Source organism: the organism of the source record quoted next, unplaced genomic scaffold (assembly GCF_019419815.1).
Source record: "Pyrus x bretschneideri cultivar Hongxiangsu unplaced genomic scaffold, Pyrus_bretschneideri_v1 Contig43, whole genome shotgun sequence".
NCBI lineage: Eukaryota > Viridiplantae > Streptophyta > Magnoliopsida > Rosales > Rosaceae > Pyrus > Pyrus x bretschneideri.
This window is the reverse complement of record NW_025999757.1, coordinates 1,182,224-1,254,312: the sequence shown is the minus strand read 5'-3', so window position 1 is coordinate 1,254,312 and position 72,089 is coordinate 1,182,224. Positions and strand designations below refer to the sequence as shown.

Genomic DNA, 72,089 nt, shown 5'->3' with positions numbered 1-72,089 from the left:
TTATTCTATTATAATTAAAATATTTATTGGAATAAAAAAATGATCAAATAGGTATGTAATCATTAATAATAAATTAACAAAACCATTGTATTAAATTAAAAGCAAAGTCTAGACACTACTTAAAACTGGAAAGAAAAAAAAAATTGCTTCCACAAATAAACCTAAACAAGTTTAGATATTTGTAATGTCAAAATAAAAGTGATGACATGCAACTCCTCTTCATGTTGAGCATTTGACTAACTTTGAACATTCTCCTGTCAAATAAACAATAATGAGAATACTTAAATAAACAAGTAATATACTATTCAACGGTAAGACAAACAATAAAACTTTAACAAAACAATTTACCATAGAAGCAAATAGTCTCAAGCGTGCATAACTATTTGAGTTGGTTGCCATCAATCTTTCAACTAATTTTAGCAAAAAAATTAATTTATTTGTTTCCATGGTAGTATTTTTTTTGTTGTCCATTTTTTCTTCCAATAAAATTATAATATATAAGTATAGGTAATACAAACAATATCAAGTAAAAAAAAGATTCAAAATGTGACAACATACATAAAGTTCTTTAGCCTTTTTACTTGCCCAAGTTTCTTCACCTTCACTCTTACGCTTACTCAAATGGAATTTTTTGAAACAATCAATCAGGCTAGGTTCAATTTGGAATTTCTAAGCCCATATGTTTCTAAGACAAAATATATACATAAACTTAGTTGTTAGCAAACCCAGCAGCCTGAAAAATGAATAAAACTGAAATTGCATATAAATGTTAATACTAATCATTTTAAATTAAACATAGATGCTAATATTGATCCTTGCAAGAAAATTACATGCTATTAATGATCCTAGTATTTCGAATTTCATACCTCCAAAATAAAAGAAAACACAAAAAAAATTCAGATTCCCAACATAAAATTGCACAACAAGGGAAATCCATGGTCACAAAATCTATAATACTAAAAAAGAAATAGTAGGGAACTAGATGAAGAAGATGTCATTAGGGTTACCTATATGCTTCCATGCTAGTTTGATCGTCTGAACTTCAAATATTGAATACGGAGAGTTTTTTGTTTCCTGCTTTGAAGGTTGGAGGCGTTAATATAGAGAATGGCATAGATATAGCCTTAATCTTATCAAGAGCATGATATCTATTTTTAGTTATGGTTAAGGGGGAGAATCAATTTGATAGTGAGCCTTTGACACAACTCGATCCAAAATTTGGGCCGTGCTGACCGTCACATGAGGGTGACATAGCCAAGTGCACAATGCGGAAGCAAAAAAGTGAAAATACGAGAAAAATAAAGTCGACAAGATGATTTACAATAAAAAATCAGTGAGTGATAGTGACAAACATGGAAGGAGAAATGCAAAGAAAAGTTCAAGTATCCTAGGTGCAGTCCAGAATAAACAAACACTACACAAGTGATAACTAGAAAAGTCCTACATGGAGGGTGCTCAGTCAAAAATGCCTCGATGCCTCTTTCGTCACCCACGTCCTCGCTACCTAAAACCTGGAGGGGCGCAAAACAAAAAACGTGAGTGGGCAAAAACAAAGTTTTTTTTTCAAACCATTTCAATATCAAGTAATAACCCCTCTTTGTAAAACCTGTATACTTTCCAGAAAATATTATACTTACTCGTATATCAAATCATGCTAAAACGATAAAGCTCAAGTATGCCATGCCAGAATATGCCATGTCAGAATATCCAAACAAATAGTATAAGCATCTAGCAAGTGTGAGAAAACAAATCACAATATGCTAGTAATATCAGTGGTCAGCCGAAGTCACCTAAAGTAACCTGTACGACTGAAACTATAGCTCATCAACCACTATCCTGCACATAAGTCGGAACCATCTAAAGTGGTCTGTACGACAAGCTGGTGTATATAAATACGCTCAGTGCTACAATCACGTGAAGGCTGTGCGATGTATCGCAAGTCACTTACAAGTCGGAATGATCTATAGTGGTCTGTAGGGGTGGGCACGGTGTGGTTCGGTGCGGTTCCACCCCTAAACTGGAACCGGAACCGAAATATATTAACGGTTCGATTCGGTGCGGTTCCACTTAAATTTATTACTAGAACATTACGGTTCGGTCTACATCGGTTCCGATTCGGTTCTTGCCGGTTTACAGTTCCTAATAATAAATTATTTGAACACCAAATCATTATGCATTCAAATACATCTTCTAAAACTGATTACATAAAGTTGCATACAACACATCTTTTTTAATGCAAATGTCTTTGGTAGTGGCACCAAGTCAACAAAAAGAGACAACTAAAATACATATGCACTGGTCAATCAGTCAACAAACAAAAAAATGATGAAGCAAATTGCAGGTTTTCAGACTTCAGAGAGCAAGCAAAAAGCAGCAGCTCCTGTACATAATTTTTCAACCTATTTTTCAACCTATTATACCATAACATGTGTGTGTATATATAATTTATTTATTTATTATTAATAAAACGGTTCGGTTCGGTTCGGCCGGTTCTTGGTCATTCGAAACCGGAACCGGAACCGGTTTGAACGGTTCGGTTCGGTTTTTCACTCAAAGTTGACTTTTCCGGTCAACACGGTTTTTTCGGTTTTTTTTCTTACGGTTCGATGCGGTTTTGCGGTTTGGCGGTTTTTATGCCCACCCCTAGTGGTCTGTATGACAGGCTGGCACCTGCCTTGGATCCAAGGTAAGCGTACGGTGCGGGAGGTGAACGATCACTTGAAGGCTAGGCCCTACTCTGGCGGAGCATAATCACCGAGATGCAGGAATATAAGCTATAACTCAATCTCATCAACACCACATCTATCACTAACAACATACTCACCTGACTTACCTGAGCGTCTGCGGCACCAAAGCATAACCAGCACAATCACAATAATAATATCAACAATATTTGACATGGCATTTCAATTATAAAACCATTAAAACGTAATTTCTGGAAAGATACCAATCAATATATATATATATATATATATATACTGAAAACAAAAGCCCACTTACTAATACATAGAAGGATCGTAAGCCCCGAGCCTCGCGTGGCTGTGCTCGTCCTTTGGATAATCCTCACCTATATGCGAAACAGCTATAAAACCATCAATTTAATGTACATAACCAACCTTAGGTAATAACTTCTCATACATTGCTCAATTAGGCTGTTTGAATATACCAACGTGCTCTACTCAACCTCACGAACATCCCCATATTTTTAAAATAATTTTTCGACCTCTCACGCGCAGCCACGCACCGCCCAAGGCACGGCCAAAAGCGCCGAGCACGTGCCTAGCACGCGTGTGGAACCCTAATAGAAGTTAACAGCCGTTACTTGATGTCGTTAGAATATTTCGTTAACTCTGACGGAATATTCACCTCCTTCTCCGATGAACCTCGCCAGTCGTCGCCGTCCACCGCCGTCTGTAACTCAAAATTTTGCCGGTTTCTGGAAAAACTTCAAACCTTAATATCTTCTTCATTTCTCAACCAAATTCCATGAAATTTGTACCAAAATGAAGCTTACAACGAGTAGAACAAAACCTTACCACTTTTGGAACTTAAATCCAACGGAATCTCGTTGGAGAAACCTCGATAATCCGGCCAAACCTGCAACTCGATGAACTCGAGCCTCCCGACGTCCAAAACACTTCAAAATTACTCCCCAAGCTTCGTGAAAATGTCCTAAAGCTTCCTAGAACCTTAAAACTTCTAAAAACCTCACAATCATGTGTTCATGAACAGTGCACCAAATTGGGGTTCCATGGTTCTCGAGTTTTCGAAGGTTTCAAGTCCAACCAACACCACCAATCGACTCCTGAGCTCGAAAGGAGCCCAAAAACACCAACAACAAACACAATCCGTGCCAGAAATGGTTGGATGGAAGTTGTTCGTACGATGAGGAAGAAAATGGAAGAAATCCGAGAGAAAGGAGAGAGAGAGTCATAGGGGAAAAGGATGGGTGTGTGTGGTCCAGATGGCAGCCCACTAACCAAAAACAAAACAACCCAAACACCATACAACGCTAATTAACATCCAGGGGAAAGATCATCATTTCACACCTACGGTACAAATGATTTAGGACGGGCTGTCACAGCCTTGGTATGGAGTATTAAGAGACATGGTTGAGCTTTGTTACACAGAAGACAATAGAGTTGTATTGTTCAGTTTGATTGGTATGATATAGCATTTGTGCTAGCAAAACCAAGCAGCCTAAGCTTTCTATGTGATACCAAGAAGAAGAGGCGTATAGGGGTATTCAGGCCAACCAAAATGATGATGATGATGATGATGAAATTGTGGTATAAGCTCTCATACAATCGTGATTGTGTTCTTTTTTGTTTGACAATTTAGTTATGGAAGTGATGTGATTATAATTTGTTCAATGTCCGTGACAAATGTTATGAGTTAACAAAGGCATGCAAATTGTTTATAGAATATTATATTAAGTTATACACCTTTTTGCTTAATGGTTTTATTTTTATGGTCCAATGTTCTACATATGTATTCTAAGTTATATGATATATTTATTGTAGAATATTAAATTAAGCATCCAACTTATTTTGAGAATATTCCAATGACACATGTGACCAATTGGTAAATGGTTGATTCCAACAGAACCATATGTCTTTTAAAAAATTATTCTGACAAAGAAAAGATATTGTCTGAAAAAATATAAACTTCCGACAACAACTGATCACACTTGAAAATATAAAAACATTATCGAGATGACTATTTTTTCCTCAAAAATATTAAATCAATTTCATCAATGTGAGTAAACCCTTGGTAATAACCATTATATTTCCAACAAGAAATTTGTTTGTCATTGATGCAACGACGCCATGTCTTTGCACCAAAATGTGAGACATGTTTCAAGGACATTATATGCATTGGTAATAAAGTTAAGTTTCGTGACATGTTACCGGCGATCAATATTTTATGGTCGAAAAATGTACTTCTTACAATGATATTTTTTGGGCCCTCGAAAAATCTTTGTCGGTAATGATTACTTTTTTTGTGGTGACCATATATAACTTAATGCAACTACAAGGAGGAAATCGAAAAAAAAAATCACACATTTTAAAAATGTCAGTGCACATACATATCAATAAAGTACATTCTTTAATTTTTTTTAATTTTTTTTTAGTTTGAAGTTTGAATTCAAATCACATTTGCAGCAAGCAACCAATACATTCACTGAAAACAAAAGGTTGAGATTTTTACCGGCCAGTTCAGCAACAACTACCAACACAACAACCCTAATTCAAATGTCAACCCCCTTCTTCAATAGAACACCTATGTTACACAAATGTATCAAATTAGAATCAAACTAATGAGATTGAAGCCAAAATTTTAAACTAAAACCAAAAAATGAAATTGAACTAAACCATAACTCAATTGAAGCCTATGTTTAACTGTTATTGAAATTAACAAAACTCTTCTTGATTTTGAAACCTAAAAGACGAAGGTAGTAATCAAAATATGTTATTTGAAATTAAACTAAAACCTCAATCACATTAATACAATCATTCATCAAACCCACTAATACAATCACATGAAAACCCCCAATCATTTATCAAAATTAAATTCAACCATTTTTAGCATTTCCTCAAAAGATCAAACCTTTAATATCAAATCAACAATTACCAATTTTTTGTCAAAACCCAGAAAAGTCAGTTTAGATTTTGTATGAAAAAGTAAGGCAATACATAAAAAATCAAATCAAGAATGGACAAGAGAAAGACAGAGTGCTTGCAACTCTAAATCAATTTCTAAACTATAAATTGCTTACCTTCAGTAGAGGTGGAAACCAAATAGAGAGGGAGTTTGGGTTTCATGTTCTGATTTATAGACAAAGTTTGAGTGAACTGGTGGTGGTGGTGGTTACAATTTACAGAGAAGAGGGATGACATTGGGAGGCAAGGGAAGTAGCCAATTTTTTGAAGGGATTTGTCGCACAAGAGTATCCCTACATTTTAGTTCTGGAAAGTTTTATGTAAGAATAAGGTTTTAAAGATGACAAGCAAAACTCAATCATTTTTTTATCAAGCAGCATGTTGCCTTGGAAGAGATTCATGGCTTGTTTGAGGTTGTTTTTTGAAGGCTAAAAGTAGTTTCACACAATCAAATCCTAATGTTGTAATCATTTCGTATTTAATTTTTACTTTTACTTAATATGCTTGAGATATGATGACGATTATATGGAAAACGAGATGGATGAAGAAGATTTATGTAAGAGAAAAGAACTAAGGATGAAGGAATGAAAACAAAATCATAAAAGTGAAAACAATTAAAATAGTTTTTGATTTTTTGTTTTCAATTTTGTCACTTTGCGTGTCTTTCCTTGTACATTCATCACAAGTCTCCCACCATCCTTTATTCACTCTTCTTCATCCATCATTTTCCTTATGTATTTCCCTTCCAACACAATCACAAGATATAAAAATAAAAAACAAAATGGTTATATCAAATACTTGTTGGTCACAAAAACTCTTCACCATAAAATACTTCTCCATAAGCACTAAAAAGTGTTTATGTTGAAGCGCCTTCTCAAACTTTTCAAGTGATTTTCTATGAAACATACTTTTAACAAATTTTTATGCGCTAATAATGGAAGTACTTATCAAAAAATGCTGATAACAGAAAGTGCTTCTTGCTAGTACTATTAGCTGTCTCAGAAACCTTGATATACATCCATCTATGGTGTTACTGTAAAGTGTACCTCTTTATACTTGTCATAAGAACCTTAAAATATTTATAGGGTTACGCTAAAGTTATAGTTTGCTATTAATGGATTGGCTAAATCGAAGATCCAGTACAATATATCAAAGAAAGCCATTGCTGCTTGTTTCCCAAAATCCCACATGGAACAGAAACAAAACCATCACGATCGAAACAGCTATAAAAATAGAGGGAATGGAACATTTGGGATCCACACAGCCACGTGGTGAGCACAGAGTGAACTATCCACGCATCCACATAGTCTGGAGGAGTTTCTCTTTAAAGGGAGCCCCTAAATATTAGTTTTCAAGAATTTAAAAATGGTCTTTACTTGCAACAAATGAAGCACCGAATCTGAGGTCAATTCAAATAATTTGTAAAATTCAATACCAGCATCTCAAACTAGTAATATAATGTCATAAGTGCAATACCGGCTTGGGATACCGCATAACCTAGTGTATGGAAGTCACCATTTTATAAGGAACCAATTCAGGTGACATTTTACAAACAAATGATTTTGGTCTTCCTCATCAATGCCACATATAGGACAAAGCTTGTCAATGTTGAGCAAATTTACTTCAATGAACTAGTTTGCAATTTTTCATGAATAAAGAGCCACACAAAAATCTTTACCTTTGGCGGAATCATCAAATTCCATAGTTTCTTTAGCAAATTTTGTCTCTTCACTTCTTGATTATTACTACCTAATCCAAGTGGCTAACTTAACCGAGAAATCCCCATTAGAGGATCAATCCCAAATAAAACACTTATTCTTGTTTTGGAGAGAAATAGAAACCATACAAATCTTTTTAACAATATCCCTCTCAAGAACTTAGGATAGACGCTCTCTATCCCAGCCATTATTGACAATGAAATTACTAACTTTAGTTTCTTCTTCTTTTCTTTTCTTTTTTTAATACAAGCGACACTATGAAATAAACTCTTGTGTTTTGACTCTCGGACACATAGTTAAATGTTTTTAACCAATTTAGCTATAAGCTACTCACGCCCTGCAAGCCATCCTTTTTTCTTTTACTACAAGCAACACTAAGGGAAAGAAAAATCTCATATTTGACTCTTGAATGTATGAATAAATACTCTTAATCCACTCAGCTTCAAAGCTCAATACAATTTACAAGGCCCTTTTCTATTAGACCTTTTTATGGGACAAGTTCCATCAGACACGTTTTAGTGGAATTCTTTATCTGATGGTCCACCAACCCCATCCAAAAGCAACATAGGTATGTAGGAGCACCGTCCTGGATCCTGGGTAGGGCATGATTGCAATATAGTACAAGTTGGGGGTGGATTTAATGACGTGTCCATGTCCAGCTGCTTAGATTGACTTGGAGGGGCATGGAGCATGATGTCAACTTATTTAAATAGAGTAGAATTCTCTTTCCTTTTTTTTCTCTTCTATACTCTTCCCTCGTATTTGAACGGTTACGATTAAGTTACGTCAATATTTTATATTAATTTTTATAGAAAGATAAAGACAAAATAAAGAATATAAAAGGAGAGGATGAAAAGAGATGAAAAGAGGATGAGAGAGAATTCTAGTCTTCTTTAAATACAAGGGGCTAACAAGACGTGTCAACGCTGTCTTCTTTTGTATCAGATTCACATGGAGATGGTGACTGATAACTGAGAAATTTATTTTCTTCTTACATTTCTATAGTGGACAAAACATCGATCCATTGAATCTTGAGGATCAAATTTAATTCAAAATATAGTGTTCTTGGTATCTGTATGTTGTGCTACGGTTTATAATCAACTCACTCATTATGTAAGTTTTTAATTTTTCTTCAGTAGTCGGAGTAGTTAAGAAAATAAACCGTGAAAATTGATTTCGAGATTAACTCTAAAAGATTGAAAGGTAAAAATTATTTGAAAAGTTAGTTTCTTAGTAGGCTAGATTACCAAAGATATACCCATAAATTTCGCATAAATTTGCATCATGTTTTACATATTCTACTTGGTTATATGCGTTGAGATTGGTGACGGTTGTTCTCAAGTTTATAATTTAGGTTTTGGTGGTTTTGGAGAAATTTTTCCAAATGCTAGACATTCAAGTGGTATTTCACATGTCATTATACAAACGGAAGAAATGATATATTTTTCTTTGTTCCCTCTACTTGTAGATTATGACATGTAGAATATCCGCTTAATATCGGACACTTTAAAAAAGTTCTCGTGATTTTGGGTTGCTTGGACTAGACTAGTAGTTAAGATTAATTTTGGTTTTACAGTCTATTTAGCTATTTCTCCTGCTTTTTTACCTTCTTTTTTTTTTTTTTTTTTGTCAAACTTTTAGATACAATCTTGTAACCGATTACAAATCAACATACAATATTTTCCTTAATTTAATTATGTGTGCAATTCCATAGATGTGAGGTCTTATACAAAAGACCTCGATTTAATTAGTAGTCCTTAATTTAATTATGTGTGCAATTCCATAGATGTGAGGTCTTATACAAAAGACCTCGATTTAATTAGTAGTAAAACCATTTATTATAATTGAAATATAATTTTATGAGGTTTCTAATGCGAGACAAGCTTCAACAATTTTTTCCTTTTAAGCATGTTTATGTGATGTTGGGTATATCTATTGAAGTTATTTCTTTGGATAAAAATATTGCTCGGGTTTATTGAGTAAATGGAGTTAGCATAATACATGTTAAAGAAGTTAGCTAAATCATAAGCAAAAACAAGTGGTGTGTTTTAACTTCGTCTACGACTCATTTTGTCACATAACAAAGAACCTAAGTCCTTGTCAAGGTTTATTCTTTGCATAAATGAGTAATAAAGAAAAGAAGGAAAAAATTGTTGTTCCCTAGTGGCAGTGGGCAATGGCCAAGAGAGAAGGCGGATAAAAAGGGATTGGAAAGACCAAAATAATTGTTATCTTTAAGGTTTTTAGTTAAAATGATCCCTTAGATTAACATAGATCCTCATTTTAATTGTTATAATTTGAAATCAATAGAAATGGTCCGTGAGTTTGTCCATCATCAATCATTTTGGTTATTTTGTGAAAAATTATATTAAATAATGACCAATGACAAAATACCATAATTTAATAAACAATAGACCAAAATGATTTGACAAAAAATTGAAGGTATTTTTGTCATTTAACCTTAGTTAATGGAGATTTTTCACGGAATGACCAAAATGATTAATGGTGGACAAAATCAATGACCACTTCTATCAATTTCAAATCTCAGTGACTAAAATAAAGAGTTATATCAATCTCAAAGACTATTTAAACTAAAAAGCTTACCTTTTATGGTAAAAAATTTCAAAATGTAAAAGTATGCATGACATGTATTATCATAAATGAAGAGCATGTTGCATGGAAAGTGGGGCACAAACATAGGTGTGATTTCTTCATTTTGGGTTGAGGGGGCACTGAGCTTTTTGGATCAAGTAATGCAGTTTGGGTTTGTATCCTCCAATAATATTAACTTTCACATGACACTTTTGCACCAACCCACATGATGCTGCTGGCCTTAGACTGCCATAAATTGCACTTTAAGATACAAACAACACTTCTTGGAATGATGTTTTTGCCTTCATTTCACGTAAGTCTTTGCATTACTTAGTACTAATCACATTTGAGAGTGTCTCTCTCTTTTTGTTTACGAGCAAATACCAGTCTAATATGTATATATAAATAAATCAGGGCCTGCTCTGTGTGCGACCGCATAAGGTCTCGGTTTTTAGGGGCCCTTGAATTTTAATAACCTTTGTAAGGTACTGTATATAGAAAAAGCGTGAACATAGTTGACAATGTTGTTTTAGCGGAGTTGTCAAGCGCTGATACTTCCAATTTATTGTATTGTTTAAACAAAGTTGTCAAGCGCTGGTACTTCCATTTTTTTTTCAGCTTTACTATCATTTTTTGTTTCACATTAGGCATGTGCGGGGTAACCATTTTGAGCCTTTTTTGAGCTATATTATTATTTTTTAAATATTTGTAGCTTAATTTCTTTCATTATAAAAGATAACGTTTGGTAATAAATCTATAATTAAGAATATTCATAATAAATTAAATTCCTTAAAACTCAGAATATATAATCTTTAAAATGCTTCCATATATGCCACCGTTTAATCGAATACATGTCATTCATTTATTCTTTTGGTCATTGTTTATAGGTCATCTAATTTTCATTTCCTTTGAAAATCATTTAGTCATCCATATATCAAAAAGGAAATTATTGTACAACTTTGCTCACACCACTAAAGTGCCTCTCAATAATTACCGTTATATTAATTTGCTTTAATTGATTTAAGGAATGGATCTCGAATTTTAAATAATCTAACGGCAATCAACCGGTGTGGGGATTAGAATCTTCCTTGGGCGTGAGGAAAAATGCAATAAAAAATGAACGATTCATTATAAGATGCTATAAATATCATTACCAGAGATTTGTTTAACTAGTTGATAATAAAGAGCATGAGTGGTTCTAATTATGATATTCATATGGTAATATGATAGATACATAGCCACCACACCATGCTTCATCTTTATTTATTTTCTTTTGCGTTTACGTCTATTTATACATAAGAAAAAAAAATATAAAAGAAAACATAGCAACCAAAATTTAGACCATGTAAGGGCCTCCATTTGAGTCTCGCACAGAACCTACAGAATCTCAGAACTGGCCCTGACATAAACAACTCGTTATAAACATGAAAGAAAAAGATTATGCAATTGTATGGAATTGTAACTTGTGTCTTAAAAGAAATGTGTTCTTTTAAGTAAGAGCAAAGTGTTGTTCATACAATATAACACAAAAATGAAAATGATAACCCCTGATAAAGCTGAAATATGTACTTATATATCTTGAGATGCAGTTGTTTGTGCCTATTTCACTTCTGACGTGAAGCAGGAAAGTCCCTCTCGCACGACCACGATAGAGAGGCTTCTTTGCCAGATCAATATGGAATTGCATAAAATAGTGTTCAACAATCACACATGACGATCACAATGTGGTTATGATGGAATTGTAAGCTCACCTACCACATGACACGTAATGGAAAATTTATAGAAATATGTAAAGACTAGTTTGAAATACAAATTACAATCATTATGTATTTATATGGCACAGCATAATTATGAATTCATATAAAATACTTAAAGTGTTGGACACTTGTAATCGCATTATAGGAATGTATTTTAATTTAGGGAACTTTAACGAAAAACTTCTCATACTGTTTATTTTAACGAAAAATCATATTTTTACACTAAAAAGTAAATCCTAATACTATTCACTTTACGCTTTATTTTGTCTTTATCGTTAAAACGCAAAGTTTTCAAATCATTTTCATTAGTTTTTCTTTTAATTTAATTGTATATCAAGTCAACCCATGTTGCCTATATGAATTTCATTTTTATTTTTTTATATTTATTTATTTTTGTATATGTTAAATAGAAATAGACTGGGACTTTTCTTTCTTTTTTTCGTTGACTTTTTGACTTTTTTTTTAGGTTAATGACTTGATCAAAGATATCTAGAAGCTAAAACAATGTGACCGCTCACCACATTGGCACATTATCATCACCAATTGCTTTCACTCTTGGGACAAATTTTGGTGTGGGATGTAAATATCGCATGACATGTCCATTGGGTTGCAAGTTTACTTAAATTATAATACATGAAATAAATTTTAAAAATTGTTATTAACATTGTAAAAATTTAATTGTGTACTCTAAACTTTTTATATTTTGAAAGAAAATATTTTTATGAGAAGTGCACAATTAGAGCATCTAGATATCAAAAATCCTACGTGAATTTCTTTTTGACAAAAAAATATGGTTTTCTGGTTCCAATTAGATGCCAAAATTTTAACATGCATTAACATTCTCCAATTTAAAGGCAACATCAAAAAAAAAAGTTTCATTTTAATGTTGAACCCACATATTTCTTTATTTTCTTCTCTTATTAATATTTTATTATTAAATTCTGACCCACTTGATTTTATAAATAACCAAAAAGCATTTTAATTTAAAATCTTAGTTGAAAATGAGACTTTACAAATGAAATTCAACATCTGCATTAGAGATGTTCCTAAATTTTGGAGTTCTCTCATATGAGAAGTGCACAATTAGATTTTTAGAACATAAATAATAGTTGTCTAAAATTTAGACTTACAATTTTGTACTCAAGATTTAATAATTAACTAACATCTACACACACTACGTGTATGAACTCTTTTTATTTTTGTTTTTAAAATGAAAATGAAAGAGGATGAGAGAGAACGCATGTGGGAGTGGAAGCGAGAGGTTTTTGTTTTGTATTTTTTTTTTTTAATATGAGATATATGTTAACATCACTTATAGGTGAGATTTTAATAAAAAATAGTAAAATTTGGATCTGTAAAATTACATTATTACTAGCTCATTGTGAGGCTAAGTTCATCCCCTCTCCCTTAGTGTAAATAATATTGTTTGTTCAAAAAATAATAAAAAAAAGTAGTTTAGATAATTGAATAAAAAATATAGTTGGGGTCAATGTGAAGAAATTGAAATTGTCTACCTAAGGTGGAGAAACTAGAGTGTGACAGCCCGTCCCGGATTTTTCGTATTGTAGGGATGAAATGACGGTTTTGCCCCTACTATGTTTGTTTCGTTGTGTGGTCATTTTTGGGCTTTGGTTGGTGGACTTTGGACCACACACACACCCCCACACTCACCCTCTCTCTCTGCCCTGTCCCGAGTCCCTCTCTCTCTCCCATTCCTATTCTTTTCGTACGGACACCACCCAAAACCCTTGAAAACTTCACAGATCAAGGAAACAAATTACATATTCGTGCTCGTGAGGTCCTTAGGAGTTCAACCATACCCATTTCAAGTAAGGATACCTTCGTTTTCACGTCGAACTCGGGATCCCCCGATTTGGTCACTGTTCATGCACACATTAATTCTTGTGTTTTTGAGAATTTCAAGCTTGTAGGAAGCTTGGTGAGGTTCTTAGGAGGCTCGGGGTGATTCGTTTGAAGGTTTTGGACGTCGGGATCATGAGTTACAAGTTTAGCCGGAGTTGGTGGTGTTTTCCTAGCGAGATTCCGTGGGTTTTAGTGCTTGAAAGTGGTATGAATTTGTTCCTCTTGTTGTAAGCTTCATTTTGGTACCAATTTTGTGAAATTTGGTTGAAAAACGAAGAAGATACAAAGTTTTGAAAATTTCCCGGTTTTTCGGCGCCAGCGACGGTGCCGAAGTTTGGCCGGAGAAAATGACGGAATATTATGTCAGTTTGGTTGGAATATTCCTAACAGCATTAACGGCATCAGTTAGATTTAACGGAATATTCCTGACGGCGTTAACTAACGCGGTCAGTGTGCCAGGCACGTGCCTGCGCGTGTGGCTGTGCCTTGGCTGACGCATGGGGGTGCATGCGGCGTCGGAAAATTTTTCTAAAAATATGGGGATGTTCGTAAGGTTGAGTAGATCACGTTGGTGTATTCATACACCCCATTTGAGTATTGTATGAGAAGTTATTTCGTAAGGTTGGTTATGTGCTTTAAAATTAACGTTTTTATAGTTGTTTCACATATAGGTGAGACCTATCTCGAGGAGGAGCGCGGTCACTCGAGGTAAGGGGGTTACGACCCTTTTACATACCAATGAGTGGGCTTTTGGTTTTCCGTATATACCTATATACTTATGTTTTTCCCAGAAAGGTGCACAGTCCTGTCGTACAAACCACTTTAGGTGGTTCCGACTCGTAGGTGACCCGCGATTATTCGCCCAACCTTCATGTGATCGTAGCACTTGAGCGTACTTATTATACACCCAGTCCTGTCGTACAGACCACTTTAGATGGTTCCGACTCGTGTGCAGGTATAGTTAGTGAGATGGAGATTTGAGCTCTAGATTCAGCCGTACAGGTCACGTTAGGTGACTCTAGCTGACAGATTACATGGCATTGTTTGGCATTACCTGAGTACTTGCATTTTATATCGAGGCATTTGGCATGACATATTTCCGAGCATGATTTATATATATGTATATATTCTATTTTTCTGGGAAGTATACAGGTTTTACAGCGATGGGTTAGAACTTTGTTTATGAAATGGTTTTTGAAAAGCTTTGTTTTTGCCCACTCACGCTTTCTGTTTTGCACCCCTCCAGGTTCTAGTTGGCTAGCACTTGTGGTGGCTCCCCAGAGGATTTTTTCGGCATATCTGACAGATTATCACCAGTGTAGGACCACCTTTGGGTGTGTTTGTTTAGTGTTGTTTCTCCCGGACTGCATTAGGTCTTCCGTGCTCCGAACTTTGTTTTTCACACTTACGCTTGCATATGTATGTTCTTACTTTGTGTATAGCTGGTTTTTATTTATTCGTACTTTTATTATTATTATTTTTAGCTTCCGCACTGTGCACATGGCTACGTCACTTCCACGTGACGGCCAGCATGCCCTGATCTCGATCAAGGTGTGTCATAGAGTGAGAAACACCCATGATCCTACATGGTCATTAATTAAGGAGCATGCCCGCATAATTTAATTATTGATGTGATTAATTGCAGATTAGTCTATGTAATTATTATAATGTGTCCTAATCATCACCATTATTATATTATAACTCTCTCTTTATGAAAAAATTGCAATCCCCCATCCCAACATTTGTCTCGTATTTTAAGTTTTTAATCAGAAATATAATTTTCGTACATTTTTTTTCTTCATCATACTAATGTTTAATGTTGTCCTTAAAAAAAATTTCATACAAGCGACAATGTGAGATGTCAATTGCAATAATAAATTTTCTTTCAAGTTTATTCAATTCAAATACAAAAAAGTAAATATAGGTGTTAATAGAAATAGTATACATAAATCACTTCTTTTAAAAAATTAAAAATTCATTTTTTTTTTTTTGTATAGAATGTTCCCGAAGGTGCTTAGGTCAAAAAGAAAAACAAAAACAAAAACTAAAAGCTAGTTACTTTTTTTTTAATTTCTTTTTATTTTTTTTTTTTTTAAAAGGAAGACAACTGGTGGCACGTCACACTTATTCACCTCTTCTGAACCCGGAGATACTATAAGGAATTTCACTCTACCTGTGACCACAATAAAAAAAAAACTCACTAGCTCGGAGTATTGAACATGAGACATCTGACAATTTTTGTTTATTGGGGAGCTACAATCCGGATCCTTACCAATGAGCCATTTGCTGTAATTTTTTTATTTCTTTTTAGTTTGGGAGCTAAATTAAATTCTTTTTACTCAATGAGTCAAACTCTCCAACAAACAAACCACATCCCCACACTCCTCAAAGCCTTAAACGTTTATATTATAACCCCAACCCAAATATAGATACAACTCCCCCATAAAATATCCAAAAATAAATATCCCAAAATAAATCCCAAAAATTTAGAGGGGTTCCCAACCAATCAAATGTTAAAACTTCCACCCTGAAATTTGGAATTCTCGTTCCTCCATTAAACAAATCTTTTAATTTTTGACAGCCTACAAAAAAAAAAACAAAAACAAAAACCAAAATCTCTGAATTTTCTTTCTTTTGATCAACCAAAACTATCAACCGAAAAATGAAACCAAAACCAGCTATCTTTGCAGAAAACCACCATCAGATAAACTGATTTTAATTAAGTTTAAACAGTTTCTTTGTCTTGTTTGATCTTCATTAAATATTGCAGTTCCTTGTCCTCTGATCTCCATCAATCTCTCTCTCCTCTTCTTCCTCTCTTTCTCTCTCTAAACAGTGATTAATCACAGATCATTAACCCAAATCAAAAGCTTTCAACTTTGCATTTACTCTTTCTGCATAAAAGAAGAGAAACTGCTGCCACCAACAACCCATCTCTCCAAGAAACCAGAAGATTCCCCCACTACCTAACCAGAACATGGATAGGAGCTAAAAGGAGCTCACTTTTTCTTATCTGCAACCACCGCTACCGCCGCCACCGCCGCCACCACCGCCTTTTTCTGAGGAAATCTCGAGGAACCCAGTTCGTAGAACCCTAAACCGGACCCAAATCCCAAGCTTTCCGGCCGAAATTCAGCAACCCGATACCTGGGTTTTGTTCACATTCGCCATTGAAGATGACCCAGCTAAAGCAAATGTCCCACATCGACATCAGTCCGCCAACGCCCGGCAAGTTCAAGATGGACAAGTCGCCCTACATTCATCGCCTCCGCGGGCACGGCTCTCTCGCCAAGCTCACATTCTGGTCCTTCGTTTTCCTCGGCTTGATCTTGATCTTCTTCTTCCACTCCCCGTCCCCCAATTCTCTGCCGTCCGATCCCTCCCGCCGCTCTCTCAGAACCTACAATTGGGGCGGACCCGCCTGGGAAAAACGGGTCAGGTCCTCTGCCAAAGTCCGGTCTCGCCACGGAATCTCCGTCCTCGTCACCGGTGCTGCCGGCTTCGTCGGGACCCACGTGTCGGCGGCGCTTAAACGCCGTGGAGATGGGGTCCTTGGTCTGGACTGCTTTAATGACTACTACGACCCTTCGTTGAAGAGGGCTCGGCAGGCGCTTTTGGAGCGGAGTGGGGTGTTCATTGTGGAAGGCGACATAAACGACGCCCCTTTGCTGAGCAAGCTCTTCGAGGTAGTGGCGTTCACCCATGTGATGCATTTGGCTGCCCAAGCTGGTGTGAGGTATGCCATGGAAAACCCAGGCTCATATGTTCATAGTAATATAGCTGGTCTTGTTAATCTTCTTGAAGTTTGTAAAAATGCAAATCCACAACCTGCAATTGTTTGGGCAAGTTCTAGTTCTGTTTATGGATTAAATACTAAGGTACCCTTTTCGGAAAGAGACCGGACTGACCAGCCGGCTAGTCTCTATGCCGCCACCAAGAAAGCCGGTGAGGAAATTGCACACACTTACAACCATATCTATGGCCTTTCCCTTACCGGGTTGCGGTTCTTTACTGTTTATGGCCCTTGGGGAAGGCCTGATATGGCATACTTCTTTTTCACGAGGGATATATTGAAGGGGAAGACCATTCCAATCTTTGAGGGGGCTAATCATGGAACCGTTGCAAGGGATTTTACCTACATTGATGATATTGTGAAGGGATGCTTGGCGTCATTAGATACCGCTGAGAAGAGTACTGGGAGTGGAGGAAAGAAGAAGGGGCCTGCCCAATTGCGGGTTTTCAATTTGGGGAATACATCGCCAGTGCCAGTTACGGATCTTGTGACCATTTTGGAGAGGCTTTTGAAGGTGAAGGCTAAGAGAAATATAATGAAGTTGCCACGTAATGGGGATGTTCAGTTTACACACGCAAACATTAGTTCGGCTCAGAGGGAACTTGGATATAAGCCTACAACTGATCTGCAGACAGGGCTGAAGAAATTCGTTCGGTGGTACCTCAGTTACTATTCTGGTGGGAAGAAGGCTTCTGGGTGACAAAATTCTTTTCATTGTGCGGTAGAACCCTTCGAATTCTTGTTCATTATAATTCTTACGATTGTTTTTTTAACATTTCTGTCATTTCCCGGTACGTTTTTCCATATATCATAACGATGTAATGCCATATGAGGAGGAACCTTGTGAACTATGGTGAAGAAGTTTTGTGGTTTAGGGACATTGTTTTCTAAGCACTCCCATGCTGTATTGAGCGAAATCGAGGACCATCTCTTTCTTTTTTTCTTGGAATGTAATTGTTGGAGCTACGGCGTTGTAGAATTCATGACTGATAGAACATGTGCTAATTGGTGAACGTGTATCATTGCCAAGCAATCAATAAAATAGCACATGATAGTTTGGGTCCTTAATACTATATGACGTGAATTACAGTATTTTTGTGTAATACGTTATTTGTTTTTCATACAATGCATTTTCTTGTAATTGATGTCCATCGATTCCTATGCTGCTGTTTTATGGTTAATTTTGCAGCTGACTTTGTCATCCTGCACTGACCTTTAGAACGTGCTTAAGTATGTCATGTAGCTCAACTGCAAGACTAATCCTTAATGACAGAGCTTCTTGCATATCAGGTTTGCATTTCGGTTTTCCTTTACTCTCTGGTTTATACTGTCATTAATACACACAATATTTGGGGTGCTAAAATTATATGTTCTACTAAGCTTTGTACTCTAGATCACGAATTTGCGGTGCTCATTTACTGTGTTCCTCGTTTATGACATAGGTAGCAAAAGAACTTTTAATTGTTACTTTGAGTTAGATTTGGATCTCTCTGGCATTTGGTTCTCTCCCGTTTAGGGTTCTTATTAACTTTTTGGTTTTCTTCTTTTGTTGAAAGACGATGAATATAGAAGTACATAAAAGAGTGGAAAGTGAAAACTTCTATTCATTTATTTATATATCTTCCTTCTGTTGTCAATTTCTTTTGTTACAGACTTTACCTTTCTTCTTTTTGCAAACCATTCCATACAAGGATCCAATCAACCAAGTATCCAAAGTCCAAACTACAAGTCTTTCATTAGTTTGTACTAATGATAAACCCTAATGCTAACTGCAATAATGCAGTTGCTGATAAAACCCTAACAGTATAATAATCATGCATACAAACCGGAACTTGCAGTCATGGTTCTTCTCTTCTCTTGTACGCACAGCAAGGGAGTTTGTGGTTGTCACTTGTCAATGAGACAACCATGCACAAAATGAACAACCTATGTTTGTACCGAGAAGAGAGACCAATCCCACTTTCATTTTGGTAACCATCTCAGCCCATCAACGAGGCAATTACCTACATTTTTCATTTAGCCAACTGCTACATTAGTTCAAATGTGACTTAATGACATTTTCCCTCCAATATGGTTAACGTTGTTCGGATATAAAACCCTTAGAAGTCTAACTCTATGTATAGCTCTGGCTGCCGTCCATAGTTTGATGAACTCACTTGAATTCTTACGCATTTTGCTCCTTCGGCTGATTTTGAAAGACCTGTTTGGCATTATACGTATGTTAAAACTTAAAACTACCTCAAGTAACTCTTTCATCTTTTTTATCCACATTTCCTTGTTTGTGCATGATATGGTTTTGGAAAACTGTATGTTGTCTTTGTTTAGTAAGTGAATTATGACAAAGATGATAATTCTGTTGTCCAAATACAGGGCTGGGCATTTCTTTTTCTTTTCGGTAACATGGTTTGTACATTGCTGGCATGCAAGTAGGGTAAGTAAAGATTCGTAGACTCGTAGTGTTTGCAAATGCAGAATGAATAACAGCAGTGCTCTGGCACAAAATAGTTCCAGAAGACGGCAAGAATACGCTCGACTCTTTGTTATACTTTCTTTACATGCTAGGGACGAAAGCATTGTATTGTAAGCTAGTAGTTTGTGTGCGAATAAGTTGCAGGAACACTGAATCATTAGGATTGTTTTGCAAGAAGTTGGAGAAAGGTCATTTCCCAAAAGTACTTGACTGTGACAATGGAGTCATGATCATCATGTTCTCTGAAATGTACACAAAAACGAAACCAAATTAGAAGGAACTTCCAAACTATGCTTACCAAGTTGTGTGTTTCCAAGTGCACCAAGTGATGCCGGTTCTGCAAGAAACCCTTCTATATCTATAGAAGAGAGAATCAAAGAAGCACCAATATGAAATCTAGGTGTCCGAACTAAAAAATGATTCCTTATCCTGACATATTTGAAGTACTCAAAAACTTAACAAAAGTAACCCTCGTCCAATTTCCTCACAGCAATCAATTTTTGTCCGGTAAAACTGTTTGGGCCCAAATTAGTGGATTAGGGCCGAGTAAGTAGTTAGACAGACTTGTTTGAATTAATGAAAGACACTTGAAAGATCAGGATGGCATAGGAATATTGGTAACATTCTAAGAGCAACTCTAGCGTTGGAGCCCTCCCCCCAGGCTATGCACTGTTTAATCCACCAAATGAACAGTAACTGCCCTTAATGAACAGTAATAGCCCTGGCAATAGCATTTGCATCTCCACCGTTACACTTCAATAACCCTGGCAATAGGCAATAAAATATTAGTATTTTTTTATTTATAAAATAATACAAAATAATTTTAATTGTAATATCGGATAAGATTTTTAATTGTTCTCGTTGCGCCACATGTCATTATCCGAAGTATTATTAAATAATACAAAATAAATTTATTTGTAATTTCGGATAAGATTTTTAATCGTTGTCGTTGCGCCACTTGTCATAAAATCCGAAAAGACAATTATTGGGGATGGATTTCCGATAAATTTTTTAATCGTACTCGTTATGCCACGTGTCATTATCCGAAAATACAATTATTGGTGATGAATTTCTGATAAGATTATTAACCAATCACGTCGCGCCATGTGTCATAATCTGTTTACAATCTTTGAGGATAGATTTCCATCAGATTTTTAACGAATGACGGCATGGCACGTGACATTATGTACAACCTAATTCTTTCTGAATCCTCCATATAATCCACCATCCATCCTTACAAATCTCACACCAATTTTCTCAAGATCTCTATCATTATTCATAGTTTCTGCTTCCTTCTTCACAAAAATCTGTATCATTATTCATAGTTTCTGTTTCTTTCTTACAATGTCTTCTTCTTCCTTAAGGATGATGTGGGAACTCGATCAAGAAGAGGAAGAATTGTTTAACCAATCAGAAGCAATGTTCAATCACCAGGGGGCAAAAAATGAGAGGGAAGAGGATGAGGAGCGTAGAAGGAGAGATGACGAAGTAAGAATGGGCAGAGCCTCACATTCCCGTCGAGTCAACCAAGCTGTGGCTTAGATCTGCAGCCCCAGTCGTTCCGAAAACCTTGATAGAAGCAGGCAACGACGAGGTATGGAACTCTTGGATGATTATTTTGTCCCTAATAGTGCATTCCCTAATACGTACTTTAGACGTCATTTTAGAATGGAACGACATTTGTTCAACAAAATCATGATTGCAGTTTGCAACCATGATTCTTACTTTATGCAAAAGAATGATGCTTTTGGTGCTATGGGTCTACTGCCTGAGCAAAAAATTACTGCTGCCTTGCAGATGCTTGCATATGGAGCATATACAGATAGGCCTGGCAAACGGGTCGTGTCTGTCGTGTTCGTGTAACACCTGTTATCTTAACGGGTCGTGTCGTGTCACACCCGTTATCTTAACGGGTCCTTAACAGGTCGTGTCACTTTACCCAACGGGTAAAGTGACCCGACCCGTTATGACCCGTTATGACCCGTTAAGAAAAAAATATATTTTTTTACAATTTGCACATACCACACATTGCGACATAAATATTACTTGAAAACATTAAAACATTTCTCGTTCAAGTACTATATCTACACTCGAAAATGAAAGCCTAATAAAAAAAAATAATACATACACTACTAATCTATTACAAATATTAAATGTGCAAGGATAAAGAGTTTTTGTTTTTAAGATTGTAAGTCTTTCTTAAAAGTTTACACCTCCATTTACAAAATCTTCAATTTACATCGAACATCATGAAATTATATTGGAACTTTGGCTTGATCTATTGCCTTTAAGGAGTGTAGTTATAAAAAATCATCAAAATCGGAGTTAAAATAACCGTTAAATCTTGATTTTTCGTTTATAACCGTCGAAAAGCTTTGTCCCGTTACTTGATCTCTGAATGTTTTTTTTTTGTGATTTTTTGCTGATGTGATCTCCAAGCATATACAAACAATTTTGACGGTTTTGATCGTTGAAATTAGTTTTGGAGAATTCGTAAAATGATAGATTGACTAACACTTAGAGTTTATTTATACTTTTATTAAGTATAACATAAGATTTTGTGGTATCCACTTGTGTAAATATTTTAAATTGAAGATCGAATTCATTCATTATATTCATATAGGGTCAAGGAGTGTAGTTATAAAAAATCATCAAAATCGGAGTTAAAATAACCGTTAAATCGTGATTTTTCGTTTATAACCGTTGAAAAGCTTTGTCCCGTTACTTGATCTTTGAATGTTTTTTTTTTGTGATTTTTTGCTGATGTGATCTCCAAGCATATACAAACAATTTTGACGGTTTGGATCGTTGAAATTAGTTTTGGAGAATTCGTAAAACGAAAGATTGACTAACACTTAGAGTTTATTTATACTTTTATTAAGTATAACATAAGATTTGTGGTATCCACTTGTGTAAATATTTTAAATTGAAGATCGAATTCATTCATTGTATTCATATAGGGTCAAGGAGTGTAGTTATAAAAAATCATCAAAATCGGAGTTAAAATAACCGTTAAATCTTGATTTTTCGTTTATAACCGTCGAAAAGCTTTGTCCCGTTGCTTGATCTCTGAATGTTTTTTTTTTGTGATTTTTTGCTGATGTGATCTCCAAGCATATACAAACAATTTTGACGGTTTTGATCGTTGAAATTAGTTTTGGAGAATTCGTAAAACGATAGATTGACTAACACTTAGAGTTTATTTATACTTTTATTAAGTATAACATAAGATTTTGTGGTATCCACTTGTGTAAATATTTTAAATTGAAGATCGAATTCATTCATTGTATTCATATAGGGTCAAGGAGTGTAGTTATAAAAAATCATCAAAATCGGAGTTAAAATAACCGTTAAATCTTGATTTTTCGTTTATAACCGTTGAAAAGCTTTGTCCCGTTACTTGATCTTTGAATGTTTTTTTTTTGTGATTTTTTGCTGATGTGATCTCCAAGCATATACAAACAATTTTGACGGTTTGGATCGTTGAAATTAGTTTTGGAGAATTCGTAAAACGATAGATTGACTAACACTTAGAGTTTATTTATACTTTTATTAAGTATAACATAAGATTTGTGGTATCCACTTGTGTAAATATTTTAAATTGAAGATCGAATTCATTCATTGTATTCATATAGGGTCAAGGAGTGTAGTTATAAAAAATCATCAAAATCGGAGTTAAAATAACCGTTAAATCTTGATTTTTCGTTTATAACCGTCGAAAAGCTTTGTCCCGTTACTTGATCTCTGAATGTTTTTTTTTTGTGATTTGTTGCTGATGTGATCTCCAAGCATATACAAACAATTTTGACGGTTTTGATCGTTGAAATTAGTTTTGGAGAATTCGTAAAACGATAGATTGACTAACACTTAGAGTTTATTTATACTTTTATTAAGTATAACATAAGATTTTGTGGTATCCACTTGTGTAAATATTTTAAATTGAAGATCGAATTCATTCATTGTATTCATATAGGGTCAAGGAGTGTAGTTATAAAAAATCATCAAAATCGGAGTTAAAATAACCGTTAAATCTTGATTTTTCGTTTATAACCGTTGAAAAGCTTTGTCCCGTTACTTGATCTTTAAATGTTTTTTTTTTGTGATTTTTTGCTGATGTGATCTCCAAGCATATACAAACAATTTTGATGGTTTTGATCGTTGAAATTAGTTTTGGAGAATTCGTAAAATGATAGATTGACTAACACTTAGAGTTTATTTATACTTTTATTAAGTATAACATAAGATTTTGTGGTATCCACTTGTGTAAATATTTTAAATTGAAGATCGAATTCATTCATTGTATTCATATAGGGTCAAGGAGTGTAGTTATAAAAAATCATCAAAATCGGAGTTAAAATAACCGTTAAATCTTGATTTTTCGTTTATAACCGTTGAAAAGCTTTGTCCCGTTACTTGATCTTTGAATGTTTTTTTTTTGTGATTTTTTGCTGATGTGATCTCCAAGCATATACAAACAATTTTGACGGTTTGGATCGTTGAAATTAGTTTTGGAGAATTCGTAAAACGATAGATTGACTAACACTTAGAGTTTATTTATACTTTTATTAAGTATAACATAAGATTTTGTGGTATCCACTTGTGTAAATATTTTAAATTGAAGATCGAATTCATTCATTGTATTCATATAGGGTCAAGAAGTGTAGTTATAAAAAATCATCAAAATCGGAGTTAAAATAACCGTTAAATCGTGATTTTTCGTTTATAACCGTTGAAAAGCTTTGTCCCGTTACTTGATCTCTGAATGTTTTTTTTTTGTGATTTTTTGCTGATATGATCTCCAAGCATATACAAACAATTTTGACGGTTTGGATCGTTGAAATTAGTTTTGGAGAATTCGTATGCCATCAATCAAGTTCCGTGTGTGTGTGTGTGTATATATATATATATTTATTAAGTAGATTTAAATCTATTTATTTTGTACGTATAAATTATAATTGACTGGTACACGGAATAGTACATACATCACGTGTCACGTGTTCATTATAAAAATAGTGAGATATGTCATGACAGTCATGTGTGTGATAAAAAGTTAATAACTTAAAAAAAAAAAAAAAATTTGTCACCACTTCTATTAATTTTCATTTTTCCCTCTCTTTTTTGTTTCCTTTTCAACTTTTTCTTATCATTTTCACTTTTCCCTCCAACATCTTTCCCTAATTCCCTCACTTTTTTGTTTTATTTTCAACTTTTCTTAACATTTTCATTTTCCCTCCATTTTTTTTTCCAAAAAGGACGGCAAGTTGGCAAATGCATGATCATGCATATTAAATTATTAATTAATATGCATTATAATTTTTATAAAATTTAATATATATATATATATATAATATAATTAGTATAGATAGACTTAATATTTTGGGGGTATAATTATTATAGTATATATAATTATTATAATTATTATAAATTTTATAGTTAATTTAATATATATATATATATATATTTATTATAATTTTTAGGGGTATAAAATTGTAAAATTAATGTATATAATTATTACAATATTTTTTTAGGGGTTATAAAATTATAAAATAATATTCTGCTTATCGTGTATCGTGTTTACCCACGTGTATACCCGACCCGACCCGTTATCTTAACAGGTGCTTATCGGGTTACCCGATAAGACCCGATTCGTTATCGTGTCGACCCAAACACCTGTTAATTTCGTGTCGTGTCGTGTCGGGTTATCGGGTCGTGTCAGAAATTGCCAGGCCTATATACAGACCAAGTGGATGAGATAATGAGGATGGGGAAATCAACCATTCTTGAGTCCCTGATGAGGTTTTGCGAAGCAATCGAATCTATCTACACCACTGAGTACCTCCGCAAACCTACAAACATGGACTTGGAACGGCTGTTGAAGAAGGCCGAGATGCGTGGTTTTCCTAGGATGATTGAAAGCATTGATTGTATGCACTGAACGTGGAAAAACTGTCCAAGTGCATGGCAAGGCGCTTATGGGGACAGAAAATGAGCAAAAAGTATCATTCTGGAGGTGGTGGCATCTTTTCATACATGGATTTGGCACGCCTTTTTCGAGGTCTCAGAGCTCAAAATGACATCAACGTCCTTGCCCAATCCTCAGTGTTCAACGATGTCCTGCAAGGAAAGGCACCAAAAGTCACGTATGAGGTCAACGGACGTATGTACGACGAGCCATACTACCTAGCTGACGGCATTTACCCGCGATGGTCAACATTTGTCAAAACAGTGCCACGTCCACGAAGTGCAAAGAAAAAACACTTTGCAAGCTATTAAAAGGGGTGCAAGAAGGATATGGAGCGTTGTTTCAATATCCTCCAAGCTCGCTGGGCGATCGTTAGGGGTGCTGCCAGATTGTTTGATGTAGAGTCGCTTCGATCCATCATGATAACATGTATCATTCTTCACAACATGATTGTGGAAGATGAGTACGATTATGAAGCCGTTGATGAATATGAGCCAGACACGATGAACAATTCAAGAACACGTATATATTGTGCTCATGACGCCACCGATGAGCCCGTGCAACATGAGCCATTAGAAAGGGATGGACGTTACAATGAAAGGCTCATTCAACGATATACTGCATTTCAAATGCCAGACATGCATAATGCCCGACAAATTGACTTGATAGAGCACCAATGGGCATTGAAACAAGCTGAAGATAATTAAGTTAATTTAGTGTGTTTTTTTGAATTTGGTATGTTTATGTTATTTGATTTGGTGTGTTTTATTATTTGGTATGTTTATGTAATTTTTTTAGTGAGTTTTTTATTATTCGGTGTGCTTATGTAATTTTATTTGGTGTGTTTTTGTCATTTCAATAAATATTCTCTTAGTATAAATAACTTACCAAATTAATTTGAATAAATATTCAATAAATTGGAAACAACATAAATAATACAAACAATAAATGATAAATTACAACCCAAAGTGATTGGAAAATTATGGGCTCCGATTACAAAAACTACTCTATTTATCATCACTTAACCAATTTGTGGTGCTAGGATGATCTTCTCTTGTGGTGCTAGGACCATCTTGGCTTGCTCTCGCTTCTCTTGCACGCCTCCTTCGCACCATGTCCGCTTTCTCTGACTTCCAAAAAAATTTAGAATTTGGAGACTTCCCTTCTAAAGGCGTGTTCATGATCTCACGATCTCGTTGAGCCTGTCTTTCTTCTTTAACATGTTCCCTTTCTTGCCTAAGTAGCTCTCTTTCTCTCTCATTAGCCTGAAATTCTCTCTCAATAGCTGCAGTTTTTGCGTCTTCTCTAGCCTTATCAGCCTCATATTTCGCCAGTTCCCTCGCCAAAGTCAATTCACCTTGGCGAGTAAGTTCTTCCATGAACTTTGCATAATCATTCTTCGAAACACTCCATTTTCTCTTTGAAGCCTTCTTACCTTGAGGCCTAATGGGATAACAGGTCGAACCCGACGCTTGTTCAGGGAGGGGCGTTTCGGGCACTTCTTCTGCATCATCTTCATGAACATGCGAGACATGATCGGGTGTAGAGTGTAGAAGGGTGCTGTTTATGTGCACTTCTGGACCGACTAGCACAACTCTAAATTTAGGACAATCTTTGACAATATTCCAACATTCCCACCGGTTGAATGATTTATTTTTGCTTTTGGTTTTGGCAACATACCAAGCTTGTGCTTGAAGTTCCTACACAATGCGGGAGAAGAAATAATTATAATGAAAATAAGTAACAAATAAATAATACAAACAATAAATAATAAATTATTTAGGTAACAAATAAATAATACAAACAAATAATTATAATGTAAGTATGTAACAAATAAATAATACAAACAAATAATTAAAATGTAAGTATGTAACAAATAAATAATACAAACAAATAATTATAATGTAAATTTGGGTATCAAATAAATAATATATTGTTACTTGATCCGAGTAATTTTCCCCACTTCGAATATTACTCCTAGCTTGTGCCAAGGCGTCTCTCCACGTACTAAACGATTGGCTAAGTAATTTCCAACGACTGGACATCGATTCTTTGGTTCTTTTCCCACCAATTTTCTCAAGATAATTGGTATGAATAAGACTCCATATTTCTCGCAATTGCATCTCATTACCCGTAAGCGAACTATGAGTAACTTCAACCTAGCTAGTACACAACGCAACATCTTCAAGAAGCGACCAATTCGTACCTGCACCATTGGTCATTTTGTTGAAAAAAAATGGATTCAAACTTTGAGACAAAGAAAGCAATGTGATTGAAAGTAGTTGAGAAAATATGAAATTGTTGTGTAAGGTAGATGATAATGAGAATGTATTTATATAAAAGTAAAAACAATTTTTAAAAAAAAAATTCAGATTTTTTTTGAATTTTTTACAATTTTTTTTTAATTTTTATTCAACTAATTAATCTCTGCCATTGGATATAAAAAAATTTGAATTCTAACACTCCAGATTGTGCCACGTATCACAACGGTAACTTTTCTTAATTTTAAAACTATTTTTTCTTTTATTTTTTTTATTTATAAAGCATATTAATATCCACCGTTGATCTTAGATCGAACGGTGGATATTAAATAAGACTTCTTTTTTTTTTTGACCGTTGAGATCGAACGGACCGTGGGAAGCCACGTGGCTTCCCAACGGTCACTGAAAAAGCAATTTTTTTTTTCTGATTTCTTGTCAGCGACGCGCCCCCATGCGCGAGTGAGGTGCACGCGCCTGACAGAAAAAGAATTAAAAAAGGCCTGACGCTAGGCTGACGTCAGCGCTGGCGTCACAGGGCCTCAGGCGCTCGGGCTAGCAATTCTCCACGGGCTCGAAGCTCGGGCCTCCACCTCCACTCGGGCTCTCCAACGCTGGAGCCAGTCCACCAGGCCTCGGGCCCCTTTTCTCACCCCCGTCCCCCGAGCAACTGCCCACTCTGGGCTTGCTCTAAGGGTCTGGTTAAAACAAGGAGCGCATGTTTGACACGGCCACCACCACATTCATTCACTCACCAACCCAGCTCGTCTTCGAGTTGTCACGTCCCACATTCAACCGAATGACGTAATTAGCTCATTAGCTATTCGGTCTACACACCACGTAGGCTAAGTAGGTTTTAAGGTCAACAAAAACATAATAATTCTACGCAAAATAGATTTTGAAAGTTATGATAGGAAATAAAAAAACACAGCGTAAGATTCCTCAATGTGAACCTTACAAACTAGAAAGGGACACCTATATCTTCAACTGCTGAAACCATCCACAATGTTCCTCGCAAAATGCTCTACAATTCTTGTCCTCTCCTAATTTTCTGAGAACAACAGTAAGTAGAAATTTCGCGGATACAAAGCAAAACAAATATCATGCTTTAAAGTCCTAAAGAGTCAACAAGGATGGGGACACTTGCTGAGTGTAGAAGCATGAGAGGGCCATGACGTTGAGATAATGCTTGAAACAAGCGATGAGGGTACAACCCTAGTTGGTGCAAGTTTCCGATGATAGGGAGCTTGGGTGGAGAAGGCGGTGACGGGGTTTTGTTTGTGTAAAGGAATTTTGCACTCAAATTAGCGAGTAATTGTAGCAAAGTGTAATATTGACAAATTACAGTAAGGTGTTTGCCACATTATGAAATAGTTGTGAAAGGAGTAATTATTACATTTTAGGGAGAGTCTCAATTGGGGCTCTCAGCAACATAAAGCATCGAGTTTTGTCTTCAGAAATTCAAGACTCTTTTGTATATATTGGTGGAAATGCAAAGATGGGTGCTCTTTGTTGCTGCCCTTGCGTTGAGGAATTCCAAGAATATGCGCTTTCGAGCAATTCATAGGCATTGCTTATGTCTGAGATACTTCTTCCACCAGCTAAGTAGGTATAAAAGCCATGATCAACTCAATACTTTGTCGGTTCTCCCGTTCAGGAACTCTCCTAGGAAATTTACATAGTTTTCTACTATCAGATGCATTTGGTTATATAAATGTTTTAGATTTATTGTCTGAAAAAGAAAGGGCAGTGGACCATAAATTGGCATGTCAATTGGAAACTGAGGAGCCTGATGCAACTAAACAAATCTGTCTGCTTTACTTCTAAAAATTTGTAATGTTAATGATGGCTACAAAGTAAACTGTTCGAAATCATCTATCAGTTTTAAGTTTGGGCCAACTTACTTGAATAGAAAGACATTTTCAAGGTTATTGTTAAATGAAAATGTTCTGTTTCTTATGCGTATTAGAAAAAAAAAAAAAAAAAAAAAAATCATGTTTCATTCTGGGTTCATGTTTTTTCCCAGTATGTCTAGAAGTACGAATTTTCCTTTTTTGTTGACCTTTTTAGTCGGTGCTCATATTCTTTCTTACGCGTAGTAAATATGCCTTGTGCTTCTGTATTTTTTGTTTTTAATGAGGCTTGATTCAAATATGCATCAAATTGATTGATTATACTGCTGTGTTCTCTCTCTGTAATTTCTTTTTTTCAATTTACAACACTTTTAAACATTGAAGAAAACCTAGGATTCTGTTTTTTTTTTTTTTTGTCAAAAAACCAAGGATTATAGTAAGGCTTTCAATTTACAAATGGTTTTTCTGTTCGGATTTTCTTTTTGTGAGTTTTGCGTATGAATTTGTAGCATGATCTTCCACTGCATCATCCAAATTTTGCATTTGTAAATTGTCAAAGAAAAACAAAGTATGAGGAAATTATAGGAGATTGTGTCGGCTTTGGCCATGAAGGGTATCAGCAGGTTGTTCCCCCATACAGGTGATTAATCGTTTTTCAGTATGTGTTCTATTGGGATGAGAAAGTGAATGAAAAAGATGATTTTTTTATTTGTTGGTTGATTTGTGTATGGACTATGTATTAAATTTTTTTTTTTTTTTTTTTTTTGTGGGATTTTGTGTTTTGTGTAGAACCAGCAATGCAAGAGCAGGATCTGATCAGTCACGCCCGAAAAGAGGTTTGTTTCTCAAATCACATTCATTAGTTTGATTATTAATGTACTTTGGAAGGCTCTTCAATATGATTTTCTAATTTCTCCTTTCCACCATTCTCTTTTTGGTTTTTGGAGTATGTATGTGATTTATATTTGATTATAGAATAAAAATTAATAAACATGAGAAGCAGCAAGTAATTTGCATCCTTATGACAACACATGTATGAGAGTGCATTCAATTTCAATGTGTGTATGTGTGACAGGATGTGCCTGCTTGCTGCTGCTGGGTATGCTTGCTGTTGTTTCTCGCGCTATTAATTTTTTTTGTGTGTGTTGATTTGATTAACAATTCAAGCGTATCTTTAGTTTGTTGGTGTGTGTTGGTTCGCAGCCAGTTTTATATATTGGTTTTTTTATTTGGATTTATAGCACTGAGGGTATAGGTGAACAGTGAAGCGGTTTGTATGGGCTCATGTATCTTAAACATGTAGTCAGAAGAGAGGATTTTGTTTTAGTGTTTTAGACAATCTGAAGGAATATGTAGATACTATGATTTGGGGTTGCTTTCTTAAACCATGATAAAGCAGTCCAAGTAATTTTAACATAGATATCATTTTTTATGTAATGCATGAGTATATGAAATGTTAAGACGATAATATATCAAGTGATTTAAAATTCAAAGAGAGAATGAACCGTGTCTGATATTTTGTTTGTCTTGATTCGTTTAAATTTGGGCGTTTTTCAGTTGGATTCATGGGTTTCGTTTAAGATATCATTTTTGGTTTATGAATGGTTTGCCAATGCAAAAGTTTGCATCTTTTCTTTGTTGGATTTATGGGGTTTTCTTAAGCTTTCAAGTTTTTAGTTTTTATCAAGAAATTTTGAATTTCATTTATTTTTCAAACTAGACACTTTTTTGTTAAGATTTTCTTTATACTTCAGTAAATGATTGCTTCTTTACCTGTAAATTTTCAGGTTGTACCCGCAGCGAAGCGCGTGCATTTTTTCTAGTAGCTCCTAATTATTGAGGGCCCCCAAAAAATTTCGTCCTCCTATGTTATATTTTTCATCCTCCAAGTTTAGTAGTAAGATATGGTTGTTAATCTTGATGCCCTTTGTCACGTGATGTGATTAAATGGAGAAATGCGACTACCCAAGATATCAACTTAGAAAAACGTCATTAATTAACAAGCAATCCCACATCGGAAGAGGCAAAACAGAGTCCCTGCTAGAATGCGCTGTGCGGTGTGCATAGAGCGAACTATTCTTTCGCTTTTTACTAAAGAATACCGTGTGCGTGCACATTTAGTGGCATACACCAATTTGGTGAAGGGATTTCTCTCACAAGAGAACCCTACAATGTAGTTCAACTTTATGGTTCTCTAATCTCTATGCGCAAGCTTTCGATTCAATCCGGCTTTAAAGTACTTTATTTACACATTAACTACATTCCAGGTCCAAAGAGGTCCCTGCCTTCTGTGAGGCCGTGATTCCATTTCCTCGAATTAAACATGACACGCAAACCTCGATCATTCTTTACCAAGCAGCATGTTGTAGCCTTGGAAGAGATTCATAGCTTGTTTGAGGTTGTTTTTAGGAATGCTAGAAGTACTTTCGGACGATCAATTCCTAATGTTGGAATCATTTCCTTTTTAATTTTTGCTTTTCACCTTTTGTGCTTGAGGTATGAGGACGATTGTATAGAAAAAATGGATGGATGAAAAAAATTTATGTGAGAGAAAAGAGGAAGAAATTAAAAGAAAATCATAAAAGTGAAAACAGTTAAAATAGTTTTGATTTTTTGTTTTTGTTTTGTCATTTTGAGTGTCGTTCTTTATACATTCATTTACATCTCTCTTAGCATCTCACACTTCTTCGTTCCTCATTTTCTTTTTGTATTTCTCTTCTTAACACAAGCACACAATATAAAATTAAAAAACGAATGGTTATCAAAAGAATCATTCAAATACTTATTAGTCACGAAAACCCTTCACCATAAAATACTTCTCCAACAACATTAAAAAGTGTTTATGGTGAAGCACCTCTTCATAAAGTACTTTTGAACTCTTCATAAAGTACTTTTCAAGTGATTTTCTATGAAACATATTTATGACAAATTTTTATCTACTGCTAATAGAAAGAAGTACTTATTATAAAATGCTAATAACCAAAAGTGCTTCTTGGAGAATAAATTCCAAATCGTCCCTTAGATTGAGTCAAATACCACCGAGTACTATTTAACTGTCTCGGAAACCTTGCTATCCATCCATCTTTTGTGTTGTTTTGAAGCGTACATCTTTATACTTCTAATAAGAACCTTAAAATGTTTAAAGGGTTACACTAAAGTTGTAGTGTGCTATTAATGGATTGGATAATCGAAGATCCAGTACAAATTGAAAGAAGGCCATTGCTGCTTGTTTCTCAAAACCTCACATGGAACAGAAGTAAAACCATCACGATCGACACAGCTATTAAAAACAGAGAAAATGGAACATTTGGGATCCACGCTGCCACGAGGTGAGCGCAGAGCGAACTACTCCTTCACCTTTTACTAAAGAATACTGTGTGCTAGCCGCAATTAGTGGCATGCACCAATTTTTTTAGGAGTTTCTCTTCATAGAGGAGCCTCTAAAGATTAGTTTTCAAGAATTTAAAAATATTTTTTACTTGCAATAAATGGAGCCTTGAGTCTAAGTTCAATTCAGATAATTTGTAAAATTCAATATCAGCAAGACAAACCTCTTCCGGAAGCAAGTCATTGTGGTGGTATTTCAAACTGATATTATAGGTGCACTACCGATTTGTGATACTGCCATTACCTGGTGTACGTAGGTCTCCATTTTATAAAGAATTAATTCAGGTTTATTTTAGCAGCGTGGGATGGTCAAATGGGTACCCATGGATACTCCATACATCACCATTATCACAATGACAAGCACAAACTCCACTCACCACCACTAATAACACATAGTTTACATTTAAATGGACCTCCATTTAAGGTTCTAAAAGACGTTAGACGCTAGTCGGACGGTGGGCTGGAGCCTAACGCCTAGGCGGATTTAAGTAAATCTGTTATATTTCGTGTAAATAAGTGTCTGTTTATACTTAAAATATATATAATTACATCATAAATTACAAGATAGAATGACATATATATTATTGAAACATAATGAAAAATGGGGAACAAGCATATAATTTGTGTTCATTTTAGTATTCAACAAGTTTCTTACAATTTATATAAAAAAATAATAATGCAAAATGAAAGTTATATATTTTTTGTCTAAGTGAGTTACAACCTAGACGGGTATCTAGGCGTGTCTGGACAAGTTAGGCGGGTGCTTAGGTGGTCTAGGCGGGCACCTCAGTAGCTTTAGGCGCCCTTTCTAAATTTTCAAACGCCTAGTCATTAATCGGAGCAGTGGCCAACCGCCTAACTCCTAGGTAGGGATTTTTAGAACAATGCCTCCATTTAACTAAATGGGTACCAATTGACAAACCCATCAAACCCTAAATCTGGACTCTAGATGCTTTCCAAATTTACTAGCAATGGTTCTAACTTCATTCCGCTTTCATTAGATACACCAGTCATATGCCCACACGTTACATGTGTAATAAAATTTGTCTATTATTTGTTCTGAAAATATTTATATCACTTAAAAAAATAAAAATAAATAAAAACTGTTTTTTCTAAACGAAATAAAATTGAGCGTGGAACTTGGAAGAAAGGGAGGGGATTGAAGTGAAAGACGCAGGTTAAAAAGAACCTTCTTAATTTTTTTTATTTAACTTTTAATTTTTAAATAGGGTGTTATGAATACCTGGCTGTTAGATTTGTGTAAAAAAAATATCAACGTTTGTGTCGTATGTAATTTACTAATTGCCCATGTATTTTATTTTTGTTCATTTTTTATGAGAGGGTTAGAATCATAATTTTCTAGAGTTATGACTGAAAAACAGAGTTTGTATTAATATGTAGTTTAGATACGAAAAGTAGACTCCTAGCACTAGCAATCAGGACACAAAGACATCAATTTGATTTCCATTTATACAAGGATACGACCGGCTTAACATGTCTTGCAAAAAAGAGAAGTGTTGTATCTCATTAAGCTGACACAACGATCCAATGGGACAGAAATTAAACGGAGAAATGGAATGACTGCACCCCAACAGATCTAGGTTCAAAATTGCACCCCAACCGATTTAGGTTCAGATTCATCTGAAAGGTATTGGCGTTCTGTCGGGCCATGATTCTATTTTCTCAAAGTACTTGACTGGAACAACACCATCGAAACCTTCGGTCAAGATCACCTTGTTCTCTGAAATGTAAAACTTCATTCCCTCTGCAATAAAGATTAAAAAGAAAGAAATTAGGCAAAAGAAGTCCTGGATGCTCCCTGCACTGCCATGATAAAGAATAAAACGCGCTCGGGCATTTGATAATGAAAGGTTTGCGAACTATACCTTCCAAAGCTTTTTTAACATCGACATAGATCAAAACATTAACATCGCGTCTCATACCTAAAAGAATGCCAAGAAAATAAGTTATCAAAGTAAGATGGATAATGTCCGTGCCGTGGATTCAAATGAATAGCTTATCGATATCTTCACAATCATTGTCACTATAGCTCACTAAGTCATGATAGTTATTACCACTTCAAAGAGAGAATTACTAAGTCAGTACAAGTCGTACCCCAGTAAACAATACTATACCCAAAAACTTTCAAGAAGTCTAGAATCCTGAAACAATCGGTGACCTCAGAATGCCAAATGCCTCAAGGTTAGGCTCAAAGGGTAACAGATAAACAATAGGTTCACCAATGAACGGTATTACTTCACTAGCTCCCTCAGTAATGCAGACTTGTATGCAACTCGCTATGGAGTTGATGAATTATGAGACAATTTTGATCCTTTCAAAATGGAAAAATAAGCAAAAGACATAAAAAGCAAATTCGGGCCTACTAGAAATTGCACAGATGATTAGCAATTGGGTCCACAAATGGCCCTCTCCGGACGTGTGTTAATGTGATTAGAAATAAAAAGGATTCATCATAACAGGTTCGTGTACATATTTAAATATTCCTAATCAAACACATTACCGCTAATCACTTGCCCATCTATCGGCAAGCCACGTGAGAAGTGAACATGTAATCTTTTCATGCTTTTTAGACCGGACCTTAATATCGATTCCAAATTCCTCCTATAGGTCCCATGCACGCAAACTGCATATCAAGGGGAAAGAAAAACAGTGAAGCAAACAAAAAGGTACAATTTCCATAGAAACACAAACAACTCTTCATTCTGGACAGAGAAATTATGTGCTAAGAATACAATAAGATTGCAGACTAAAAGATAAACCTGGAACTTCTTCGGATGAAATGATTGGCGTTAACAATCTTTCAGATTCAACTATCTGCCAATATACACAGAGAGTAGATATTAATATATAATGTTAAAGCCAAGTCAAGTATAGATGGATGCTCAATCCAAAAACGCATAACGAAAAAATAAAAATGGTAAACATAATGCTTGCACATCACAAATAAATTGGGGAACTAAGGCGGGGGGGGGGGGGGGGGTGGTTACAGTTTTAAAAGAGGATTTTAAAAGATTTAGAAATCATGGTGTAGTCAAAGTAGGATTTAAGAGGATTTTAAAGAATACATCCAAATCCAAGGATAGTCAATTAAGATTTTAAAGAATACATCTAAATCCAGAGTTAGTGAGAATGCAAAAGATTTGATAGGATTTGAATGGGAGAGGGATTTTGATGGATTTGAAGGTGGATGGTATATATACCAAATGCTACCAAGAATCCTACCATCCCCCATCTGATTTCTTTTCACGCCCTCAAACAGAAAAGAACCTCCCAACCCCTTCATCTTCATCTATACCTTCCTCTTCAGAACACATCCCATCGTCCTCTTCGACTTCGAATACATCGTCTTCATTCTCATCTATCATGGATTTTTTTTTTTTCAAATTCTACTTGTAAACAGCTATTGGGTTCTGGCAAGTTCTCTCTTCTCAGAAGAGGAACAGTCTTCCTCCATTTTTTGCCCTACCTGAGATCCGATGGTTCAATATCTTTTTAACATATCGCTGCAATCAGTTTTTTTCTCCCATGTGCTCCTTGCACGAAACCGATTTTCAATGGAAAATCACCTCAAATCGCCAAAAATTATCTAATCTCCATTACCCCAAACCCACATAACTTGCACAAGCTCAGTGAGTTCGGAGCTGGGCTGAGCTTTGTTCCCAATAGCTGTACTTTCTAGTTTTGGGGTGAACTCTGTGCTGCATGTGCAGAACTTGTTGATTCATATGTATTACTGTTGTGGGGAAGTGGAGCTTGCCGGAAATTAATGAAATGTGGTTTCTGATGTTATGCTTGGTGGGTACTGGAAGGGCAGGAAGCTAGAGTGTGCATTGAAGTTTAGGAAAATAGTGAGCATGGGATTGAAAGGGAATGGAACTACCATGGTGAATATGCTTGCGGCTTGCAGCTTGTGGTCGGTCTGCTAGACTGAATGAAGGAAGGTTAGACAGAGGGAGACCCATAACTGAACACACATTGGAACATTGGAGTTGTTTGAGTCACAGCCGCATGATTTCATTAAAAATGATCCAACGGCTCTGCATGTGATTTTCAATTTTTTCAAAATCCTAAGAAATCCATACAAATTCACAAAAATCATAATGAAAATCCATATAAATCTTCTAAAATCCATAGAGAATTATAAAGTCTATTAAAATCCTTTGAAATCTATCACTAAAAAATATCCATTAAAATCCTCTGAAATCCAAACTGACCACAACCCCCTAAATTCTGATTTGTTAAGCATTCGATAAGTATCTACATAATGATCTGAAACTCAGAGCTCAAGAACAATAGTGAAAGGATATCCAGTCAAGTGTAAGAAAACAATTCTCCAGCATCGACAAATTTTCAAGTCTTAACAAAGATTCCACTTACAGAGAAAGACTCTGACCTGACTGTTCTTTCAATAGATTATGCAAAGAGAAACTAGTTAATACCTTGTGATGACTTCACAATATTACACAGACAAAAACTACTAGGATAGCGTGTGACTAAAGCAGTAAAATAGTAATCCAAGAAAAACGGTTCCCCATTCAAGCACTTCACAAAAGGTCTCGTATCTCCATGAAATGACTCAAAACAGATATTCAAGATAAATTACCTTTGTTGTGTGGCCTTGGTTCGCACGTATCAAAAGTTCCCCATTTTCTTCTAAGAGGCCGAAGCGCTGCTTATTATCCTTTCTGACAGCCTAACAAGAAGTATCATATAATTAAACATGCTTCTTAGGCAGTAAGTTCATGTGACAAATAAAGGACTATCAAGAACTGCTCACTAACCTCCTTAATCTCATCAACAGTATGTGATCTCAATGGAATATTAGCAAATGTCCTTATGTTCAGCTTTAACAGATCATTAACCTTCACATATCCATTGCTTCGCATATTCAAACTCAACTCACCCGCCATATGGCGCAATATACGCGTCCTAGAAAATTACCAGAGAGGCTAAGTTTTAATAAACTATGCCATTAAGCTGCATTACTCTACCAATAATTAACATTTATATACAAACAAAACAAAGAAACAAAGACTAAGTGGGTAGTGCAGTACTTACAATAATCTACCAAGTGCATCAATTTTATCTTTTCCAGCGCCACCACCTCCGCTGCCACCGCGGCCCCTCGATCGTTCTCCATCATTTTTCACCTCCCAACGTCTTCCTCCTCCTCCACTGCCCACAAAAATATACAATCAGAATTTCACAGTATTGTTATATGTAAGAAAAAAAATCCAGTATTATTCCTCTACCATTAAATGAAAAAAAAAAAAAAAAAAGTTCAATAAATCGTCAATTGATTGAAACAATTCAAAAGTTGAATAAATTTCTCAGAAAACAATGGAAAGTCGCAATTCTGTTTTTTTTTTAATTGGAACTCGTTCCCTGATTTTCTCAGCAACCAAACAGGATAAGAGAGGAAATGGGAGGGGGAAGAAACTACCTTCTGGAGGTACTGCTGCTGCTGACGTTGCGATTGTTGCTGTCCATGAAAACCAGAGCAGGAAAGCTGGGAAGGGGAAGAGGAGGAGGAAATTTAGGGCTACGTGGAACGAGAACACGGTAGTAGCGTAGAACTCCAACGTTACCGTGGGTAACAGACGACCACATGAATGTCTCGAGACCTTGCAAAGCCCCGGAATCTGAGAGAGATGAAATGATGAGGAAGGAGAGGGAGATCAGAATGCTCACTTTAATCGGTTCGGGTTTTTACATGGGCTTTTTTTTCTTTCTAATTGGAATTCCATAATAATGGTTGAAACCACGACCCCTTTACAAGTGAGATTCAAATTCATGTCACTCATTCTTACTTTTTGGTGGTATTTCTCTTTATTTGGAATAAGAGGGCTTACGTTCGAATCTCGTAAATGGCAATTTTGATACTAAATTAGGTTGACTATTATGTAACCAAACTCCTCTTCCCTTAGGTACCATTTGATACACAAATGGGATGGAATAGAACGGGACGGTACAGGACAGAACGGAGGTTCCATTTGCTACGCGCAGGACGGAACGGGAAAGGTTGTTCCGTTCTGCATTTGGTAAGCGCATGACAGCACGGAACCAAAAGATTAAATGACTAACCTACCCCTGTTTCGTCTGTTGTTTGGTACAATGTTTATGCGTGGGACGGAACGGGATAGTTTTTTTTTTTTTTTTTTTTTTTTTTTTTTTTTTGGAACTTGTTAATATTTGAACACATATATGCTTATGTATGATATATTTTTTACTCTAGCACTACTGCCAGATACGGACTTTTCTGTGTTCATATATCAGTTTTTTGAAATAATATTCATCTATTCAAAACTACGTCAAAAAAACCAATCCAAAATATTGCAAGATACATGTATATTGCACAATACGCAAAGCCATTAAATGTATGCAAAGTGGCATCCAAACCACTTTGTTTTTGTACTTTTCATATAAAATACTTAGTTCCTTGTAGTTGGATTGTGTTAAACCACTGCAAAATTAAGTATTACTAATTTTTTGCAATATACCATTCCGTTGACATAGCACAAAATATGTCTCATAAAAGTTGTGACAAAAATTGTGAAAGACTTGACTATTGGGGGAATATTAGCATAAATTGAAAGTCTAGGATGCTCAATATCAAATTGAAAGTTCAGAGCAAAATGGAACAAGGTCCCAAATTCAGGAGATTCAAGGGTTTCCTGCTAAGAGATTCAAGGGCTTCTACAACTTTCTGCTACAATTCAGAGCTTCTTCCTCACACCTAGTAATGCTATTGGCCTTAACCCAGGGCAGTTTAAGAAAAAGCTTGTATAACAACACTAACACAACACAAATCCGATGGCATTACAGCGAAGGTGGTGTAGGGAATTACCTTTTTGGACCTCTGGGAGGAAGACAAGGCTGAAGATTGATCGACAAAGTGGGGGACTCTCAAAAACAAAAAGGAAAACTGAAAATGAAACCACAAACAGACCACTTATCAAATACAATTCCCAAGCACAAGTTAAACCAGTGAAACCAATAAAACTAACTTATTTTTTCAGAATTACCCTATTTTCCCAGAAAATTGAAATTTTCCATAGAAAAATCAAGAAAACGAAAATTTTATAATTTTGTCTTAAAATTTTATAATTTTGTGTTCCACCTGTTCCAGGAAGGAGAGATGGAACGGAAATTTAACCAAATTTCGTTCCTTGGGACAGCGTGGCACATTGTCTTTGGCGCACCAAACGTGAGACGAACGCGTTCCGTTCCATCCCACGTACCAAATGGTACCTTAGTGTAAAATATATCATGATACTCAAAAAAAAAAAACAAAAAAATTTCATTGATGAAATATTTAAGAAGGTTGTATTCAATGGAGATTTGAAGAATAAATTTATAATTCTATAAATTTTGATAGAGTTTAATTGATTTGTACTTATTCTATGTATAATTTTGTCTCATGGGAGAGCTGAGGTGATATTTGTGAACGCTTAAAATATGCTACGAATCTCTAATTCCCTCAAATTCCTCAATTCTTTAAAAAAAAATTAAAATAAATTTCTAATTGAATACATATGATATGTTATAAACTTCTTCAAAATCATAATTGAAAACACCTGTATTTCTAAGGATCCCTTTTAATAAACTATTTTAAAATCTTGATTGAAAACAAGTTGAATTTCAAATAATCACTTACACTATTTTTAAATGACAAAAATGAACTTAAATTTTAAATAAAAATCAGAATTTATAAATTAACATCACCTTCCTTGTTTGGATTTTATACTAAGCTTGCAAAGACAATAAAGCAGAAATGTTGCGCTTAAAAGTGCTTATCTAAATTCAAACTGAAACTTCTACTATCATGTCAGCTGTTTACATTTTTGTTCTCTTTCTTCATAAAATCGTAAAGTCAAAATCAAATCATAAAAGTAACTGGAAGGACTTGAATGATAAACATTACCACAACGGGATCCTTTCAAGATTCTGAGAATCCTATGAATTTTGTAAATCATGTTTGTTCATTATGTATCGTGCGGTCAGTTTTTATCAGGTATTATTCATGTTTATTTTTAAATAAATGAATGTAATATGATTTCTAACTGTACGATGTACGATGAACAGACATGATTGATAGATCCCCGAGATCCTCACAAAGAGGATCTGACGAGGATCCGAATTCAACATTGCCATCTCATATGTAAGATCTTCTACATGACTGCAAACTAAAACTTGATGTTGAAGTAATCAGGGTCAAAGTGATGTGGACGTATGTAGCCATCTTCACCTCGAAGTAGGATTCTCTCCCCTATTTTTTCATCTCCACTTGACAAACTAGCAATTAAAAGATAAAACAAATAAGAACCAAAACTAAAATATAGTGCTAAGCTCTTAGCATGATGGCGTGAGTTCAAACTGCATTGGTAGTTAATGTAACATTTAATCTAACAAAATATATTTTTTGACCAAAAAAAAAAAAAGCAAAGCTAAAACACTTTTGATCGCATAACACAAAATTCCTCGCTCTAGAACAATTTTCTCAAGGCGTGTACAAGTAGACACTTTTCCCCTACCACTTTAGATAAAACTTAGACCTGGTATTCGTGTTGTGTTTTTCATGTTCATGTTGTTTTTATGACATACCTGATATATTAATGGATTGTGTTGTGGAAAACCTGTTTAAAGTAAACGGATAGTATGACTCTATCCAAAATCGACCCATTAATATTATCTGACATACCCCGACCCGGAATATCCACTAAGACTCCGAATCGAGTTGTGCTGGCCAACACCAGTAAGGTGACAAAGCCATAAAATGTGATAATGGGCAAACTATGAATAAATTTAAACCTAAAAGTGTCTAAATACACGAGTGCGCGATGAGTGGGTATGGGCTCATTCACACATGATACAGAGCATAAGTAAAGTACAATAAGGTAAGATAATAATTATACCGTCAAAACAAGCCACCTGCATTAGGAAGTGCCACGATTTCTCGTTGATACAGAAACTTTGATACTATAATCTGGAAGGGTGCAAAAATAGAAAATGTGAGTGGGCAAAACAAACCTTTTTAGAACCATTTCTTTTCTCAAGGTACTAACCCATCGCCGTAACACCTGTATAATTTCCGAGAAAATAAAATACATACATATATAAGAAAATCCAGCTTAAAAGCAGTGTAAATCCGAGTATATACCATGTCAGATATCTCAGCAGTAAATATGTAAGTCAGGTGATATAATCAATGCAAATGATATGTCAACCAAAGTCACCTAACATGACCTGTACGGCTGAATCTATAGCTCATCCATCCAGCCAGAATCACCTAATGTGACATGTACGGCTCAACCAATAGATCAACAAGTATGACTGCACACGAGTCGGAACCATCTAAAGTGGTATGTACGACAGGACTGGGTGTAAATAAATACGCTCGATAAACATGCATGGGCATAGTTATCCTTAACATATCCTTATCTATTCAAATACTCACTTAAAAGGTTATACCACATCCGCCCGGATTGTATCAATATGTAGAGTGAATGCCTCAATCTAATTGAGAGATTGTTTTGTGGTCTATGACTATTTGATCTAGTCAATGTAAGTCTTTCAGGTACTCTTGTATAAATTTTCATATAAAGATCCCTATAGAGATACGTTGTTACCATGTCCATTATGGGGGAATACATCTCCTTGTAATAAATCTCATGGCGTTGAGAGAATCCTTGCACCACGAAGCAAGCCTTATATCGCACTATCTCATTCTTCTCATTACGCTTCCTTAGAGAACCCATTTGTAGCCAACGGGCTTAACATGTAAGGTGTAGGAACTACGGGCTCAAACACTTTACGTTTCACAAGTGAATCAAGTTCAACTTGGGTTGCTTCTTTCCATTATGACTAATCCATTCTACATCGACATTCATTAGCAGAACACGATTCAGTGTTATCGTATAACTATCATCCTATTTCAATTCCAAAGTACATCCAAGCTAGCATAATGGACCAAAATCTCACAATTCTCGGGAGCGAATTCGTTTCTTCAATGACTATTTCGTAATCTAGAATAACATAATGTGTTAGAATGGATGAGTTAGCAATGGTGAATTTCCTTTTCTGGGGTTGCGAATCCTTTGAACAAACAAGTTTACCACGTTTTAGTGTAGGAACAGATGATTGGCCAGCTACTAGTATGCCCAACCACATAATAGGTGCAGTACATTAAGGGCAGCTCGTCTTTCTGGGGTTATGTTTCGATGTGTGTGTGTCACATATATCATTTCAAGCATATTTACAATTGGCATATCTAACCTCATCACTTTTGCTGGATCGGTAAAAGCATTCGGCATACTTCGAGCAATACTCTATAGATCTAAAATGCATCTCACTTTTGTTTCAGACTGTGCAATACGGTGATCTATATGAGACATAGTAGGGTTAATGCACGACAATTCACAGTGTTCTTCAGGAACATTAATGTACTTATTTCCCCATAACGACATAAAAACTGTTTCCTGAAAATCCGCAAAGCATGCGGTAAAAGATAGCATGTCAAGGGCTCTAAGTAACAAATAATGGATTACAAATCATAGCTAACATAGATTCTCACTTTTCTCTAAGTACCCATTTTGGTACGTTGTGGTGGCGTTATTGGCGCATAAATTGAGCAATCAAACACACGTAAGTGCGAGACGTCAAGCTAGTATGCAGTAATCAGCTGTAACGGTGACGGTGAAATGGATTGGGTAAAAATGGGTCTCAAGCGAATCAACATAGTTGCATGCAAAATTTCACAGCCGCAAGCAGATTTCAGAAGGTTGGTCCTCATGACCAAGGTCTGAGCGATCAATTGAAGGCACTTATAAACAATTTTGCTAGGCCATTTGGGTGTGAACATAGGGTACATGATGCATGCGATCAAGATGAAAATATATCGGCATTCGTATTTTAGAAGAACCTGGATTGCTATGATGATTCTTGTGAACGAGTTTGTAACAGAATATCCTTCAGTTTTTTACCACAGCATCACGAGCATGCTTGATAACGTATAATGCCTATTTTACTGAAGGGAAAGATAAGGTGCGGCAAAGAGTGAAAAGAGAAGGTTGTGGAATTTTTGTGATTCGTATTTCTCATCATCTGTTCTTTTGTTTATAGTGAATTGGATAGGACTCCTTTTTTGACAAGCAATACACTAATAAGAGATAAGGTCTTCTAGTATCCTACATACATTCTACTAATGGTTTGCACAAATACACATGTGCTAGATTTATCTCACAACAAAAAGAATTCTCTCATATTTTTCTTTTATTACTTTTTTTGTTTATGCGCTTCTAACTTTTTCAACAATAATTGTATTACATACATGGTATATAATGTTGCCTTTTTTATTTCACGCCATCGTCTTCGATGATGAATTTGCCTCTAATTTTGTTCATTCACTGGCATAATTTGATTTATGTAGTCATTGCTTTCAGAATCGAAGCAATAACGAGCCAACAAGATTAACAGTTTAAAATTCTAATCTTGCGACTAGCGGTGGGCATAAAAACGGCCAAACCGCCAAATCGTATGAAAAAAAACCGTGTTGACCAAAAAAGTCAACTTTGAGTAAAAAACTGAATCGGATCATTCAAACCGGTTATAGTTTCGGTTTTGAAGGACCAAGAACCGGCCAAAACCAAACCGAACCATTTTATTAATAATAAATAAATAAATTATATATATACACACATGTCATGGTATGATAAGTTGAAAAATTGGTTTCACCAAATTGCAAAGCATTGGATCCCATCCCAATTAAGGTTCACTCTCACTCACCTCACCCTTACCTCACTCACACACACGGCCTCACTCACAGCCCATTCCTAATTCCCCTATTTCACACAGCCGACCGACAACCACCTACTCACGATCTTTCATCCAAAATATCAACGATTTAGCCCATAACCTCAACTGCGATAGCCCTTATCATCCCTCATTCGCGACAGCTCACGACACTTCGTCCTCTGTCGGTCCATCCTCACTACTTGGCATTTTCTCTATCTATTCTCATATTTGAGATTAGGAATATGGTTGAGTTCCACTGATTGTCCATTCTTTTTTACCTGCACTATATATGTGTGAACACTGTCTAATTGAGTCCTTGACTCCTGTCCTGCAGATAGGTTCCTTGTTGGTGTCTAATTTAGAAATAGAGGAAGCATAAGTTATGCTTAGTTCATCACCCACTTGTATCCTCTACACTAAACATACAAAATCTCTACACCTTTGGATTCACTCGCATAGTTTACTTGATGGACCATTAGATTGAGGTACCATAGCTGCCAAAGTCTTTTTTATTTTATTTTTAATTCTCCTTGTTTTGTTACCATACGCTTCACTATGATTCCAGAACTAATTCATTTGTTCTTATATATTTGAAGATGTAATAAAATTACAATCTAGGGGAACTGTTTCAAAAAGATAACCATGATGAAGGAGTTAAAATAAATGGATGTTACAAGACAGGGTATTTGTTCTTTTTCATTATAGTTTTGGTGGTTCTTCTCTTCTATGTTGCAGAAAGGGTATATCTAACCGTACATGCTTAAAATACTTGGTGAAATTGCAAGGATGCACGTTTCTGGGTCATCTGTGCATTTGCATTTTGCATATATACATGTACATTTTATGTATACTATTCTAAAGCTAATTGCTCTTTTGGGTCACTGACTTCACCGAAACATATGCATTCTACAATATAGTTACTAACATTAACTATGCAAAATGCTTGCTATTGTATATTATTGGAAAATGTCAAAGGCACATTGACATGTGGGAAGGTAAAACACTTGGCGACAAATGTTAGGTTTGGGACATCGCCAATTTGGCGTGCCCATTTCATGCAAGTCTCTATATATGTTGTGATGATAACGGTTGTAATTTTAACATGTTCTATGCTTCTGTTCGGTTTTATGATGTTGGCATGTTGTCATTGAATTCTTCTTGTTTTCCTGTATTTTTTGCTCTGTCAAATTATAGCGGCTCCAAAGTTTATAGATTTGAAGATAGTTGGTGATCTGAGGGAGAACAATAAGGTTACTGCAATCTTCTTGTTTAGAGTAATTATTCCTCAATTGCTTTGCAGAGGTATTGTCTTCTTTGCCTCATCTTGGAATTTGAGTGTAGTTAATTGATGAGATCTCATTCTAATCACTCAATGTGTCTTTTTTGGCCAGTACATTGAATGATGCAAGGGCAGAAGAATAAATCTGAGCCAAAAGATTTGTGGTTGAAGCCATTAGTTCCTTCTGTTTCTTGGAAACCTTGTGCCGACCAACGGGTTAGATTATCAGGTGCAACAGATGGAAAGAACTAAAGGTATGTAATTGTCCGTTCTTATTCCAATAGACGGGTTAGATTATTAGGAGTTCATTATATACTGATGCAACAGACAGAGAGAACTGAAGATAACCTTCCAGTATATTCCTATAATTCAAAATATGTATGTGAATGACAACTTTGTGTTGAATTTGGGTTTTTTTTTTTTTTTTTTTTTTTTTTTTGTGTTTATTTTAGGGATGATGAACCAATCAAAATCACATGATTTTTGTTCTTCTGTTGCATATGTTTCTTCATCATTACCTTCATCATTACCAGGTTCAACATCATCACCACCAACTCAAACCTAATCCGAACCACCAACTCCACCACAACCCGAACCACCAACTCCACCCCAAGCATAATCACCAACTCAACCGAGTGGTATTCCTCGATTGCCTCCTCTTGTGAACAGTAGGCGTAAGGCAAAAGTGTGGAAGCATTTTGTTGAATATGATGACATAGAAAACATTGTGAAGCCAGATGGGACCAAAGAAACAATAATTAGAAGGAAAGCTAGGTGTAAGCATTGTTCTACTACCTTTACTGCTAACCCTTCGAGATATGATACTTCAACCGTTACAAAACATATTGAGGGAGAAAGATGTAAGAGTTACTCGGGAATAAATCAAGATAAAAGGCAAAAGATTTTGTCTTTTAATGATGGTGGTGGTACTCTTATGGCTAGGGGGAATACGAAAGAGGATTGCATAAAGGTGTTGGTACATATGGTTGTCTTAGATGAGTTGCTATTTACACATGTTGAAGTGAGAGGGTTTAGGTTTCAATGTAGTATTGTTTGCCCCCATTTTTATCCACCATCTCGTACGACACTTGTGAGGCACTTTGTCCTCATGTCTGATGAAATAAAAGCAAAATTGAAAACAGAGTTAGCCTCACAACCGACACCTAGACAAGTCTTCAATAGGTAAACTACATGGTGATAACGGCACATTTCATAGATAGTAATTGGAAGTTGCACAAAAGAATACTAAACTTTTGTGTCATAGCTAATCACAAGGGGAACTCCATTGGAAAACTTCTTGAGGCTTGTTTGATAGAATGGGGTTTGGAGAATGTACTAACCATCACAGTTGATAATGCTTCTTCAAACAAGGTGGCAATAGATTATTTGAAGACAAAGATGTGTCATTGGAAAAATTCATGAATGATACTTAAGGGAAAGCATGTGCATGTCAGGTGTTGTGCTCATATTGTTAACTTGATAATTCAAGATGGTTTGATGACGTTAGATAAATCCATCTTAGCTATTTGGAATGCATTGGTATATGTAACGTCTTCTCCACACAGGGTGGAAACTTTTAGGAGTTGTGTTAAGTAGGAAAAAATTGAATGCAAGGGTCTTGTTTTTTGGGATGTGCCAACTAGGTGGAATTCCACCTATTTGATGTTAATGAATGCTTTGAATTTTGAAAAAGCTTTTGTGAGAATGGGAGATGCTGAGATTGCATACTTGTCATGGTTTGGAGAAGATTTGTCGGGAGAAGAAAAATGGGTGGGTGGACCTTCCAATGGTAAAAAGAGGTATGGGCCACCAAATATGGAAGATTGGAGCAATGCCGCTATCTTTGTCAATTTTTTGAAAGTGTTCTATCAAATGACATTGAAGATGAGTGTTACTTTACATTTGGATTGTCATAGTACTTTTTCTAATTTGCTTGCAATTGACGAAGAGATAGTTGATTTGTTTGTTGAATAAGATATGTTATTAACTCAAACCTACACAAGCTTGATATTGCATGAAATGGCACTAAGCATGAAGGTAAAATTTGATAAGTATTGGGGTGATCTTGTTAAAGTGAATCCTTTTCTATTTGTGGGACTTGTGCTTAATCCAAGATATAAACTGGGGTACGTGCCACATGTTTTAAAGCGTCGTGGGTGTAATATTGATGAAGTCATAGCTAAGAAGGTTGAGATAAAAAGCCTAATCTTCAAACTATATGATATGTTCCTTCTTCCAACCAACCAAGTGGTTCTAATGCTAATAGTTGTTCTAAGACTACTAGTACTACAACTACTATTGGTGGGGTTGATCCAAAACAACATGGAAAGGGGGAAAAACGAGCAGAAATGGACGAAAGTTGGATAAAAGAAGTTGAAGCAAGTAATGCCATGCTCTCGGACCATGAGTTTGATAGGTACCAGTTAGATCACAATGAAAAAAGTGGAAGTAGGTCAAGATTTTGATATTTTAAATTAGTGGAAATTGAATGGTGTTAAATACCCAGTGTTGGCACTAATTGCAAAGGAAGTTCTTGCAATTCTGGTCTCAACGGTAGCTTCAGAATCTGCCTTTAGCATGAGAGAAAGGATTCCGAACTCGTATCGTTCTTTATTGACTCCTCTAATGGTAGAGAGGTTAATTTGTACTCAAAATTGGTTGATGTCAGATAACATCTCAATTTTATACGACGAGACAATCTTGGAAGATATAAAGTTTTATGAAACACTTGAAACAGGTATGAATATTTATTTTTCATTACTTTGTTTTTTTTTTTTTTCTCTCTCTCTTGTTTTGTTGCATGCTTACTTTCTTATTTTCTAATGAGTTATTGATTTTTATATGTTCTAGAAAAAAGGAATGGTGGCACATCTAGCATTGGGGATTCATAAACTATTTAGTCCTAACTTATCACGTTTTACTAGTGATGGTATGTATGTAACTTTAATTTTTTAGCACCTTCCTTACTAATTTGAGTTGTAAGATATATACTTTTGAATTCAACGAATAAGATATATAATTAACTGATACATGAAAGAGATCATATGGGATGGGATAGTTAAATTGTTTGAGTGAGAGGTTTTGGGGCGTCCAGCTCGTAGCTTTGGAGACTAGCTTTAGCATTGGAGCCCAGTTGGGTTTTCTCCTTAATCTTTCACTTTTACATGATATGATTATACAGAAAGAATGGGTATATTTGTCAACAGATTCGGTTTAATTGTTGGTAATTAAATTTAAACCTGCAGTTTGCTTCTTCAAACTTTTAAAACTGAGGAAGCCCATGTTTCATCTCTGAAATAAGTTGTTTGATTCTGCTTGCTCTCTAAAATAAGTTGTTTGATTGTGTACATGAGCTGCTACTTGCTCTCTACCTGAAATAAACCTACAGTTTGCTTCCTCATTTTTTTGTTTGTTGATTGACTGACCAATGTATATTTCTTGTAGTTGTCTCTTGATAGGAGCATTTTTATGTGACTTAATTGGCTTGTTCTCATGCATTTATGTTGTTTTTCCTTAGTTAGTTTAGTGTTTAAAGTCATTTTCGTGCAATTTCAGGTTTTAGTGTCAAAGTATGCAAAAAGAAGCAATTTGGAGCATTCTAGAGCATTTTTGGGCCAAGATTGGATAGTGCAAGCATGGAGGCATGAGGATGGACGAATTTGAAGGCTTGAATTCAGTTAGGGAGCTGCAAGGGGGCCTAAAAACCTTATTTCTAGAAGGCTTTATCTATTCACACATGGTGCCTAATTCCTACCTTGTCTCCTAGCCGTCCTACCTTGTCCTAGCCGTCCTACCTTGTCTCCTAGCCGTCCTACCTTGTCTCCTACCTTGTCTCCTACCTTTCCTAGCCCTATAAATAAGGCTTTGCAGCAAGGCACTAAGGGGGATCACTCATTCACCCAATTTTCGTCCATTCATCTAGCCACACCATTCTACACATCCTAAAATCCTAGAAACACAATTCCAGCCAAACACTACACCTTGCCGTGCCTATCCTCCATCCAATTCCATAATCCCTGATCCTAAAACACATCCCAACCACCCCATCCACCTTTGTGCCGTAGCAAGGAGAAAGAAGGAAGGACTCTTGGATGCTCAAGCTTCGTCGTTGGTGCATTCTAGGTGTAATTCGTTTTATGATTTCAATGTTTAATTTATTTTCCTTTCATTTTGCTATGAACATGAGTGGCTAAACCCCCATTGGTTAGGGGTGATTTCGAAGCCATAATTATGTGTGTAAGTTGATTTGATAAATTCCAGTTATGAGTTCTTGAATCGTGAATGCAATTGGCTTAACTGTGCGAGTAATAACGTATTTGTGTTTGTTAATTAGGGGTCGACACTTAATTGGCTTGCATGAATATGATGCTAGAATATAAGTTTGTTTCACATAATTGTCACACACTTATATTCACAAGTAGTGAAGGTTGCTAGTCACAATCGCGTTAAGTTCAATTCCTAGCATAAGTGTCATGATGTCATAGTCACAAGTGCTTTGTCAATGCTTATAGTTTTCATTGAACGTAATGATCTTTGATTGTATCTTTATTATGATGTCATGTAAGGAACTTTTGAAGAATGCTTTGGGTTGTCGTATGATGTCATCCAATTCAATAACACAAGAAAAACTTGAGAATTAACTAGTGATGTCACGGTTAATTTGGGGCATTGTCATTCATAATTCTATGAAGGAATAACTGGAAATCGAGTCATTTGCATACTTGTCATGTGTGGAGAAAGAACCCCTAACTAGTCCATCATCCATTAAAAACCCCAAAAACGGTTCAAAATCAGTTTTACTTTGCAATCTGTTTTCTCAACTTTAATTTCGTCCAAATCAAATCCCCCTTTACTTTGAAGTCTCAATTTAGTTAGAAATTGTTTTGGTTCATGTTTTTAAGTGTTTTGAGTCAAGTTTTCAACCAATTTCGTCCAAATTAGTGTAGGTGCTCAAAACTGCCCAGAAAGTGGTTTTTAGGCATTTTTGAGTCTTCTAGTTGCTGTTTTGAGTTTTTGTTTTGTTTTAGTGTTTTAACTTTAGTTTTTCATTCTTTGAGTCCAAATTAGTGTTTTTAACTTTGTTTTGGAGTTCTTAGGTCAGTTTTCAAGAGTTTAGCAATCCTTCCTAATCCCCGGTTTTGAACGATCCCTACTTACATACTTTGCTACAATTGTCAGAAGAGGGTTTAATTTGTGTGCTTAATATATTTCGTATCAAATTTTTGGCGCCGTTGCCGGGGATTAGCAACTTTGCTAATCCCTTGGATTGTTTTTGTTTCATTTATTTCACTTTGTTTCTGATTTTGTTTTAGTTTCTGACCTATTTTTGTTTCTTGTTTTTTAGGTACTCGTGCATGACGCGGAGTTCTCAAACTGTGCATGCACATATCTTAGACTTTAACGACGATTTTGAACGTGATTTGAGAAGAAAGAGGAGGCATCCCGAACGTAGCGAACCTAGTTCAAGTTCAGAGGCCGAATCTGAGTTTGAAGAAGTGGAAGAAGAAGTTATGGCAGCGGACAATCGGACCATTAAAGAGCTTTCGGCCTCAGGGTTGGCCAATGCCGCACCATTATGCATTCAATACCCCACGGCTGCCCAAGGCAAGACCGATGAATTCGAGTTGAAGTCAAGCTTGTTGCACCACATTCCTAAATACCATGGGCTTTCCATGGAAGATCCAAACAAGCATCTTAAAGAGTTTGAAGTAGTTTGTTCAAGCATGACTCCCGTCAATATTGACGGAAGTATTTTGAAGATGAAAGCTTTTCCGTTCTCTTTAATGGATAAAGCTAAGGATTGGTTATACGAGTTGGCTCCTGGCACTGTCACTTCATGGGAGAGTATGAAAAGAGCGTTTTTGGAGAAGTTTTTCCCAACTTCTCGCATCATTCTTCTTCGTAAAAAAATAAGTGGAGTTCAACAAGATGAAGGTGAGTCTTTTCCTGCATACTATGAACGTTTTAAATCACTTGTTGCTTCTTGTCCACAACATCAGATGAAGGAGGAGCTACTTTTGCAATACTTCTACGAGGGCCTCCTACCATTAGAACGTCAAATGCTCGATGCCGCGGCAGGTGGAGCATTAGTGGACAAAACACCTATGGCTGCCAAGACCTTGATTTCTAATCGAGCGTTGAACGCTCAACAATACGAAGGAGTAGGCCAAAGAGGACCCCCACGACAACATGTTCATGAGGTAAGTTCTACTTCCGACATTAATTCACAATTGGCTAATCTTACTTCTATTGTGTCTCAGTTGGCCGAGGGCATGAAGATGCAAGGACCAATTGTATGTGGCGTATGTTCTATGCATGGACATGCCTCTGAAAAATGTCCACAGTTGATTGAAAATAGTGGATGGGAAAGCGCCAATGCAATTGGGTTTCAAGGCCAAAACCAACCAAGGAACGATCTTTATTCCAACACATATAATCCCGGTTGGAGAGACCACCCAAATTTCAAATGGAGGGAGCCCCAACAATCTCAAAACCAAGGAGGCTTTAGGCAACAACCCCCTGGGTTCTTTCCCAAAACCTACGGCCCACCCCAAAATCAAGCCCAATCCGGCCCAAGTGCCTCAGGTACGTCTCTTGACAATGATGCACTTCTTAAGATACTAACTAAGTTGTCTAATGGGCAGGACGATCAAGCGAAGGCTATGCAAAACCAAGACAAAAGGGTGGATCAATTGGAGAAACAAATGGGGCAAATTGCCGAGTTTATGGGGCAGTTTCGTGAACAAGGAAAGCTCCCTAGTTCCACCGTTCCAAATCCAAAGGGAGGTTTCGAAAGTGCAAAGGCCATAACCTTGAGAAGTGGAAAAGAGATTGGGGCAGATCCTACACCATCACAATCAGGTCCCAAAGGTGATGAAAACTTGCAAATTGAAGAGGAAGAATCAAGCAAACCCACGGCAAAGGTGGGAGAGTCTTTGCCACAAGTTCCTAGTGCCCCAAAACTGTCTAATTCGGCCAAAAAGGGTAAGAATGTGTCAAATTCGGTTTCTACTAATGCTTTTCCTTCGAATGCTCCTTTTCCTAGTAGGTTTATGCAAACAAGGAAGGAAGAAGCTGAAAAGGACATCCTTGAGACATTTAGGAAAGTTCAAGTGAACATACCCTTGTTGGATGCAATCAAGCAAGTCCCTAGATACGCCAAGTTTTTGAAGGAGTTGTGCACCACTAGGAAGAGGATGTCGACCAAGGAAGTGGTAAAAGTAGGTGAGAAAAGAGGATGTCCGCCATCTTGCAACGCAAACTACCTCCCAAATGCAAAGATCCGGGTAGTTTCACCATTCCTTGTGTCATAGGTAACACTAGATTTGAATCTGCCATGCTTGACTTAGGTGCCTCTATAAATGTTATGCCATATTCCATATATGCATCTATGAACCTAGGAGCATTAAAAAAGGATGGTGTTATCATACAATTGGCCGATAGATCTAATGCCTATCCAAAGGGAGTTTTGGAAGATGTTTTGGTGCAGGTTAATCATTTGATCTTTCCGGCGGATTTCTATGTCCTTGAGATGGATGAATCGGATCATGCACCCTCGCTGCCCATTCTACTTGGAAGGCCATTCATGAAAACGGCCCGGACTAAGATTGACGTGTTTAATGGAACTTTGTCCATGGAATTTGATGGGGAAGTTGTTAATTTCAATCTTTCCGATTCTATTAAGTATCCTAGTGAAGATCATTCATGTTTCTCTATTGATACTGTTGACTCTTTGGCGCAGGGATACCTTGAAGATTTGAATGATGATATGCTTGAAAAAGTCATTACAAGTGGTGTAGAAGTCAAAACCAAGGGAGCAACATCCATGCAACCCCACGGCACAAATACACTATCCTATGCCGTGCCTCCTAGTGAGGATTTTCTTGAAGTAGTTGCTGCCCTTGAGTCATCACCAATACATGATGGTAAGTTTCCTAACAAAGAGTCCATTCCCATTTCGACTAACAAGTTGCTTCCATCCATAATTCAGGCACCTATCCTTGAACTCAAACCTTTGCCAAGCCATTTGAAGTACATTTTCTTGGGAGAAAATGAGACACTGCCTGCCATCATATCATCATCCCTCACGGCACAAGAGGAGGAAAAACTCATGCATGTGTTGAAGGAGTACAAATCTGCCCTAGGATGGACATTGGCCGATATCAAAGGTATAAGCCCCACAACTTGTATGCATCACATATTTCTTGAGGAGGGGACCAAACCAACTAGAGAGGCTCAACGCCGTCTTAACCCTCCAATGATGGAAGTTGTGAAAAATGAGATAATCAAACTTCTTGATTGTGAAGTCATTTATCCTATCTCCGATAGTCGTTGGGTTTCACCTATCCAATGTGTGCCTAAGAAATCCGGAGTGACGGTTGTGGAGAATGCCGAGAATGAGCTTGTACCCATGAGAATCCAAACCGGTTGGCATGTATGCATCGATTATAGGAAGATAAATGCCACCACAAGGAATGACCACTTCCCATTGCCGTTCCTAGATCAAATGTTGGAAAGGTTAGCGGGTCATTCTTTTTATTGCTTTCTTGATGGATATTCAGGTTATAATCAAATTGTCATTGCCCCGGATGATCAAGAAAAGACCACTTTTACTTGTCCCTTTGGAACATTTGCATATCGACGCATGCCATTTGGTTTGTGCAATGCCCCTGCCACGTTTCAAAGGTGTATGGTAAGCATATTTTCTGATTATGTTGAAAGGATTATTGAGATATTCATGGATGACTTTAGTGTTTTTGGTGATTCTTTTGATAAATGCTTGGATAATCTCACTTTAATCTTGAAACGTTGTGTTGAAACAAACCTTGTTTTAAATTGGGAAAAATGCCATTTTATGGTTAAACAAGGTATTGTTTTGGGTCATATAATCTCTGAAAAAGGAATTGAAGTTGATAAGTCTAAAGTAGATCTTGTACGCTACTTACCCTCTCCTACTTCGGTTAGAGAGGTTCGTTCTTTTCTTGGTCATGCAGGATTCTATAGACGATTTATCAAGGACTTTTCCAAGATTGCACAACCCATATGCCGCCTCCTCCAAAAAGATGTGTCTTTTGAGTTCAACGAGGCATGCGAGAAGTCATTCAAGCATCTCAAAGAGCTCCTAACCACGGCACCCATCATAACTCCCCCGGATTGGTCCATTCCATTTGAATTGATGTGTGATGCCTCGGATTATGCACTTGGGGCTGTTTTGGGTCAAAGGAAAAATAAACAGTCACATGTTATTTATTATGCTTCCCGCACTTTAAATGATGCTCAATTGAATTATTCTACAACCGAAAAAGAACTCTTGGCGGTTGTATTTGCTTTAGATAAGTTTAGATCATATCTTATTGGCACTAAAGTAATTGTTTTCACTGACCATGCAGCCTTGAAGTATCTTTTCACCAAAAAGGAGGCCAAACCAAGGCTCATTCGTTGGATGCTCCTACTTCAAGAGTTCGATATGGAAATTAGGGACAAGAAAGGTTGTGAAAACGTGGTGGCTGACCACTTGAGTAGATTGGTGCGTGAAGAAGAGTCCCTCCCCATTTCTGAGACGTTTCCGGATGAACAACTTCTGTCCATTGAGGTAAGTACCCCTTGGTATGCCGATTTGGTCAATTTCTTGGTGACTAAGCAAGTTCCTAACACCCTAAGCAAGGTCCAACGTGATAAATTGATACATGATGCAAGATTTTATGTGTGGGATGATCCATATCTATGGAAATATTGCCCAGATCAGATTATTAGAAGATGTGTGCCAACTTCTGATTTTAACTCAATTCTAGCATTTTGTCATTCTTATGCATGTGGAGGCCATTTTGGTACCCAAAGGACAGCTCGTAAAGTGTTAGAATCTGGTTTTTATTGGCCTACATTGTTCAAAGATGCTAGAATGTTTTGCTTAACATGTGATAGATGTCAAAGAACAGGTTCTATTGGGGCAAAAGACCAAATGCCGCAAACACCCATCTTCAATGTTGAAATCTTTGATGTTTGGGGTATTGATTTCATGGGTCCTTTTTCTTCTTCATTTGGTTTCACTTATATTTTGCATGCGGTTGATTATGTTTCTAAATGGGTAGAAGCAAAAGCTACCCGTACTAACGATTCTAGAGTGGTTTCAGATTTCATCAAGACTAACATTTTCTCTAAATTTGGGATGCCGCGGGTATTTATAAGTGATGGAGGTTCACATTTCTGCAATAGGACCATTGAGGCACTCTTCAAGAAGTACAATGTCAAGCATAAGGTTTCAACACCTTATCACCCACAAACAAGTGGCCAAGCCGAAGTATCAAATAGAGAGGTCAAGCAAATCTTGGAGAAGACCGTGAGGCCTAACCGGAAGGATTGGAGCATGCGTTTAGATGATGCACTATGGGCATATCGCACTGCCTACAAAACACCCCTAGGGATGTCTCCATTTCGGCTAGTTTATGGAAAACCTTGTCACTTACCCGTGGAGCTAGAGCATAAGGCACATTGGGCCATCAAAACGTTCAATTTGGACTTAGATGCTGCTGGAATGCATCGGAAGCTCCAATTGAATGAGCTTGAGGAACTAAGGAATGAAGCCTACGAGAATGACCGCATTTACAAGGAAAAGACGAAGGCGTTTCATGACAAGATGATTAGGGGCAAAACCTTCACAATTGGGCAGAAAGTTTTACTTTTTAATTCTCGTTTACGTTTATTTCCCGGAAAGTTACGTTCTAAATGGATTGGACCTTTTGTTGTTACTAATGTTTTTCCACATGGTGTAGTTCAAGTCCAAAGCTTAAGGAATTGGGTGGAATTCAAGGTCAACGGACATAGATTGAAGCCATACTATGAGAATGCCGTGGGGCAAGTTGTGGAGGAGATCTCACTCCATGCCGTGGGCACCAATGGTGCCTGAACGTGTTCTTCGTCCGGCTGCAAGACGTTAAAGAAAGCGCTACTTGGGAGGCAACCCATGCCATTCAACAAAGGAAGACCTAGAAAGCACTCCAATTCCAGATTTGCGTTCCTAAACCCTTCTCTTTGTTGATTCTTTCTAATCTGCCTATTTAGTTGTTTTACTTGCTGTTTGTGTGTTTCTTTGTGTGATTCTATGCTTAAAACATTGAGGACAATGTTTGATTTAAGTGTGGGGGGGGGGGGTAACTAAGTGTTTTTCATGCAAATTCGTGGGATTTTATCACCCATTATTTCAAAACTTGTTCCTTGCTGTTTTTAAGTGTTTTTAAGCAGTTTTGGTGTGTTTTAGTATGTTTTGAAGTAAAAATCCGAAAATCAAAGAAAAATTTGAAAAATTTGTTTTAAAAAAACCCAAAAAAAGAGTTGTTTTTGTGTGTTTGTTTGTGTCTTAGGGTACCTTCCAACACAATGATGAGGATTTGGTTTTTAAATACATGGCTGTTAAAGAGAGTGATTAACATGGATGAAAGTTTGATTTACTCTATGTTTATGCTTGGTTGTGGTTATAACTTATGAATTCACATGCAATCATAAAAGAAAAAAAATCAGTTTTTGTAACATGCTTGAAGGAAGGAACTCAAATTAACGCTACAACCTTGTGAGACTTGAGCCTAAACGTTTATTTGGAGAGTTAAAATCTGTGCATTCTTTGTTTTCTAAAATCGTTGCATGATCTCATTATTCTTTGCTTGGTTGCTACTTAGAAGGTGTTTCATCATTTAGTTCCAAACACTAGAAGTCATGCCCATTTCATTCAAAGCATGGTATTGATTAGCATAACACATATTCAAGATGAAGTTGTGTAGTGACCACCACTTTAGCCAAAAAGCCGTGTGCCCTACTCCATTATATGTTTAGGTGTTAACCCCATTGAGCCTTGTTTAGCCTTTTCTTTGTTAACCCACATTACCCTCACCTAGCCTAGATTAGGACTATATATACCCTCGTTCTTAAAGTATAATAAGCATGATTCAAATGGAATTCCTTTATGGCAGAAACCAAGTGTGGGGGAAGTTTTTATTTGAGAATTATGTGCCATAAGCACGGGTAGAAAGAAAAGAAAAGAAAAATTCGTGAAAAAAAAAAAGAAAAAAAAATGAAAAAAAAAAAGTATGAAAAGAGTTGAACAACATGAGAAAAAGAGTTCCAAGGTGTTGTTTGTTGAAGAAAGGGTCCAAAAAGTTGAATTCGGCCCCAAGAAGTTGTTTAAAGTCTTCCCCTTGTGTTTTTAAGTTAATTTCTGCAAACTAAGTGAATTCTAAGTCTTAATTTCATTATTTTGCTTACTAATGCTTGAAGAACGTTTGCTTTCCCTATCCTTTCTTTGTTAACCAATACCCCAAGCCCCGTTGCAACCCTTAAACTTCTATCTTGAGTGTTATGTGTTTCAATTTGTTGAGTTTGAATTTGGTATGAGCATATGGTGTCACTGGTTCTCGCATCTAAGTAGTAGCATTCCATTCATGAGATCATATCTAAACATGCCTATTAACTCCGGAAATTGCGTTCTTTGTGATACATATATGTGAGCATTCGTTTTTATATCTACATCAATTCTCTCACATATAACTAGTATAGGGTGTGTAGTTAGAAAATCTGAGTGAAAATAGAGTGCAAATCTATTAAGTATTGAGGGAATTCTCTAAGGCATGTTACTACATTCAAAACATTGTTTTAATTGGTTAATTGTGAACTAGTAAGTAGTGACTATGATTAAGCATGTGCTTAAGTGTTAAATTGACTCAAATCTGTGGGAATGATAATCTTTAACATGTCATGTGCATTGGAAATCCCTGAGGCAAACGTTGGAAGGTTTAGATTATGTTTGTTTGTTTTGTCTTGTTTTATTTCTTTGTTTTGCTCGAGGACTAGCAAAAGCTAAGTGTGGGGGAATTTGATAGGAGCATTTTTATGCGACTTAATTGGCTTGTTCTCATGCATTTATGTTGTTTTTCCTTAGTTAGTTTAGTGTTTAAAGTCATTTTCGTGCAATTTCAGGTTTTAGTGTCAAAGTATGCAAAAAGAAGCAATTTGGAGCATTCTAGAGCATTTTTGGGCCAAGATTGGATAGTGCAAGCATGGAGGCATGAGGATGGACGAATTTGAAGGCTTGAATTCAGTTAGGGAGCTGCAAGGGGGCCTAAAAACCTTATTTCTAGAAGGCTTTATCTATTCACACATGGTGCCTAATTCCTACCTTGTCTCCTAGCCGTCCTACCTTGTCCTAGCCGTCCTACCTTGTCTCCTAGCCGTCCTACCTTGTCTCCTAGCCGTCCTACTTTGTCTCCTACCTTGTCTCCTACCTTTCCTAGCCCTATAAATAAGGCTTTGCAGCAAGGCACTAAGGGGGATCACTCATTCACCCAATTTTCGTCCATTCATCTAGCCACACCATTCTACACATCCTAAAATCCTAGAAACACAATTCCAGCCAAACACTACACCTTGCCGTGCCTATCCTCCATCCAATTCCATAATCCCTGATCCTAAAACACATCCCAACCACCCCATCCACCTTTGTGCCGTAGCAAGGAGAAAGAAGGAAGGACTCTTGGATGCTCAAGCTTCGTCGTTGGTGCATTCTAGGTGTAATTCGTTTTATGATTTCAATGTTTAATTTATTTTCCTTTCATTTTGCTATGAACATGAGTGGCTAAACCCCTATTGGTTAGGGGTGATTTCGAAGCCATAACTATGTGTGTAAGTTGATTTGATAAATTCCAGTTATGAGTTCTTGAATCGTGAATGCAATTGGCTTAACTGTGCGAGTAATAACGTATTTGTGTTTGTTAATTAGGGGTCGACACTTAATTGGCTTGCATGAATATGATGCTAGAATATAAGTTTGTTTCACATAATTGTCACACACTTATATTCACAAGTAGTGAAGGTTGCTAGTCACAATCGCGTTAAGTTCAATTCCTAGCATAAGTGTCATGATGTCATAGTCACAAGTGCTTTGTCAATGCTTATAGTTTTCATTGAACGTAATGATCTTTGATTGTATCTTTATTATGATGTCATGTAAGGAACTTTTGAAGAATGCTTTGGGTTGTCGTATGATGTCATCCAATTCAATAACACAAGGAAAACTTGAGAATTAACTAGTGATGTCACGGTTAATTTGGGGCATTGTCATTCATAATTCTATGAAGGAATAACTGGAAATCGAGTCATTTGCATACTTGTCATGTGTGGAGAAAGAACCCCTAACTAGTCCATCATCCATTAAAAACCCCAAAAACGGTTCAAAATCAGTTTTACTTTGCAATCTGTTTTCTCAACTTTAATTTCGTCCAAATCAAATCCCTCTTTACTTTGAAGTCTCAATTTAGTTAGAAATTGTTTTGGTTCATGTTTTTAAGTGTTTTGAGTCAAGTTTTCAACCAATTTCGTCCAAATTAGTGTAGGTGCTCAAAACTGCCCAGAAAGTGGTTTTTAGGCAGTTTTGAGTCTTCTAGTTGCTGTTTTGAGTTTTTGTTTTGTTTTAGTGTTTTAACTTTAGTTTTTCATTCTTTGAGTCCAAATTAGTGTTTTTAACTTTGTTTTGGAGTTCTTAGGTCAGTTTTCAAGAGTTTAGCAATCCTTCCTAATCCCCGGTTTTGAACGATCCTTACTTACATACTTTGCTACAATTGTCAGAAGAGGGTTTAATTTGTGTGCTTAATATATTTCGCATCATCTCTTTTTGTTGACTTGGTGCCACTACCAAAGACATTTGCATTAAAAAAGATGTGTTGTATGCAACTTTATACAATCAGTTTTAGAAGATGCATTTGAATGCATGATGATTTGGTGTTCAAATAATTTAGTATTCGGAACCATAAACCAGCAAGAATCAAATCAGAACCTGTGTAGGCCGAACCATATGGTTCTAGTAATAAATTTAAGTGAAACTGCACCGAACCGAACCATTGATATTTTTCGGTTCTAGTTCCGATTTAGGGGTGGAACCACACCAAACCGCACCGTGCCCATCCCTACTTGCGACACCCAATATCAGATAAGTTTGAATAATGGAAAACTTTAGAAGGGGATAAATGTAAAATGCTTAGAGCATCCCCTAAATGAAGGGCTCTATAGGGCACTGAAAAAGTGGCAGATACAGTCAATTTAGAGTTTTGAAGAATCTTTGGAGCTCTAAAAATGATCTCTCTAAAATTCGATAAATATAAGACTGATTCGTCATTTCGAGTTCTTCGACTTCATCACACGTCCCCTCAAGTTCGACAAAGAAAGAGACTGACTTCGTCGTTCGTTCTTACGAGTTCGACAGAGAAAGACTGAGAATCGAGAGGGATGAAAGTCGGTCTGGACTCTGGGAAATAGATTGAGATACGAGAGGGATGAATGAAGAGAAAAGATTAAGTCTGAGTGTGGGAGAGTTTTCAAGAAAGTGACTGAGTGAGGTTAGACTCGAGTAAGATGTGTGTTTTGTGAGATTTGAGCGATATATGTTTATTGGATACAGTCTAGGTCAGGGGCCTTTGTCTTCAGAAAATTGGAACCGTCCTACCCTGCTGTTTACTTAGACTTGACACGCCCCACCTAGTTTGTACAGAAAATAATATAGACCCGCCCTAAATCACTAGTACCTTCTTCTACCCATGAGCTTAGGGACCTGTTTACCCACCCCTAGAATTCAGTCTTAACGAATTTGTACCTACAAAACAATTAAACACACTATGATGACTAAAGCTAGCGCCAATGGAGTAGGAGGTTTGGTTCATAGATCTCTGATGCCTAAGTTAGTTTCTTCAAAAAGAGAGAGAAGGGGAGGAGAGAGATAGAGATAGAGAGAGAGAGAGAGAGAGAGAGAAAGAAAGAAAGAGAGAGAAAGAAAGAAAGAAAGAAAGTTTAGTGATTAATTGCTTAGCAAAATCTTGACAGAAATTGGTGTAGAATGAGGTATTTATAGAGGGATAGGTGACCACATGTTTAGCATTGTCATGCCATTTGTCGACGTGCAGTTAGCCAAAATGTGTGATTCATTGGATGCAGAAGAGAATTACCATAAGATATTATTTAATTAATAATATATTAAGATTATCTCATAGTTTCCTTGATTAAATTTGATTGTGAAAACTTTAAGATAAGATTTGGTTATTAATCATATCTTTAATACCTTTGACCTTTCTCCTTTTCATGGGCAGTGGAGCTTGGAGAAGTCCCTTAGTGTATACTTTTTTGTAGATGATATAGTATTGATACATGAAAAACAGAAGAGAGTAAATGTGAAGCTAAACCTATAGTAGGAAGTGTGATAGGAGCATATTTAGGCGACTTACTTAGCTTGTTTTCATGCATCTATGTTGTTAATTCATAGTTGTTTTAGTAGTTTAAGCCATTTTCGTGTGTTTTTAGGTTCATATGGCTAAGGGAGCAAAAAGATGCATTTTGGAGCATTTTGGAGCAAAATTGGGCTTGGAATGGATAACATATGATTGGAGCCAAAATGTTGGACGAATTTGAAGGCCTTGTATTCACTTTAGACATAAAACAAAGGGCCTAGCCCATTCTCTCTTAAACCAACCCCAAGGCCATGCATTTCCTTCTAATTCCAAAACCCACAATCACTTCAAAAGCCATGCAAATCCATATTCAACACCCTAAACTACAACCATGCATCATTACACCACCTTCTCCATCTTTATTCCACATGCATTCATTATAATTCACCCTAGCTACCACCATTCACACACACATGCACTTATTCTTTCATCATTGCACCACCAATGCAACACATGCATTCACACACCAACAACACTACCCATGCCGTGTATCCCCTTCCATTTTCTGCACCTTCCCTCCTTGCAATTCCACATGCATTCATCATCATAACCTAGCTATCATTCCACTCCTACCCATGCCATGCATAACCCACCTTCATCCCTTTAATTCACATGATTTCCCAACACACAAATCAGCCACTCACATGCATTCACACACACTTCACACAAACAACAAGTCTAAACCGTGCATTTCCTTTGCATTTCAACCATCACACTTCATCATTGCAGCCACTTCACCCTAATTGTCAATCACATACTTTCCCATTGTATATTTCATTCACATGCATCTTTAATCATGATTTCACAAGCTTTAACCAACAACAATACCACAACAACACACTACACAACACAAAGACCCATCCTGAAAATCCTTGCCGTGCACTTCACATTGACATTCCAACATCTTCACATGCTTTCCAGCTTTCCCTTGCCATTTCCAGCCATCATTCTTCATCATTGCAGCCACCTACATGCATTATTCATTAACCTTTCATCATGTAGACAGAAAATAAGCAAGAGAATATCCTTGCCGTGGGCTTTCAATGCATTTTCAGCACATGCACACACCTTCACATGCAATTCCAGCTTGCATATGCTTTCCTAGCTGTTTGTTCATCATTAATTAGCCACTTGCATGCTTAAACAAACAGCCATTCTCACCCATTCTCTCCCTATAAATACCCTTTCATTCTCATTCATTTTTCATTCCTCATTTCATACACAACACACCACAAACACACCATTTCCCAAACCTTTGCCGTGCATATCCTTCCATTTCTGTGCAGTTTTTCTCCTCCATTGCAACCACTATCCAACCACTTCCCATCCCTCCAAAACACTTCACACCATCATACAACCTATCCTTAGACCTTGTGCTACAACAACGAGGAAGAGAAGAGTGCCTAAACGTTCATACAATTCAAGTTTGAGTTGTTGGAATGTTTAGGTGTTTCTTTGATTTCAAGGTTTAATTTCAATTCTCTTTGTTTTGTAAGTATGAGGAACTAAACCCCCCTTAGCTAGGGGGTGATTCGAAATATATGTTTATGCTTGCAATATGATTTGATTACTTTTAATTACGTTTCATAAGTTGTGAATTCAATTTGTTTAACTATTTGATTGATATCCTATTTATGTATGTTTATTAAGAATGAACGCTTAATTTTCATGCATGAATATGACGCTAGAATATAAGTGAGTTTCACGTAATAGTTATGAACTTATATTCACAAGTAGTGGAGGTTGCTTATAAACAATCGCGTTAAACAAATTCTTGGCATAAGTTTCATGCAATCATAGTAACGAATGTCTCGTCAACACTTATAGTTTTCATGTTGCTTAATGATTCTTGCTTGTATCTCTATTATGCAATTCATGTAGGGAACTTGTGAGGAATGCTTTGGATTGTCGTATGCAATCATCCAATTCATTAACTTAAGGAAAACTTGACAGTTAATTTAAGCGGACCTAATTAACCCGGGGCGTTGAGAATTCATGGTTTATTGAAAAGCAATTAGAAATCGTTTTGTATGCAAGTATAACATGTATAGAGATGAACCCCTTAGCTAGCTTCCCATCCATTCATTTCCGTCAAATCCATATTTACAATTTGTTTTGTTTCCAAGTATCCATTTTAGTTTAAATTCGTCCAAATCCAATTCCCCCCTATTTCGTTGAAGTCTTAGTCTTAATCTTTCTTATTTTTAGTTTTGCATTCTTCGAGCATTAAATAGTGTTTTATATTGTGTTTTTACATTTTTAAGTCAAATCCAAGTGATTAACAATCCCTCCTAATCCCCGGTCCAGAACGATCCCTACTTATACACTTCACTACAATTGACAAAAAGAGGGTTTAATTTGTGTGCGTATAATTCTCGCATCAAAGTGTTGTAATATAAAAGTCTTCACCTAATTAGGTCAAATATAGAGTATATGAAGTACAAGTCCAGTGGGAATTGGGGCCCAAATGAGATAGGGTTGAGGATTAAAGTTCAAGAAATACCAAAGAGTGAACGCTTTGGTTATTTTGGATCTATCTTGCAAAAAAACAAAGAATTGGATAGAGATATAAACTACAGAATACAAGATGGATGGATGTTGAGGAGTGCATTAAGTGTATTGTCGGACCGTCATTGCCACTAAAACTCAAGGGGAAATTTATAGAATAGCAATAAGGAAAACAATGCTTTATGACATGAATGTTGGGCGGTTAAGTATTAACATGTACAAGAATGCTTCATTGGATGTGTGAGCACAAATGAAATGATAGGATTAAGGACGAGGATATCCGAGGTAAGGTAAAGATAAGATGAGAGAAGGTCGGTTAATGTAGTTTGGACATGTGAAACAAAGACCTACAGATGGTCCAGTTAAAAAATGTGATTGTGAGACAAAGGCTCATGGCAAAAATGGTAGAGGAAAACCTAGGAAGATTTGAAAGAGAGACTCTAAGAAAAGACATATACTTTGAGCTAGGAAAAACTTGATGCAGAACTGAGCATAGTAGCATTCTAGGATTCATACGGCCGACGTCACTTAGTGGAATAAGGTTTTGTTGTTATTGTTGTTGTATTCTTTGATGGAGTTTATGTGTGTTGGTTTCTAGTATGTGTTACTACTTTTACTTAGTTTTCTTGTTAAATCTTTGTATCCTTCTTTTTCTTAGTTTTCTTGCTAAATCTTTGTATCCTTCTTTTTCTTGTTGACAGGCAGTTGCATAATTCATTAGCAAGCCAATAATCTATGAAAAAGAAATTGGACAAAGAGTTTGTCAATACACGAAGTACGATGTCGGAATTTGACTTTTCTTTGGTTTGATTGTTGTGTGAGTGGAGAAAGACAAGATTGCGATGGTTCCTAGTATTCAAATAAGAGTTAAAGGCAATTAAGGGTCAATTTGGGATTGTTGTGTTTAAAAAACAAATGTTTTTAATGTGCTTTAAGAATAATCAGTTATAAAGTAAAGTAGATGAGTGTTTGGTTAACTCCATTTAAAAGTGCTGTGAGTTTGAAAAGCAGTGTAAAAGTTTTTGATAAATTTTAATGCAAAAGTGACATAATTGTATGACAAAATTGGACATAGTAGTAGCAGTGAGGGCAATGACAATAATGGCGGGAAAAATGCTGGTAGTGGTGGTGATGGTAGCAGCAATGGTGAAGGTACGGTGGTGATGCCAATAGTGCGTTGTGATATTGGGGTGCAGAGGTAACAATGGGAGTAGAGGCAGTGGTACCGCCGATGGTGGTAGTTGTGGTTGTGGTGGTGGTATTGGTGATGGGGATGGCGACAATGATGGTGGTAACAATGGTGGTAATGGCAATTGTGGTTGCGGTGGTAGTGGTGGCGGTTGTGATTGTGGTGGTGGGGATGGCGACAATGATGGTGGTGACAATGGTGGTAATGAAAATTGTGGTTGCGGTTATGGTTGTGGTGACAGTGGTGGCGTTTGCAGTAATGGTGGTGGTGATGGTGACAATGCTGTTAGGGGGCGGTTGTTGTTGTGGTCACAATAGTGGAGGTAGTGATTGTGGTGGTGACTGTGGCAACAATGGTAGTCGGAGGTGGTAACGATCACTTTATTGTCTAAGAGATAAAATGTGGATGGAAGGGTAAATATGCTATTTTCAAAAAATTGACAAAGGTATTATATAATAATTGAAAATATTTATTAAAGGCCCAACTCAACTTTTTATTAAAACATCTTTTAATGGTACAAGCAGGCTGCTTTTAAAAGTTGTTATTTAGAGGTCATTGCTTTTAAAATAAACAGGAAATTTTACATTTACCAAACATTTTTTTACTGCCTAATTTTAAAGTAAAGCAGTTTTTGGTTAAAAAAAATGTTGGCCTAAATCTTAAAAAGTTAATTAAGTCCTTTGACATGTAAAAAGGGGTGGAGTTATAAGATCATCTCTAAATGAGATGTCAAATTCCTATGTGACAATTTGACATCTCTTAAAGTTTCGCTTTCCAATTAATATGTCAAATTAAATTATTATTTTATTACATTATTTTCTTTCTTTAATTTGTTTTATTATTTTAAGTTTTGTATATATAAATAACTCTAACAACAGAATACTAATACAAATAATCCAACAAAAGAGAAAATAGAAGAAATGAAAATCCAACTAAATAATCATCACCTCTAAGAATATTTTTGTCCGCGAAGCATTGTAGAATTTCTGTTGAAACACAAAAAATTGTAGCATGTTCACAAAGCATTGTAGGATGTCTATTCACGAAGCAATTCATTGATTTAAAAAATAAAGAATTAGCAACCCCTCTGCTGCCATTATGCCATATACGAATTGACATTTCGGTTGAAAAACATTAGCAATATTTTTTATTAATGTCAGTGTTGATGTGAATTTTTTGACATCCCTAAGAAGATGATCCAAGAATTTTGAAATTGAGAGCAAGTCTTTTCGGTTCTACTAAAAGGGCATTTCTTTAAATTTCTCTTTCTTATTGTCCCCTTGGATAATGGCAATTGCATGCATGTTCTTAGCAGTGACTTCCTTCAGCCGTGAGAATTTAGTGGCATTTATACGAAACCGGAATGGAACAAGGGGAATGGGAGTTGCACTCGTTCCAAGAGACTCCAGCGTTTACCATCCATTTGGGAATAAAAATTTACGCGGGGTCCACTCAAAATCAGCAATCCAATTCCTAATATTCCCGGAATTAGACTACCGAACAATAGCTAGTATTCGGATTCCGGGACGAAGCCTTCATCTGGAATCAGGTTTTTCTACCCAAAACACCCTTATCTTCTCCTCCCTTCAACCTGCTTCTATCCCTCTATTTCTGATCTTGGACCAGCAAAACTTCCCCGACGCCACCGCCATCAAAGACCGGGATTGTCGTCGGACCAGACTCCGACTGGCAAGACTTCCACGATAGGTAATTATTGCGCTTCAGTTTGATCTGAACCATGTTGCCAATGTTTATTGAAGCAGAGTTAGGGTTTGACGGAAATGAATTTGGAGCAAAAACTTCAGGTCGCACCGGAGAAGATGAACGAGATGCAGATTCCGCATGGAATTTGAGAGAAAAGACCTAAAATATTGAAAAGGAAGCAAAGATTCATGATGAAATCACAGAAATCACAGAAACCCAGAGCCCTGACGTGTTCTTTGTTTTGCTGGAGAACAATTTATATTGATTTTCTTTTACTGTAAATAGTATGCAGTGTGAGGCACACAAATTTGAGTAGTTTAATTAATAAATATTTCTTAATTTTTTAGGGTAAATAATTGTATTAGTTTTATATACACAAAATAATTGAAAAAAATTAAAATTTTGTTTATGTACAAGGGTATTTTAGTAATTAAATTGTTTTTCATTCCGATTCAAGTAAATTAATAAACAGCTATTATGGAATCTACATCATTCTTAATCTGATTCCAGATAGCTTAGTAAACATCTTCAATAGAAATCTGATTTTGAGTCCATTTTATTTCAATTCCTCTTCAATCCAATTCCTCCTTAATTTAATTCCTCTCAATTTGATTTCAAATTACTAAACACGCCCTAAATGTGGAAACAAAATTGATACTCTTAATAACTTATCACACCCCTTTGTAGAATTTTATCCGTTCTTCATGTTTGACTAATTAAATCATATGGCCAAAACTGAAGGGGTGTGAACCGTGAAGATATATAAAAGGAGTGCGTAAAATTATTTTTAAAAAGAATTGGGTTATAGAAATTAAGGGTGCTCATTAAACAAAAAATGAAAATGAATGAAAAATTCTTAAAAACTTTAAATTTTAATGATAAGGACAAAAATAAAGAATAAAATAAATAATAATAGAATTAACTTTAAAAATATGATTTTTCGTTAAAGTTAACAATACTGTAGATTTTTCGTTAAAATTTCCAAACAAAAATGCGCATAAATAAAGGGAAAACTTAAAAGCATATTTGGTATCCTACTTAAAATAATTTATCATTTCTCTAAACATTTCTTGAAAATAATTTTTTTTAAAACTTAAAAACTTGATTAGTTTGTAATTTAAAATTTTTAAATCTTACGATTTAAACTAGATAAAAAGATCTAAAAAGAAGTCTGAAGAGAGGAAGAATGAGAGAGGAGGAAATAAAATAAGAGATGATTAAAGGAAGGAGAAAGAAGAGATGATCGAACAAGATAGAGAGAAATAAGTGAGAAAGAACTGAAATAATGAAAAAAACGGATTGAAAGAGACGTAAAAAGGTTAATAAAAAAAATAAAAGAGAGAAAGAAAAAAAGAGAGAGATTTGGAGTGGGAAGAATTAAGAGAAAAGAAAGGAGTGAATTTGAGTTTAAAAACTCAACTTTTATGTTTTTAGATCATAGATCACATTTTTGAATTAGTCTTGAGTTTAGTTTTTTAAAATAATCCTACCAAACAAGTTTTCAAGACCTAAACCTTGGAAATTATTTTTGAGTTTAAAAAGTTAGATTCAAGTAGAGTACCAAACAAGTCCTAAATAGTTTGACATAATATCCAAAAGGCGCATCAACAACGAACGAGTGTTCCACAAGATATTAAGTTCCCCAACTTGAAGCAAATAAAAGAAAATAAGACATTAAAACTCAAGTACTACTCTCCTAAAAGTACATAAAGAGGAGCACCGAAAACTGTTGCCAATCACGTCCTTCCTAAGCCACGAGAGTGCTGGCGGTGGTAGATTCGCTGCAAACAAGAGAAGAAAGAAATAAGCATTCAAGGTAGCCACTACAATTTCATTGCTGAAGACATGTTCAGGCAACGCTAAAAGCATAAGAAATGACAGTTGGGATTAAACTTCCGGTAGAGAAGTCAGGAAACGAAAACGATTTCATAGAAAGGTCCGCTTCAGCCTAACAATGACATATGCCACGCTATAACAAGCATAAATATGAACTAGGAGGAAAACCAAAACACTGCTATTTGACATGACTCACAAATTTCATTCATCATGGGTACCGATATTAGATTCCCACGTATAAAAAGTTATTCCAATTTTGAATATGTAGGAAACGCAGAGAACGAATTAACTATATGCAATACAACACACAATTTGTTCAAGAGAGCTAAGTCAATGGGAACTAGTAAGATTCAACAAGCACTACCCCCTATTAAACTTCTTCCAAACTCAACTACTCTGATAATTATTTGAAGTGTTTGAGTGCAATGAACCATGTACGCATCTTCAAGTGAGATTACCAAATCCTAGAAGGGGCAACCACAAGCCCACAAGGCTCCCTGCTTTGTAAGAGTCCTGCGGCTTCTTTTCTTTTTTGGGGGGTGGGTTGGAAGGAACGTCTAATATACGCAGCCTTACCCTTGCTTTGCAAAGAGGACCCTAACCCGTGACCTTTCGGTCACAAAGGAGCAGCCTTACCTTACCGTGCAAAGATTACTGAAACCTGTGATTACTTAAATTTTCTGTGACAAAGGAAAAAGTACTTACTACTTCCAGACTGGTGGAAGCTTCTTTGTCTTCTTGTAGTAACGAGCAAGGCGATGGATTCTGCTCTCAACCAGAATCAGTCTAAATTTAGAATCCTTGTCCTTCCTATTCCTCTCCAAATGCTTCCTGATTGAAACAGCCTTCTTGATCAGGTGGTAAAGATCCTCAGGAATTTCAGGAGCAAGACCTCCCCACACCAAAAGAAAATATAAGATATCATTTTCAAAATTTCTTTCCAAAAAATATAGATGTTATTATGAAAATAAATTCAAGATACACACCATGAGCCTTCAGAATACGCAAGATCTTGCTTCCAGTGACACTCTTCACCTGAGCAATACCGTGAGAATCACGAAGAATAACGCCAATTTGAGAGGGTGTCAGACCCTTTTTCGCAAACTTGCAGATGTTCTCCTCAACCTAAAAGGCAAAAAACAACCAGATAAGCAATGAAGCCAAAATCACAGTAAGAAATTATTCCCTTGAACAATCAGTAGTTCAAACAATAACCAAATTTCTATTCAGCCAACGCAGATTAAATGGGAAAAGGCTCATAGCAGACACAGAGTTGTGTCACCATTTATTGTGTATTAAGAGGCCAAACAAAATTGATTAAGTGACTATGGACAGAAAATACACTCGAAGATTACTATACAATTGAAAAAACCATGGAACTACAACCAAACAAAGGGAACAGTTACTACGGTTCTCAATGTTAGATAAGTGATACATAAACATAGATGACATAAGTTATCTACGTCACAATGCAGTAGCAGACTATAACAAAAGTATATACTACAACAACAACAAAGCTTTATCCCACTAAGTGAGATCGGTTAAACAGAGGTATACACTAGTTAACAATAAAAAATTTTTAGCTTTTTTTTATAGACCAACATTAAGATATCAAAATCTGTTTTTTCTCACTACACTTCTTCATCAATCAATCAACAGAAACAGAACATAGAAAAACAGATTAACCAATTAAGTACTGCCTGGTTGCCAAAATTAATATTAAAAAAATACCCATAAATGAAATCATAAACTCATTTTACATCTTTTACAATCAAAGACCAATTGGGTATAAACATAGATTTTCCAACAACGGGGAACAAAATTGAGCTAACTATTCAAACTTTAGTCCAGTTTCTCATCAGCCAAACAAATCTAAACGCAACCCATTTTCTCATCAACCAAACAAAACCCAAAACAACTCAAATTCATTCAAGAGTTAAAGAGTCGGGGTTTTCTCACATCCTGGGTTGAGATCTTCAACCAGCTAGGTGGGGTCCTCTTGTACGGCAAAGCTGAAGCTGAAATACCCTTTCTGCAAAACACCACAAAACACAAAAACCACCAAGAAAAACGGATCAAAGCCCAGTTAAATCGACGGCTCACGGAGCTTTGTTCAGAAAATAAGAAGAGAACGAACCCTCTGCTGTGCATACGCCCCATGATTGCCGGCTTGTAGAGTCTGTGCCG

General features: G+C 36.1%; 4 protein-coding genes, 1 long non-coding RNA gene and 2 other non-coding genes across 8 annotated transcripts in view; 5 read left to right on the top strand and 2 right to left on the bottom strand.

Moving 5' to 3' along the window:
- Window positions 1-16,059: 16,059 nt before the first annotated feature.
- LOC125469476 (UDP-glucuronate 4-epimerase 3-like) lies at window positions 16,060-18,454 on the top strand. Its single transcript, XM_048566842.1, has one exon. The coding sequence runs from the start codon at window positions 16,770-16,772 to the stop codon at window positions 18,084-18,086; it is 1,317 nt and encodes a 438-aa protein (XP_048422799.1). The 5' UTR covers window positions 16,060-16,769; the 3' UTR covers window positions 18,087-18,454.
- Window positions 18,455-29,468: 11,014 nt separating this feature from the next.
- LOC103944644 lies at window positions 29,469-31,366 on the top strand. The gene is made up of 3 exons (XR_007251805.1): window positions 29,469-29,685; window positions 30,719-30,765; window positions 31,005-31,366. It is a non-coding gene; the product is annotated as an uncharacterized LOC103944644 (long non-coding RNA).
- A 610-nt stretch (window positions 31,367-31,976) lies between these two features.
- LOC125469527 lies at window positions 31,977-32,095 on the top strand. The gene has a single exon (XR_007251809.1). It is a non-coding gene; the product is annotated as a U5 spliceosomal RNA (small nuclear RNA).
- A 1,154-nt stretch (window positions 32,096-33,249) lies between these two features.
- LOC125469522 lies at window positions 33,250-33,366 on the top strand. Its single transcript, XR_007251806.1, has one exon. It is a non-coding gene; the product is annotated as a U5 spliceosomal RNA (small nuclear RNA).
- A 1,318-nt stretch (window positions 33,367-34,684) lies between these two features.
- LOC103934727 (tRNA 2'-phosphotransferase 1) lies at window positions 34,685-40,341 on the bottom strand. 2 transcript variants are annotated; one of them, XM_048566906.1, is made up of 9 exons: window positions 40,185-40,341; window positions 38,781-38,979; window positions 38,396-38,512; window positions 38,119-38,266; window positions 37,941-38,030; window positions 36,097-36,151; window positions 35,838-35,960; window positions 35,203-35,259; window positions 34,685-35,081 (listed from the first exon to the last, which is right to left on the bottom strand). In XM_048566906.1, exons 2-9 carry the CDS (start codon window positions 38,945-38,947, stop codon window positions 34,954-34,956), a joined length of 885 nt encoding a protein of 294 aa, XP_048422863.1. In that variant the 5' UTR covers window positions 38,948-38,979; window positions 40,185-40,341; the 3' UTR covers window positions 34,685-34,953. The 2 variants fall into 2 exon arrangements, with proteins under 2 accessions (XP_048422863.1, XP_048422864.1); XM_048566907.1 differs by having other exon boundaries at window positions 38,781-38,846; window positions 40,185-40,288.
- A 7,772-nt stretch (window positions 40,342-48,113) lies between these two features.
- LOC125469454 (eggshell protein 2A-like) lies at window positions 48,114-66,679 on the top strand. The gene is made up of 2 exons (XM_048566799.1): window positions 48,114-48,208; window positions 66,370-66,679. Exons 1-2 carry the CDS (start codon window positions 48,114-48,116, stop codon window positions 66,677-66,679), a joined length of 405 nt encoding a protein of 134 aa, XP_048422756.1.
- Window positions 66,680-69,633: 2,954 nt separating this feature from the next.
- Window positions 69,634-72,089, bottom strand: part of LOC103930485 (40S ribosomal protein S13) — a 2,571-nt gene continuing 115 nt past the window's right edge. Inside the window, exons 1-5 of the mRNA XM_009339829.3 lie at window positions 72,040-72,089; window positions 71,862-71,934; window positions 70,889-71,027; window positions 70,608-70,794; window positions 69,634-69,847 (exon numbers count right to left, since the gene is read on the bottom strand). The exon at window positions 72,040-72,089 is cut by the window's right edge and continues 115 nt beyond it. Coding sequence (XP_009338104.1) covers window positions 69,814-69,847; window positions 70,608-70,794; window positions 70,889-71,027; window positions 71,862-71,934; window positions 72,040-72,062 — 456 coding nt within the window. The 5' untranslated portion in view covers window positions 72,063-72,089 and the 3' untranslated portion in view covers window positions 69,634-69,813. The remainder of the gene's footprint in view (window positions 69,848-70,607; window positions 70,795-70,888; window positions 71,028-71,861; window positions 71,935-72,039) is intronic.

Bases quoted from the DNA above. Each gene is read 5' to 3' on its own strand.
- LOC103934727 (XM_048566906.1), bottom strand. From the start codon at position 38,947: ATGTGGTCGTCTGTTACCCACGGTAACGTTGGAGTTCTACGCTACTAC. The intron at 38,267-38,395 runs GTAAGTACTGCA...GTAATTTTCTAG, and splicing joins GATGCACTTGGTAGATTATT to GACGCGTATATTGCGCCATA. The intron at 35,082-35,202 runs GTATAGTTCGCA...TCTTTATTGCAG, and splicing joins TGTTAAAAAAGCTTTGGAAG to AGGGAATGAAGTTTTACATT.
- LOC125469476 (XM_048566842.1), top strand. From the start codon at position 16,770: ATGACCCAGCTAAAGCAAATGTCCCACATCGACATCAGTCCGCCAACG.
- LOC125469454 (XM_048566799.1), top strand. From the start codon at position 48,114: ATGGGAGATGCTGAGATTGCATACTTGTCATGGTTTGGAGAAGATTTG. The intron at 48,209-66,369 runs GTATGGGCCACC...ATTGGGGTGCAG, and splicing joins CCTTCCAATGGTAAAAAGAG to AGGTAACAATGGGAGTAGAG.